The sequence below is a fragment of the Mustela lutreola genome, chromosome 5 (assembly GCF_030435805.1).
Source record: "Mustela lutreola isolate mMusLut2 chromosome 5, mMusLut2.pri, whole genome shotgun sequence".
In the NCBI taxonomy this organism is placed as follows: domain Eukaryota; kingdom Metazoa; phylum Chordata; class Mammalia; order Carnivora; family Mustelidae; genus Mustela; species Mustela lutreola.
In genome coordinates, this window is record NC_081294.1 from 137,038,849 (window position 1) to 137,110,937 (window position 72,089).

Genomic DNA, 72,089 nt, shown 5'->3' on the forward strand with positions numbered 1-72,089 from the left:
TGTGCATGTGTAAGGCAATGACTTTAATTACAATCACAGTGTTCTGCAATTATTACTACTATCTAGTTCTACGTGTTTTTATCACTCCAAATGGGAACCCCATACTCAGAGAGTCATTCCCCTGTTCCCTTCTCCCATTAAAATCACATATCTACTTTCTGTCTCTATTGATTGGCCTATTCTGGATATTTTATATAAGTAGAAACATACAAGATGAGACCTTTGTATCTAGCTTCTTTCACGTAGAATAATGTTTTCAAGAGTTACCCATATTGTGGCTTGCAGTGTTTCATTCCTTTTTATGTGTGAATAATATTCCATTGTATGGTGTTATTTAAATGAACCAAACATATCCTCTGTGTGTTAGCTACTGGATTGTTAATTTTTTTAATAGCAGGCTGAAATCTGTTAGATCAAAAGCCTGCTAGAGCCAAACTCAAATTTTTACATCTACTTATTTAAAATCATCTAAACAAGCAGATTTTTAGACACATAGAACATACCTATTTTACATACTTAACAAAAACTTCACTGAAAGCTGAACTTATTGATAAGATATGGTCTTGTCACTATAAGGCCCAAAGCTGCTGCCCATTTTATGGTTGTCTGACCCAGACACTCCTTGCTGTGCTGTTTATTGACATTATATAGATACATAGATCCCTTCCCCAATCATCCTGTCCCCTAGAAATTCCCTTTCCCTCCTTCCCTTATCAACAGCTACACTTGTGCTATAGCTTCTGGACAGATACAACCCTGAGACGCTTTTCCTCTATGAAAATCTGTTAAAGCATCACCTAATGATACTTGTGTGTGCTTCTGCCAAGTTGTAGTCATATTTTTTTTTCTAGAACAGCTTCCAAATTCCTTGAATCTCTACATATGGGTATTACCACATTTTGTTTATCAGTTCATCCATTGATGTACCTGTCTTTGGCTATTGTGAATAGTGCTACTGAACATTTGTGTAAAAGATTTTTGAACATATTCTTTCTTTCTTACTGGTTATATATCTAGGATTGGGACTGCTGGGTGATGTGCTAATTCTATGTTTAGTGTTTTGAGAACACATCAAGAGGATTTCCTTCTTGGTTGTACCATTTTACAATCTCACTAGATGTGCATGAGTGTTCTAATCTCCACATTCTTGACAACACTGGTTATTTTCTAGTTTTTGCTTTTGTTTTATTATGACCACCTTAGTGGATGTAAAGTGATACTTCATTGTGGCTTTGATTTCGATGTGCTTATTGACCATTTGTATATCTTACTGGAGTAATATATGTCCATTCAAGTCATTTGCCCATTTAAAAATTTGGTTGGTTCTGTTTTATGCTGTTGTTATTGTTGTTGAGCTGGTTGTGTAGTTTTAACTCTTCTTTTTAGGTTTGAAATTTACATTGAATTAATTTTTGTGCATTGTGTGAGATAGGAAGAGGTACTCATTGTTTTACACGTAGATATCCAGCACCATTTGTTGAGATGATTGTTCTCTTCTCTGTTGAACTGGCATGGCATTCTAGATAAAAATCAATGACCATAAATGTCAAGGTTTATTTCTGGAATTTTAATTTTGTCCCATTGATCTTTATGCTTATTCACGTGCCAGTATCACACTGTCCTGATAAATGTAACTTTGCAATAAGTTTTCAAATCAAGAATGTGATCACTCAGACTTCCCTCTCCCTTTTCAAGATTGTTCTGAATCTCTTGCAATTTCAAATGAATTTTAGGATCAGTCTGTCAATTCCTTCATTTTATTTAACCATTAATTTTTTTAGTATTTTATTTTATTATTTCTTTACTTTGTTTACTCTGTTTCTCTTTTTGGAATCCCTGTTAAGTAGCTTCTGAATTCTCAGTTCATTAGGACTAGATGGTTTTATCTTTCATGTCTACTTACATTCTTCTTTCTTTGTACTCTCTATCCCTTTGCTTTTTTGTGTGTGATAAGAGATTATCTTCTTTTAGTGTCCCAGGTTTTTCATTTACCCCTCAGTTATTTCTCTTGTGCTATTAAATGCCATACTATTAAAAAAGTAATACTGTGGGATTTTTAATTTCCACGATTTATGATGGGCTCTCTAGATTTTCACATACAGATTTCATATCCTTTATTGTCTCCTCAATGGACACAATGCTTTTCTTTCATGGTGTTTAAAAAAAGAAATTATCCAAAAGTTTGGTGACTTTTTAGGGATGGTGTGGTCAGGGAAATATGTTTTCAGAACTCCAACATTATTCTTTCTTCTAAGGATAGACTCTACCCTCTATTACTTTTGGAGGAAAAGTTTACTGGTTGCATGTGACATTGTTATCTTTTTTCATTTTGGTCTTCTGGTATGTTCTAAGAGTCAAGTAACTCCTTGGGGAAATTCTCAGAGTGTCAAGATTTTCTCTTTTCTATCTAGATTTTTGGTAATTACCATTGTGTTCATCTACACGACCAAGCAGAATAGGGAATAGGGAGAACAACCCAGTGGTTCTGACTTTGGGTTCTCTATTAATTGCTCAGTGTTTTCCTCAGTGGCCATTTCTGTTCATTTTATCCATTACTCACAATCTTGGATTGCTTCTACTGCTATTAGCAGCCTTTTGTACTCATACTTCGATTTGATTGTATTTACCTCTAGTCTTCAGGAATTTCTTTCCTTTTTTTTTTTTTTTTTTTAAAGATTTTTCTTTATTTATTGAGAGAGAGACAGAAGGAGCAGACAGAGAGGGAGGACTATGCAGGGCTTGATCCCAGGACTCTGAGATAATAACCTGAGCCAAAGGCAGATGCTTAACCCACTGAGCCACTCAGATATCCCTCTTCAGGAATTTCTTATCATTTCTGGTCCCTGTGTGACTATTTTTATTTTGTCAACTCTGTTATGTCTTACTTCTCTTAAAAGACGTTTTATTGGGGCACCTGGGTGACTCAGTGGGTTAAGCCTCTGCCTTTGGCTCAGATCATGACCTCAGGGTCCTGGGATCAAGCCCTACATCAAGCTCTCTGCTCAGCAGGGAGCCTGCTTCCCCCTCTCTCTCTGCCTGCCTCTCTGCCTACTTGTGATCTCTCTCTCTTCAGATAAATAAAATCTTAAAAAAAAAAAAAAAGACCTTTTAATATATTTCAGTTCATGCATTCTGTAAATAAGACCTTAGTCTTTTCAGTTCACCATTTGGATATAAATACGTTTTAAAAATAATTTTAAACATATAGTTTAATTATTTATTTTTTAAAAGATTTTATTTATTTATTTGACAGACGGAGATCACAAGTAGACAGAGAGAGAGAGAGGAGAAAGCAGGCTCCCTGCTGAGCAGAGAGCCCGACGCGGGGCCTGATCCCAGGACCGCCGCATCATGACCCAAGCCAAAGGCAGAGGCTTTAACTCACTGAGCCACCCAGTCACCCCTAAACATATAGTTTAAATAATAGTTTCTAATAGAAGACTATTATGCATCTATTTTAGACATACAGTTTAAATAATAATAAATAATAAATACTTTCTTCCTTTTTTTTTTAAAGATTTTATCTTATTTGATAGAGAGAGACACAGAGAGAGAGGGAATACAAGCAGGGGGAGTGGAAGAGGGAGAAGCAGGATTCCTGCCGAGTGGGGAGTCCGATGTGGGACTTGAACCCAGGACCCTGGGATCATGACCTGAGCCCAAGGCAGACACATTTATTGGCTGAGCCACCCAGGCACCCGATAATACATAGTTTCTAATAGAAAACTATTATGCATCTATCTGTGGGCTTATAAGAAGATTGTGTTTTCTGTATATATTATTCCATATATCTATCCTGCTATAGGAATGAATTTGATCTGTGTGCTTAAATTTATGTAGATGTAAATGTTTTTGTGTGTGTGTGTATGTTGGGGGGACAGAGGGAGAGAGAAGAGGAAAGGTTATATACCTCAATTGTCACAGTTAAGCTGTCATACCTGGCTGTAACTATTTAAGATATTTATTTATAAAGCTAATAAAAAATATTGAAGTACATACTCTTTGCCTTCATTGATTTCAGACACTATTCAGGTTAAATGTGGATGTCTGTTTGAATATGACAATGTTTTTATACTTTTCATGTATGTAGATGAGCCCTCACTGTATCTATGTGACTATACCTATAAGTTTATACTTTTTTTGTTTTCATTTTGAGCTGTAAATTTTAAAAACCTGTGCTCTTAGAATTGCCTTCACTTCAATTTTCTGGAGCTCTTTCCATGGAAAAATGAACCTGTCCAATGAATTGCTTAGTTCTTATATGATAAATAACATATAATTGCATTTTAAGAACCAATATTGAAGTATTTAAAATATCTTTAAAATATTGAAGCAGAAAATAATTTTTAAGATATCTTTTATAAGCCTTCGTTATAAACAAAAACTGGTGGGAGGCTCATCCCAGTGAGGTTTTTCCTATCTAAGTAATACAGTGATTGAAGAGGAAAATAAAAGGTAGAGTGAAATGATGATAAGTACAGTTGTCACAAGAATCATTTTTTTTTTATTGGATAGATATTATCATCAGACTTGATAAAAACTTCATTGATTACCCTCTGGCACTTTTTTCTCCTTTATTTCCCATGAAAGGAAGAGCTAATGAGAAAAACTAAAGAGGATTTCAGAAGTAAGTCACACATTTCTTAGAAATCCACATATCAAGAAAGCCAGTTGACTGTGGAAATAAATGATTAGAAGGTTTAGCAAAAATTGTGAGTTACATCAACCGAGTTCTCCAGAGCTAAGCCCTTGTTTTATAAATGGGAGACTGAAAATTGAGACTTTGATTCTGATCTACAGGTTCAAAGAGACCAGAACATACCACATATGTATGGCTTAAGAGAAGCAGGAACACATCCAGGACTGTGGCATTTGGACTCTAAAATTTAAAGGATAGAAATCTAAAGATGTCAGTTTACAGCAAAATATAAATCAACTAAAGTATGTAAAGTTTAATGTAAAAATCTTTATTGTAATTATATAGATCATTACGTTATTTTGCTCTTGGTCTGTATTTTATTTATTTATTTTTTAAAAAGATTTTTATTTATTTATTTGACAGAGAGAGAGAGAGAGAGAGAGAGAGAGATAGATCACAAGTAGGCAGAGAGGCCGGCAGAGAGAGAGGGGAGAGCAGGCTCCCCACTGAGCAGAAAGCCTGATGTGGGGCTCAATCCCAGGACCCTGAGATTATGACCTGAGCCAAAGGCAGAGGCTTAATCCACTGAGCCACCCAGGTGCCCCCCTCTTGCTCTGTATTTTAGAGCTGAGATTACATCTGTTGATTGAGATTGATTGAAATATAACCATTCATACTATGCAGCCATCAAAAGAAATGAAATCTTGCCATTTGCAACAACATGGATGGAACTAGAGCGTATCATGCTTAGCGAAATAAGTCAAGCAGAGAAAGACAACTATCATATGATCTCCCTGATATGAGGAAGTGGTGATGCAACATGGAGGCTTAAGTGGGTAGAAGAAGAATAAATGAAACAAGATGGGATTGGGAGGGAGACAAACCATAAGTGACTCTTAATCTCACGAAACAAACTGAGGGTTGCCGGGGGGAGGGGGTTTGGGAGAAGGGGATGGGATTATGGACATTGGGGAGGGTATGTGATTTGGTGAGTGCTGTGAAGTGTGTAAACCTGGTGATTCACAGACCTGTACCCCTGGGGATAAAAATATATGTTTATAAAAAATAAAAAATTTAAAAAAAAAAAAAAAAGAAATATAACCATTCATATTTAATAAGATCTTACTATATACCAAGTAGGTACTGTGAAAAATGTGAAGAACATACATGGTTAATTCACTGATGGAATTAGCAGTCAGTTGGGACTAAGTTATTAAACAACCAATTAAAAAAGAGACTGATAAATGCAGGGACATGTCACTGAGTCTGGGAGTGTTGGTGAGGTTTTTAAGAGGATTAGTGTATAAATGAATGAAAAAAAGCTAGATAGAAAAATTGAGAGAGGTAGAAAAAGTAGGGGCATTGTTTCAAACAGTGAGAAGAACATGTGCAAAGATTGTGAGAGAGACATTCAAGAGACACATTCAAGAAGGATGGCAGTGGTTAACTGTGGCGAGAGGAAAGGCGTGAGTTAGGGAAAAGCAGGAGTAAAACCGAAAGCTGTTCAAGGTCAGGTAATGAAAGACTTCATAGCCACCTAAATATATTTAACTTGATCCGAAGGGTAATGGAAAGCCACTGAATGGTTTCATTAGGCATTGTCTTTACTAGGTTTGTGCATTGAAAATGTGCTAGGAAGAAGAAAGGCTATAGGAAATGAGAGCATTGACCAATCTTTTGTGGTAATTCACATAAGATATGGTGGTATGATGGTGCCTTAGACTGGCATTGTAGCAATATGGATGGGATGATTTGACAAATTCAGAGACAGAAGGTAAAACTTCAGAGGATTTGGTAGTTAATTATATATGCGAGAGCTGAACAAGGGAAAACCAGTCATTCATGGCACCTAGATTCCTACCAGGGCATCTAGGAGAATGGTGGTGAAATTCACAAAGTTTGGACATGTTAATTACCATTAGATCAATTTACAACTCATTGTTACCATGGGTTGGTTTATGGGTTCCATTCCAGAAAGAAGAAAGCTGGACCTTAGTTTGGAGGACTTGCATGGCATTCCTAGTTATGAAGTAGCATATCAGAGCTCAATCTAATGTCCAGGTATTTGGTAGATTTGACATTTTCCTTTCATTATTTGAGTCAAAGAGTTATTTAAACTGTTTAATTATCCATTCAAATGTTAGTATGCATTCATTGCATTTATAATGAATAAATACTGAGCATTCAAGTCAACAAGATTTAGTCCATGTCCTAAAGGACCTTGGAGTCCTGATTTCTGATTTGCAGCAAGTAGTGACGAGGAAGAAATACACTGGTTGAGACTTGCCTTACAACTCCATACTTAATTTAGTGGCAAACATTAAGTTCTAATGCATTAACTGAGAGGCAGTGTTAAATTTCAGTCTTGACATGTTTTCCTTTTTCCATTCTATTGGGAATTTTTTTTAAAAAAAGTGTGAACAGTGTGGCAGTGTGAACTTACTGACATTCAGTGTTAATTCTCCTCCAGCAGAACCCTAAAGTTTAGCTAGGCAAATTGATACACCATTTTAAAACTGTATTTCCTAGCCCATCTTATGTCTAGAGCTATCTTGGGACTTCTAAATTGTCCTCTTAAAAAGAGGTCGTATGCATTTCCACACCTTTTCTTATATCCTGCTACCTGGAGGGCTGATGCAGCAGCTGGAGCTCAAGCAGCCATTTTGGACTATGTAAATAAGTCCAGTAGTGGCACAGCAGTGAGCTGGAGGGCCCCTCAATGCATGCCATGGAGACCCTGTGGAAGTCTGGGATCAGAAACACCAGGCTTCATTTATGGGAAAAAGAAATTCCTATTTGGTTTAAACACATAATATATTTTTAAGTAGCCAAACCCACTTCTAACTCATACTTTTACAAACAACAAACTAAAAACCTCAGCTAAGGAATTGTCCCTGCACTCATTAAAAGGACAAACCCAGGTTAAATACTCTAACAATACTTGTATTTTTGTTATGCTAGTGGAGAGTCAGGAACAGGAAATTACTTTCCAGTCAGAAAATTCACAGCTGTGAGGCAAGTTGCAGGATTCTGTCTCCCAGTATACTCTGAAAAGCAAGTTAGTTATGAGATGATATACTCATATGTTTATTCTCTGAGGAAACAGTAGCAGTGGCATTCCCCAAGGACACTAAACCCCAGTATACGTATAACAAAAGAAAACTGTAATCTTATTCACTGGTCTTTTCCCATCTGCTTTGGTTAACATCTCTATTGGTCCAAAGCTAAGGCTTGATCAGTTTGCTTTGATAACAGTTTTTGCTCTATAAACCCGTCCTTCCTGTCCTTTATCAGCTAATCTATATAGGATGAGTTGCAAATTTACCATGTACGCATTTTTGGCTTTGTTTTGTCACCTTGAGTACTGCTGTGTTCAAATGTCGTCTCTATTTCGTCATAAGAATAAAGTCCTGTATAAGGAAAATCCTTAATATATATTTCAAAAGGTTAATAATTAAGTGTTCATTTTAATCAGGGTGATTTGAACTTTCAAATAGGCTATGAATTTTTTTCAGCAATACTTTTGTCCCATATAGAATGAATGAAAAAAACAAAAACATCGTCTTTTTCCCAAATCCGGGTGTATTTTAACATATAAAGTTCAATTTAAAAAAACAGCACTATAGCTGCACTTTTGATACTGAAGAGGTGTTACAAATGTAATTTCTTTCATTATATATCTTTTGTTATATATCTTAGAAGAGTAAATACAAAAATTGATTTATGATTGCCATCATAAATCCCTTATCAATTGTGATCACATGTGTATGGCTTAAGAATTAACTTTACACCATTACTGAGGGGAAAATAAATTGTTTATAAAACAGGTAATCACTCAGTACTCAGGATATCCAACAAGTAATTGATCTGCAGCTTTATCTTCTTTATTCTTATAAGAGTAATTGTCCAGAAATGGCAAACGTTGCCAACTATTTTTTTCTGAGACAATATAATTGTGAAATATCCAATTAGACTTGGAGTTTCAGATCAATATATTGATAGTTCTTCAAGATGAAGCATTCTTTTGATAGTGGCCAAAATTAAGGGCTACATTAAGAAGACGATTTTCAGTAAGTGATTTAACGTTGTGTCTAGCACAGTGTAATTAATGATATGTCTATAACACTGCCAGAACATTAAGTGGAATTTACTAACAAATGCTGTTAGGTTTTCACTTCTGCTCTGATGATTTGCTTTACATTAATATAAATGAGGTAAAATTAACACCAGCTCATAGTATAGCAGCCCATTTAATTTGGTTGAATATTTTTCAGCTGCTTTCAAGTAATGCATTTGGTTTCAGTGATAATAAAAGGAGAAAATTTATTATGTTTAATTTTAGAACAAATAATTTTGTGTATAGTTTTTTAATTTCTTATGACTGTTTGCCAGTCTCTCAGATGCAAAACAAAACATGTACAATATTTAACAAAATTCTTAGTAAAAATTTTTGTCATATACAATAAAAGAAAAGAAAGAAGTATTGAGGAAAATTTGATTTTCTGGGGGAACTACCTGGAAAAAAAAATTTCTTTTGTAACGAAGGGTATGCCAGTACATTTATCACTGAGCATTTCTACTTGCTTTGTATCAGAAAACCATATTTTGCTCACGTATTCCTTCTTATGCTTGTGGAGAGAAGATATTTACTTTAAATGGAGCCTGTCCCTAAACATTAGGAGTCACTTGAAAGAAAACATCTTTCTAAAAATTTGTTAGACAGGAGTGGAGCAAAACGTAGTTACCAAATGAGAAACAAAACCCCAAATCTTTGAGGTAGCTATTTTAAAGCAATATGATAGAAAGAAGACATATGGTTAAATTGACGGAACAAAAAAGAACATGTGAGACTATCACTTAAAGGAGTGATAGTATGGGTCAGGATGATTAGGAGAGCTCTGAGGAAAAGGTGTGTATTGCAGTGTGAACAGGTGTTCTGATCCTGGTTATATCAGTTGACAGAGGGTCACAGTAGGACAAAAAGCTTATAGCAAATCACTCTCTGCTTAATTGTCAACATGCTTCTAAACTACAACAACAAAAAATTAAACTACAACAACAACAAAAAAATGTGTTGCATTCCTTTTGGGGAGCTAGACTCTGGGCAGCTTGATACAATGAGGCATGAAAGCATAGGGGAGCCTGTTCTTTCTTGTCTACACTTCACTATTTGCAGTCCTAGAGCACCAAATACCTAAATGTTTAGTAAAAATTGATGCACGTTAATTTTGGAAGAAAGAGTGAAGAGACAGTTGCTGGTACTGGGCTGAGTGGAAATGCATTTCCACTAGTTCCTAGCGTTTGTGTTGAAGGTATCTTTTATACAACAAAGAACTGAGAAGGTTGACATCCTTCTCAGGGAGGGAGGAGGGCATATGATATGGATAACAGGCAGATTTCAAAGGGAAGTCTTCGACGCTACTCTCTCAGGTAAGAACTTGTCCCTTGGAGGCATTTTCAGCTCATTTCTTTTGCTGTGTGGACGAGTATGTGCACTGTGCCCTGCTTTTATTTACTTCTAAGGGAGAAGCAAGGTCATTCTCAGAGGAGAGGAAAAAGAATGTGACCACAAGGGGACCTATTTGTTTTTCTTTGATTTGACTCTGGAGCCTGTAACTTTTAGGTGACAGCCCTAAGACTATGATTCTAACCCTGGCTTGACCCTGTTGGGTTGCTGGCAGTGAGAAATATTGCTTTACCTAATCCATGAAGAATATCACATATAAGTGTTGTCACTTGTATGTGACCCTGAAATTGTGTTGTGAGATCTTTAACAGTTGTGTTACCTTTATCAGTTATCTTTAACAGCTCCCTGGGGGATGTTGGGATCCATTTTTAAAATTTTGGGTTTTTTCCCTTAAATGGAAGGAAGGATTAGACCATGTTTCATACATGGAAATTTAACTTAATTTCTAGCTGTACCCTCTTCTATGTGGAAGTGATTACATACAAAGTGATCCAAAAATCCCATGCTAGGGCGCCTGGGTGGCTCAGTGGGTTAAGCCGCTGCCTTCGGCTCAGGTCATGATCTCAGAGTCCTGGGATCGAGTCCCACATCGGGCTCTCTGCTCAGCAGGGTGCCTGCTTCCTCCTCTCTCTCTGCCTGCCTCTCTGCCTACTTGTGATCTCTCTCTGTCAAATAAATAAATAAAATCTTTAAAAAAAAAAAATCCCATGCTATATTTCAAAGCCATGAAAACCCAATAATAAGAATGATAGCCATTTTTTTTGTGTGTGTAGAAGTTACCCATGGACTAAAACAAACAAACAAAAAAACCCACTCAAACATTCAACCACTGTCTCACAAAAGGTTTAAACTGCTTCTCCCTACTGCTCACCACTCCTAGCACCAGCCAGAGGATGTTATTATACACATGGAAACTGAACTCTTTTCCCGGACAGATAACTAACTCCTGGCCCCTTGAATGCTGTCTAGCCTCTGAGCCACACATTTCTTTTCTTTTCTTTTCTTTTTTTTTTTTTTTCTCCCTCCCTAACACACGGACTCCAGACTTGTTATTTCAGGGAGGGAGGTAGATGGGAGGACACTATTACAACAATGCCAGGGTTAGGATGATAAGGATGTTGACTACGGTACTGTGGGTAGGAATGAAGGATTTAAAAAGCTTTTCCATAAAAATGAATTGACAAATGTTGATAAGTTTGGATGTAGGGAGAGGTGACTCAGATCTTTCAAGTGTGGTTTCCTGATGACATTAAGGAAGTCAAAGGGGGAGCCAGTGGAAGATGGAAGTAGTGAGTTTTTTGCTTGTTTTTTTTTTTTTTTTTAAGATTTTATTTATTTATTTATTTGTCAGAGAGAGAGAGAGAGAGGAGTGAGAGTGAGCACAGGCAGACAGAGTGGCAGGTAGAGAAGCAGGCTCCCTGCCAAGCAAGGAGCCTGATGTGGGACTCGATCCCAGGACGCAGGGATCATGACCTGGGCTGAAGGCAGCTGCTTAACCAACTGAGCCACCCAGGCGTCCCTGCTTGTTTGTTTTTGAACACGGCCAAAGTCATGTTAAGCTATCAAAGTCAGGGGCACCTGGGTGGCTCAGTGGGTTAAAGCTACCAAAGTCAGTATTCCTAGGTGGTAGTTGGGATTGAACTTTATGGTCAGAGCTGTAGGAAATATATTTAAAAAGTGGTTACATGGGTACAGATGTGAATGTCATGAGAGTTAACGGAGGAGAGAAGTGGGTAGAGAAGAGGGAGGCAGGAATCTGACCTTGGGAAGTATACACATTTGCAGAACAGGGAGAGGAGTTGAAAAAGCTGGCAAAAGAGTTGTGTGAGAGACGGGAGATCAGCAAGATTTCTTCTTGTCCCTGGAAGGAGGGTGACAAAGTAGAAGTGAAAGTATAAAGACAGTTCCCCCCCCTGGTTTTTCTTATCCACAAAACATATTCTTATGGATGTTGTTTTTCTTCAGAATGTAACTCTGCCTGATAAGGGAAGAAAATTTGTTTGAGGTTTTATTTTTTTTTTTCTGAGTTTTATCATAAGTTACTATGTCCACATAATGTGGCAGCTTTGCAAATGTGCCTCTCAGATCTCTTCCAAGAGAAACTGCCTTAAGAAGCAGATTGACTGGCAGCGTCAGTGGCCACGACTGACTCCACCACTGAATTGAGACCAGTCTTTCCTGGGCTATTCCCCCTTGGTGACAGAGTACATGACAGAGTGTCACGTGACAAAATGTCACGTACTATCTACTAGGCACCTTTTGCTTGGAGACAGCTGGTTAGCCTGGAGAAGTTTTTCTCAGAACTGTACTGTTGTCTGAAGCTCCTGCACCACAGTATCTCTCCATCCTGATTCCTTTCACATGGATTGAGCCTGCTCTTGCTGATTACTCCTCTGCCCTTAATGGGTATTTTTCCTAATACATCTCTTGGTGTCTGCTTCTTGGGACCTAAACTGACATGTATCTCACCCTACGTTTAATAGATAACCAGGGCAGCTCTGATAACCTCAGCTTCTCAGATTGAAGAGCCAAATCCTCTAAACTGATTTGAAATTAACTTGTTCACCACTCAACCTAAGATTTTAGGATTTAATTATATTCCGTTTGAAGAGAGATCCTTGTCAAAGAACCTAGACTAGACTGGCTTGGGTCATACATGTTCTTGACTCGCTATATTTATTTTAATTGGGTCATTGATTTCATTTCATAAATCATGACCATTTGGAAAAAATAGCTGACTTGAATATTTTAAAATTGCTTTTGACTCTTTTAAGAATTCCTCTTTAAAAAAAATACATTTGTAGTAACAGTTCTGAAGATTTTTTTCAAAAATTTTAAAATGACCAATAAATGGAAACCTTTATATTATTTAGAGACACTTTTTAAAAAGTTAACAAGAAAGGCAAGTCTACAGAGTCTTAAAATTAGGAAAACAGGAACATTTTACAATGTAGATTTAAAAAACTTAATTACTCAAAATGAGTATGTTCTTAGGCAATAACTAGCTTCTGGGAATGAGACAGGCAATTTAAAAGTTATTTTATCAGATCCTTGAATGAGTGGATGAATGAATTGATTATGCAAAATTGAAAGAAACGTTTTATAATTAGCACATAATTTCGGCATTAAGATAAGGATTTCCAAATAAATTGCCATGCGAGAAAGTTAAATAACAACATAACTATGTAAGTGAATTAATGCAACCTCTCAATATATATCGTATGTTCTATGTGAAAGAGGTAATTAGTAGGCCCTTAGGAAATCTGGCTTTAACTTGTACCTGTTTGTATAGCATTAGACTTCCTTTAATTTCTCTCTTTCTCAGATTTCTCACCTAATATATGAGCTCCTGAAAAATTTTCAGTCTATAATTTTATTCAGTTTATTTCCAGAAGGTTATGCAGTAAAAATAACTAGTTCCATTTTTGTAAAAATTTGATGGACATATATTCGGGATCAAATAGATACAAAAGTAATATTATGATGTTGTGCAAAGTATATACATCTACTCATACATTTGCTGAAATACGTTTCTCCTCAGCTACTCATAATAAGGAATGCCTTTGAAGAGACTGGTCCTATTCTACTCATGTTTTATCTCCTATAGTATATCATATAATGGATGTTAAACACTGTGGGATTGGATTGTATATTTTGTATCACTAGAAGGGTAGGGAGGGGTTTCATGTCATGGTTGTGGGGAAATTAATAGGTGTTACACATTTGGGGAATCATATTGAATAATCTGTGTAACTAGAAAGATTATGGGAGGTTTCACACATTGGTTGCTTCAAAAATACTGAAGATGGGAGTTCTTTGGTACTGGACATATACATGGACTCAATCATAAAATAAATCACGAGCTGAATCACCTAGATGGTACAGTCAGTTAAGCCTCAGACTCTTGGTTTTGATAGGTGGTTCAGGTCGTGATCTCAAGGTCATGAGATCAGTCCCCTTATTGGGCTCTGCATTCAGTGCAGAATCTACTTAAGAGTCTGCTCCTCACTGGGTGTGGTGCATAAAAATGAATGCTGGAATACTGAAAAGAAATTAAAAAAAAAAAAAAAGATTCTGCTCCAACCCCCAAATCTGTCTGTCTCGCTCTCTTTAAAAAAATAAATAAAATCTTTAAATCACAAGCTATGTTTGTTCTCTAAAACCATTATATAACATGAAACATTCATTTGAATATTTCAATAACATATATAAGCCAATAGCATATATAATAGCTGAAAAATTATTCTTACTTTGGGAAGAAAGAAAAATGATGGTAGTATTTAGTCTTATTTATTATTTATCTGACACTATTAAGAACTTTATTAAATGATTTTATATCTACAACATAATTGTTCTATGTTTCAGCCCATCCCAATTTCAGCTGAAGGAACTCAGAGGGGTTAATAAATTGTCCACAGTCATAATGATATTAAGAGACAGAACCACGGTTCAAATTAAATGAATCTGCCTCTCAAGCTTAGAGACTTTCCACCAAAACAGAGAACCATAGCTTAGGAATCTTGGGTAATTCCCCAAATGTAGTTTCATTCATTCACCATGGCGTGAGAGCCTCTGTCCTTGGTGCTGGATTGTGAAAGTTTATAATAAAGACAAGGTCTCTCTTCTTGAGTTTATAGTTTAATGGAAAAAAGGTAAATAAATGAGATAATTTCAGCTCCTTTTAAAAGTTGGAAACAGGACCCAAAACTCAGTGATATCTTGGTTATTTCCCTGACTCCTAGTAACTAAAAGTAGAAAGAATTTCCATTAATTTAATGAAAGGGAATCCATGAAAGTCTATAGAAAACATCATACCTAATGGCAAAATATCGAAAACACTACCTTTGACTATTAGAAAAAGACAGATGTAAAGGAAGACCTGAGTATAAAAAATGCATAGTATTTTTTAATTAGGAAAAATACATTGTAAAGATGCCAGTTGGCTAAAGTTTTTTTTTCTTTTAAATATTTTATTTACTTATTTGACAGATAGAGATCACAAGTAGGCAGAGAGGCAGGCAGAGAGACAGAGAGAGGAGGAGGCAGACTTCCTGATAAGCAGAGAGCCCGATGTGGGGTTCCATCCCAGGACCCTGAGATCATGACCTGAGCTGAAGGCAGTGGCTTAACACACTGAGCCACCCAGGCACCCCTAAAGTTTAATCCATAAATTTAATAACACTTAATAAAAATCCCAGTGGGACTATATGGAATTTGGCATCTGAAAAGGAAAACATTTTTTTGAAAATAGAAAAAGGGAACAAAATATTTGACAGGCCTTGCCATGCCAGATATAAAATAAAGTACAAAACTTAGTTTAAGTTAAAAGAATATGACATTGGTGAAGAATTAGATGATTGAAATAGAAGACCCCCCAAATATACATATATATAAATTATATTTATATATGCAAATCAAATTTTAAAATGAGAAGACATTTGGGAAAAAAGCAGAAATGAAAAAAGAGGAAGACATGATTCACAAGAATAAAAATATATGAAAATACATTCAGCTTCGCTAGGTTTTTTTTTTTTCATTTTATTTTATTTTATTTCTTTCAGCATTCCAGAATTCATTGTTAAGGAAATATGCATCAAAATGAAATCTTTCCTTATGGTGACACATTAACAAAAGATTTTAAAATTTATGGTCTAAGATTTTGGCAAAGGAAAAAAAAATATGTTCTTATAAACTATTGATTAGAGTGTAATTTGATAAAGACTTTTTGTTGAGATACTTGTTAATATCTGTCAAAACTTACAGTATTCCTACTATTAGAGTTAGTGATTCCAGTTTTATGAGTTTACACTGTAAAGATTACTGCTCAGTTTTTTAAAGTGGTCTGTGCAGTCAAGTATCAGCCTTTACTTTGCTTTTAAGCTAAAAGGAGGGGGGTTTGGTACTATTTCCTACTAAGAACTTGGGAACCAGACAGCTCAGCCTGGGGCTGTATGAGAGAGTCCTCTTATCTGAGAAAAATTACCTAGTAAGTATTTACTTTAAGTTAGTCCATTTCATTTATTTTTTTTTAAAGATTTTATTTATGTATTTGACAAAGATCACAAGTAGGCGAGAGGAGAGAGCCTGATGCAGGGCTTGATTCCAGGACCTTGGGATCATGACCTGAGCCGAAGGCAGAGGCTTTAACCCACTCAGCCACCCAGGTGCCCAAGTTAATCCATTTTAAATGGGAGGACAAATTACATAGAAAATGGCAAAATATAATTTACACAGGAAGTTTTCTTGAGAAATAAAGCTAAATATTGTAAAAAGAAATATATGTAATAGAATTTAGATTATAATTACTTTTTTTTGGCCATCTTAGCACAAAATGTGGATCAAGATGACACTTTTCATGTAGCATTTTCAATAATATTTTATGATAGCATGTTACTGAGTCCCCCATTTATGATTTTTGCAATGAAAGCATTAAGAAAACCTCATTCATTCTAAAAGCCTCTCTGGTTACTTTAATAATAAAATAATTATTTTGAAACAATTACCATGCAATCATAGTTGTCACTTTCCTCTTCTGCCCATGTGAAATGATTCAACTATGCCATGTCTCCATTGTAATCACTTTTGTGACTTTAGCATTTCCCCATTCTCACAGCGTGAAACACATTTTCTTCTGTGAAATTTGTGGTATCATGTTAAAAAATCAATTTGCATTAATATTGCATACTATTCCAAAAGAACAGATTCAAATGTAGCATCCAGTAATGAACAGGAGACAGACAATAAAGATGTGGTGGGAAGGGAAAGATGACAGTACTGCATAGTGAGGAAAATCTGAGAGGGCTATCTTTAGAAGTGATGGTTTCATTAGTTTATATTTTTGTGTTTTACTTCCTGACACAATGAAATTGTGGGATTGCAGATTCAAACGTATTGATTACTGTACAGATTGTAATAGTGCAAAATGGATGTACCTCAGTGTCCCTTAATAAGAAAAGGATTAAGTGCATTATAGAAATGGTGTGGAATACTCTGCACTCTAATTTATTAACAGATTTTGAGAAATTTATAGGCTTGAGAAATATCTATCGAGTATTGTTAGATACTAGGTCTCAGAAAAGACACGGAACAAACTTAAATGCATATTTCTAAATGAAAGAAACCAGTGTGAAAAGCCTACATGGTGTATGATTCTAACTTTGTGACATTTTGGAAAGGGCAAAGTTACGGAGATAGTAAAAAAAGATCAGTAGGTGTCAGGAGTTAATGGGGAGGGAAGGAATAAATAGGTGAAAGGTAAGGAATTCTTAGGGCAGTGAAACTACTATGTATGATACTGAATGGTGAATACATGACAATAGGAATTTGCCAAAACCCATAAAATGCACAGCACAGAATGAATGCTATGTACCATATGAACTTTAGTTTAATAATAATGCATCAATTTTGGTTAATCATTCGTTATAGTGTCTCATACTAGCTTGAGGTGTTAATAGTAAAGAAACCTGGGCTGGGAGAGAGCAGATAAACGGGAGCTCTCTGTGCTGTCTGGTGAATTTTCTGTAAGCCTAAAACTCCTCTTAAAAAATGATGTCAGGGATACATGGGTGGCTCAGTCAGTTAGGCATCTAACTCTTGATTTTGGTTCAGTCATGATCTTAGGGTCCTGAGATCAAGTGAGGAATCCAGCTCCATACTCAGCAGGGAGTCTGCTGGAGATTTTCTCGCTCCTTCTTGATCTGCTCCTCCCCCTGCCTATGCACACACACACTGTCTCTGATATAAATGAATAAATCTTAAAAAAAATAACATTAGTTAAAAAAATATCAGGGGCGCCTGGGTGGCTCAGTGGGTTAAAGCCTCTGCCTTCGGCTCAGGTCACAATCCCAGGGTCCTGGGATGGAGCCCCACATTGGGCTCTCTGCTTGGCGGGGAGCCTGCTTCCTCCTCTCTCTCTGCCTGCCTCTCTGCTTACTTGTGATCTCTCTCTGTCAAATAAATACATAAAAAATACATATTTTTTAAAATGTCAGTTAATAATAAACAACTGAACACCATAACATAAAGCCCCACAAATCAAATGCATATCTTACTGAAATATGATGGAGATATCCTTGAACCCACATCAAGAAGTGAAACTTTGTCAACCACCATAGAAGCCCGCCATATATCCACCCCATTCTGCAAAAGTAACCACTTGGCTTTTATAGTAATCACCTTTTTGTGTTTTTGTGGTTTCCCATAAACACTATGGTTTAGTTTCCCATTTAAAATTTTTTGACGTATTTAAATTTTTAAAAATTTGTAGCTGGAAATATTTTTAAAACATCACTATGTCTGTATTGGGTGTGGTGCATAAATGAATGCTGTAACACTGAAAAGAAATAAAATAAGATGGAAAAAAACAAAACAACAACAACACAAAAAGCATCACTATGTCTGCTCTGTGGAAGATAGACTATTTGCAGTATAAAGACAGGAGACAGGAGGAATCACTGAGACTATTACATTGGTAGTTTAGACAAGAGGGACAACGGGGACAGGTAGAGGGAATCTCTATGCTTTTAAAGGTTGAGCCCAGATGATTTGGTTTGGATTACCTCTGGAGTATAAGAGAAAGAGAGGAACCAAGTATGGTTAGAAGAAAAAAGTTGCTATTTGCAGAAAAAGGAAAAGGCGGAAACAGCCTTCTATAAAAAAGTAATAGGCAGATCCATATTGATTTTGAGGATGTGTTATATTATTAATTTAAACAACCAACTTTAATTACTGAAGAATAATGATGTATTTGATAACACGTAATAGAATAATATATGTAAATAATAGAAATGTACAAAATAATTTTAAAAATGTACATTATTGGTTACCTAAGGAAGGGAGTTTTACAGTGAGGTATGAGAGACTACTAATGTTATTTTTAAAACTTCTGTACTCTTTGGTTAATATGATTGAATTATTTCTGTATTTCATGTAAACAAAATTATGCATATGTATGTATGAGTGGGCATACATATTTAATACCGGATTTTGCCCCCATAATTAGTGCATGGTTTATAAATTTGTAGCTATGAGATAAATTTTAACATCATCAATTTCAGTTGCAGGCAGTTGAGTGTGCAAAGTACGATTGAGTAGGGACTCAAGTACAGCCTTGCAAATTCCAAGTCAAGATGTGATTGCAGTGTGGGAGATAGCTCTGTATTCCCAAACCCTGTAGAAGGATTGTGGAAGTGCTCAGAGGAATGATTGGTAGGTTGCTTGGAGGAAGGATGGAGAAGATGGCCTGTGAGCCTAGCCCCTCCAGGACAGAGTAGGACTGTGGATGTCCAACATATTTGCCGGCTTATCCTGAGGAGGCACAGATGGCATGAAATACACCATGGAAGAGGGAAACAAGGTTAAATCAGATCTTTCCTCCCAACATAATGATAATGGCAAGCTTTCAAAATTTTCAGCCAACTTCAGGAAGAAGGGAAAAAGGGGCAGAGGAGGAGATAATTTGGAATTGACTTAGTTTAAACTCAGAAATAAACACACATAATCAGGAAGCTCTGGGGAAAAGGAGGCATAAGATGTGTGCATATGCACACCTACATGTACACATGCACACACACACACTAACTTTAGCATGACAGAGGGAACAAGAAAGAGAGCACAGAAGAGAGTGAGTCACTCTGGATGACAAAAAAATAATTTTGCATGGACATTAAGTTGTGAATGATAGTGACTTAGAATCATTTATTGCAAATACAGATTGAAGAGTCTGATATTTATGGTTTGATATTAGTTTTTTGTTTTTGTTTTTTTTTGTGGCTTCTAAATGAGTTTATTCCAAATGATTATGTCAATTTTACTTGGGCAAATAAGTAAATAAGAATTCACTGTGTTTTCATAGGAGTTAATGTTATATGAAATGTCCTGCTTAACTGAAAACTACTATTGATCTTAAGTTCATTAAATTCTGATATGTTTATATTTTAGTGTAAAGGCATTCTGTGTGTAATATACATGAAGAATATCTCACAAATCCCTCTCATTTGTATGTATCAAAATACCAGTGGTATTCTTCAGTGTTTTCTGGTTATTGGCTAGTGTGCACAAACACTCATAACAATGGGGAAAAAGCCATTTGTTATATAAATGATGGGATAAACTCAAAGGGAAATGATGAAAATGCATTGAAAAACATGCTCTAAGCAATGCTTGCTTTGCAGTCTATGCAGATTGACATTTCCAATTGTGACTGGAGAAAATAGGAAGTAATTGCATTCAGTCTTTCACAGCTATATGTGCTGATATCCATAGAATGACAGGTCGGGCAGCGCATTAGTATGGGTCCACGTAGATGGATTCTTTTTTCCCTTTTTAATAGCGTCAGTCAGCAGCAGTTACAGATATATCGTTGAGAGTCCAGGCCCAGGGCAAGATCTTACTGTGGTGCAATGACCTTTTTTCTTTCTTTCCTTACATTTCCATTAGTCTTTTTAATCTGTCCTAACGCAACAAGTTTATGTCAGCTAGCATTGTCTTAAACTAACATTACTTTGCCAGAATTTTCCAAACAGTTTAACAATTTGCCAGCTGTTGCTTTTCATAAAAAATGAAAGGTTATATGTATTATTCAGCTGACTGCGGTTCAGGGGAAAAAACGAAAAGTATGCAATGGAAATTGCAACTTTCCAGTGCCCTAGTAATATTAACCTTGCCTGCCTTTTCAGGGTTTTGGTACAGGGTGAAATCATCAAGGTGAAATTGGAGAATGACAGAGTAATACCTTGGGGGTATCTCCTGAGGTTATTTAGCCATTATTTCCCTTTTGGGATACTTTCTATTTTATTACTTGAAATGAATTTTTATGCTAGAAATGAATTCCTGTGGAGTTGTCTTTCATGAACATACATAAATACATGCACACGTGTGTGCGCATGGGTGCGCACATGCACACACACACACACACACACACACCACCCCTACCAAAGCTTTGTATCTGTTCTTGTTCTCTGCTGACCCCAAATGTTCATATTCTCCCAAGAACAGTATTAGTATTATTGATAGTTCTGCTGAACAATGAGAGGAGTAATTTCTTAACTCCGAAGACTGGCCCTATGTTCGCTCATTCTCATGGAGGTTAATTATGTTATAATAGAACAGAGAATGATAAGATGATGCCCAAATTCTACAAGTTTAAATCACGTGGAGGTACAATGTTACTGTTTACAAAACTGTTGAGATATGTGCTTTAGGATTTGGGGAGAAGGAGCAAAATACCTGTTTTGAATAGACAGATACTTTCCATCAATTTGAAGTTTTTATGGCTGACACATAAAGATTGTACTGTCATCAGTAGGCAGATGCTAAATGTTCACATAAAGAGAGGGAGTATCTGTTCTGAGAAACAATATAGCCCATCTGTATTCATATATGGAAAGCCAAGATGGAACACTCATAAAATACTAAGAATTCATGTTCAAATAGAAATCTATTAGATATAAACACAAGATCCAAAACCCCTTCAAAAGCAGAGGCATAGAGGTCGTATAGATGGGGAAAAAGGATTATACATTTTTATCAAATTATAAATAGAATCTTGTTGAGAGATCATTAAGTCAGGAAAGTAGTGCTTTGTAGAGGTCTGTAAGAACTAGAATTTCACTATCATTGAGTTGAGAAGAAAATAAATTGAGAGAATTTTCAAAAAGAAAGTTAACAAATCTTTGATATTCTAGAAGTTTATGCATGACGCAGTACAGCCCTTGTTTATTTGTTTAAAATTTCAAAGCTTGCACTTTCTATTGCAGCCATTGATCCAGTGGTTGACTTTATTGTTACTAGGATTTACATCTGTCATGAGGAGGAAAAGAATGAGAGAGGTTTGGCTGCCTGATAAAATTTCTTCATTTTCAGGGTCTTCTTGTTTCTGGCTCCTGTTGCTTGACTTTGTAACTCCTGTCCTTGCTTAAGCCTTTGGCTTTTGGCTACTTCAGAGTCCTAATTACCAATGTGGATATTACACCAGGCTATGTTTGTATACTTTCCACTTGACTTTCTGGGTTTGGTTTACATCATGATTATTTCTTCCAGCCCCAGCCTCACCTGTATTTGGCATTTTTTCTTTCTTTTTTGTCTGAGCAACCTTAAGAGAAAGATGTTTAAAAGAGACGGGGGGAGAAAACCCCCAAAGCATTAGCTTCGGTTGAAAATTATTTGGCTTCAGGGGCTGTCTTGTTCTTAGTTATTTATGAACATCTAGAATAATGCTTAATATAGTAGGCAGAGTAATGGTCCTTAAGTATATTTATGCCTTAATCATTGGAACCTGTGGAACTATGAATGTGTTAAGTTATATGGCAAAGGAACTTTATAGATGTGGTTAAATATCTTGAGATGGCAAAATGACCCTGGATTATCCCAAGTGAACCCCAAATGTAATCACAAGTATTCTCACAAGACTGATGGAAAGGAGAATTGACTACAGTACAGGAGTAGGTGATGTGACTCAGAAGCTGAGATTGGAGTGTTACAGCCAGGAGCCAAAGAATGGCATTAGGCTCTACAAATGGAGTAGGTAAAGAACAGACTCTTCCCTGAAGCCTCCAGAAGGAACCACTCCTAATGACACCTCAATTTTTGCCACATAATATTAATTTTGGGCTTCTGGCCTGCAGAACTGAAAGAAGAGAAGTTTTTGTTTTTTTAGGCTGCTGCATTTGTGTTAATTTGTTATCATTGCAGCACAATAACTAACACAGATTTTGGTACCTATAGGTAGATAGTTGCCATAACAAGTATCTAAAAATGTGTAAGTGACTTTGAAATTAAGCATTGAATAGGACCTGCAAGAATTATGGGGAACACGATAGAAAAAGCCTAAATTTTCTTGAGCAGATTGTTAAAAATATGGCATTTAAATATTAGTAGAATATGCTGGTGAGAGCTCATAAGAAATGAGGAACATCTTAACTAGAAACTGGAGGAATAAGGAACCTTGTTATATAGGGGCATAAAGCTTAGTTCAGTTGTGTCCTATACTTATGTAGGAAGCAGGACTTGGAAGTGATGAATTTGGGTATTTAAGTGAGCATAATTCCAAGAAAGCGTTGAAGGTACAACCTGCTTTCCAATTGCTGCTCGTTGTAAAATGTGAGAGAAAGAGGTAAATAGAAGGAAGAATGGTTATGCAAAAGGGAACTAAGATTTGATCGTCTAGGAAATTCTTAAACTATCTGGATTGTGAAAGGTGTTAAAATTAGAAGATTCACTATGAGGAAGTTGTGCTCTGGAGAGAAGACCAAGATTGTGTTTGGACAAAGTTTGGCTAGTGCTAAATGGATTAGGTACATGGCTCATTGATCTCCTCAGCATGTCAGCAGAAGCTGGAAGAGAGATTAGATTATATCAGAAAGATCTGTGGAGGAGCTTCTTGTCTAATAGAGTGAATCCTTGAGACATACACAGGAGACCCACAAAGTTGTTGAGATTGTTTAATCAGCAGAAATACTGCTAGCCTAGACTAAAAGGGTCACAGGCAGATAAAATGAAAAGAAGTTCTCAGACTACCAGAACTCTACAGGCATAAAACAAACTGATAAAACTACTAGCTGAAAAGATGTACTACCCTTTAAGGAGGAAAGATGACTTCAAGGGCAGAGCCTTTGGCCCAGAGGAAGCCTTGAGCCACAGATTATTTCCAGGCTTGGAAAACTATTGGAGTTTGCCCAGATGGATTTTGTTGTTGTTAACTTTTTCTTAATTTCTATCATCTATCATTTTTATTACATTTTAAATTTTAATTCTAATGTAACTGACATACAATGTTATATTAGTTTCAGGTATACAATACAGTAATTCAGCAATTCCATATATACTCAGTGCTCATCAAGGTGATTGTACTATTAATTCCCCCCTTCCCTACCCATACCCCCATTCACTTCACCTCAGTTTGTTCTCTATAGTTTAGAGTCTGTTTCTTGGTCTCTCTCTTCCTTTTTCTTTTGTTTCTTTGGTTTGTTTCTTAAATTCCACAAATCAGTGAGATAATATGGTGTTTCTCTTGCTCTGAATGACTTATTTTACTTAGCATAATACTCTTTAGCTCCACCCATGTCATTGCAAATGGCAAAATTTCATTCCTTTTCATGGCTGAGTAATATTCTGTTGTGTGTATATACCACCTCTTTATAAGAGGGAGGCAAAGGGAAATTTGATTACAGTGGAGGAGATGATGTGAAAATTGAAGCAGAGATGGGAGTGATGTGACCAGGAGCCATAGAATGGGAGCAGCTGTTAGAAGTGGAAGAGACAAGAAACATATTTTCCTCTGGATGTTCTAGAAGGAACCAACTTGCTGATCCGTTGCTTTTCATTCCTTAAGACTCATTTTATACTTCTCATATGCAGAAGTATGAGACTCAATTTCTTTTAAGCCACTAAGTTTGTTATATTATAAGTAAGTTTATATTTTTAAAATAATACTTCCTTTAATAATAACAATACTTATATAATAAGTATAATACTTTAATAATAATACTTATTTAAGTAAGTTATATTTTAAGTAAGTTTGTTATATTTTAAGTATTATAAGTTTTAAGCCACTAAGTTTGTTATATTGTTTTATAGTGAAAAGAGGAAACTAAAACATTGATGTATATAAGCGTTCAGTAAGTATATGATGAATGAATGAACAATTAAAACAATTTGTCTTTATCAACTCTATGTAATTTCTGTAGAGTATAGGATCCCATCAAAATGGGATGCCAATTTGATTAGAAAAAAACTTAAAATTATTAATAAAAATATTTTTGGTAAAGAAAATTATTTTAATTAATGTCTAAAATTAATGTAAAAATAGACCTAATTATTAATGTTAAAAACTGTAATATTGTGACTTATAAAGAAGTATATATTTGCTCTTTATCTTCATTTCTGGCACAGAGCTCCTAAAACCCTTGGCATTTCCTAAGAGAAGAGGACAATAAAAGTGTCTTTTGCTATGTTAACAAGATGACTTCTGAACTCCACCTAAGGATGGTGGCCTGTTGCCAAGAGAATAACCATGTGAAACCAACTGAAATTTCCAAACCCCTGAACTGGGGTGGCTGGTGGGATGGAGGAGAGCTGCTGGAGGATGAATCCATCACCAGTGGCCATTGATTTAATCAGCCATGTCTACGTAATGCCACCTTTATAAAAATCTGAAAGGACGGATTTTGGAGTGTTTTTGGATGATGAACATGTGAAGGTACAGGGAAAATGGTGCGCCTGGAGAGGTCATGGAAGTGCCATGCACTTTCCTCATCCTTTGATCTATATATCTCTTCCATCTGGCTGTTCTGTGTTGTATTCTTTTATAATAAACTGCTGATCTAGTAAGTAAAATGTCACTCTGAGTTCTGTGAGCCACTCTAGCAAGTTAATTGAACCCAAGAAGGGATTGTGGGAGCCTCCAGCCTATAGCTAGTTGGTCAGAAGCAGAGCTGGACCATCTGGATTGGTAGCTGGTATTTGAAGAGTGCCTGTGCGAAGCAGTCTTATATGACTGAGCCCTTAACATGTGGGATCTGATGCTCTCTCCATGTAGATAGTGTCAGAATTGAGTTGATTGTAGGACACCCAGCTGGTGTCAGAGAATTGCTTGGTGTGTGGGGGAATAAACTACCACATATTGGAATTGGAAGAACAGAATTGATTAAGTAATGGGAGTAAAATTTCTGGCATCATCAGGACTAATCTCATCCATTGATGTGGGTAATTAGTTACCCATTACCACATTTTTTTCATCAATTAATTATGATGCTTAGTTTTAACCTTATCAATCAACTTTGGCATTTTCAAATTTAATTTTGAACTACTATATGAATATAGTCTTCCACCAAATGGAAAAAATAGGTGTAACTTAACCACAGATAACAGGATAACAGAATCCTATCCTCACTGCTGAAATGGGGGTGGTGAGCAATAAAATTTAGTAGTGCTTTGATATTTGCTGATTGAGCGTTAGTAGCATGAAACTCTTATATGTCAAGTTATTATTGAAGAGACACACATCTGAATGTTGTACCAGTGGATGCTCTAGGACCGTCCATTGTGTTTTGAAAGTCAGAAATAATCATTTCTCATTGGAACTAAGTCCATCCCCACAGTTTTCCTCAAAATGTTTAATTTAATATGAACTGAATAATAAAAAAGCTGCCAGAAGGAAACAAAAAAAAAAAAAATCAAAGAACTAGAGTTTTTCTTAGCTATACCTCTAGTAGGACACCATTGTCCCCTTCCATGATGATACTGAAATAGAGTTAAACCTAGTTTCTGTAGAATGATTTGCACCTTTGTTTAAGTCTTATTTTTGTTTCTGTGCATATAAGCTCAAATCATTGATATACTGATATAAATAACCAAGCAGCTGGGAAGAAGTTTCAACCACTAAAGTGTGCTGAATCCTTCTGTAATGCCTTTTATTTTATAAACCTGTTAAAAACTTTCATTGTGTTACTTGGCTATGGTGCTTTTTTAAAATTGTTGCCATGGCTATAGTAACCTGTTGTGAATGAAGATATGAGCAATAATTAAATCTTGAAAGCCTTTTAAGAAAGTTATCTACCTTTAGACTTCTCTGCTCAAGGCAGAAATTGTGAGATCATGGTGATATTAAATCACAATTCTTTTACTAACTTAGAGAGTCCTGGGCTTTTCCAAAACATAAAAAGCGAGAGTCGTGATTTCTAAAGGAAAAGAGATTTAAAGTAAATGTTTTGCAGATGTAATACTGTCTTAACCTTTACTGAAGGAGTGCAAAATTTCTGGCACAACTTGTTTTGGAATATTGGTCCTAGCTTATTAAAAACTTCTGTTTCTGTGAGAACAATATGTTATTTTAACATGATGTCTAAATCTCTGCCTTCCCCAAAATAATTTTTGTCAAGGAGTCTCTGATAATCGACTGCAAATACTAACACACACGCATACAAACACCCTCCCCCAACGCACATAATATATTATTAAATGACTTTCAGACTTCTCCTTCATTGCCTATGAAGATAAGGCAGAGGAAATGTCAGGATACAGGAAGGATAGGAAAGTATTTTTATGGTGGTAACAGTATTGATTGGTTGATTTACTCTTTTTCCCCATATGCCTTATAGTTATTCATACTCACAATGTGATACAGCTCTCTTACTGACTTAGAGGTACAAACATAAGCTGGATATGGTAAATTGTCATTTGTAGATAATTTCAGAGTGTTTTACTGTTAATTTCAATGAGTTGAAATGTTTTAGAGGGAGAGATTGATCCCAGTGGACAAAGATGGGTACACAGCTTAAGGAGTCTGTGAATATGAACATTGTTTCTATATATTTCCCATAATTAGTAAAGATAAGGCTCTTTTGGTCCCTCAGTTTGGCTAGAAATGATTCCTTATTTTTTTGGTGCCATGAAACTCCTTATATTAATAAAGTTATGAAATACTCATTTTAAAAGGTTTGATAATAATTTTCCTTTTTTTATATGCAAACAATTCTGTGAATTCCTACCCTTCTCTAAGCTATTATTACTTACCTTTAGTCTTACCTCCAAAGATATTTTTACAATTGACTCTGCTAGCTTTTATGGAAACAAAATCTTTCTCACTTGGTTTGACCTCTGTCATTTGAGGCTGTCAGCACAAATTGTATTGGTGGAGAATTAACTTAACTGATTCTGTTTCACAGGTGCAGACCGACACTAGCTCCGGTTTGCATTATACAAATGATCAAATGGAGAATGAGCCAATATTCATAAAACTCACTGCCAGTATCAGAAATAAGGATAGTCACTATTTTTTGAGTACCTATTTTGGGCTAAGTATTGTCCTGGGCACATTACATATACCACATAATTTTTTACAGATAGGCTTTACTCATAATTTATACCTAAGACTCAGAGAGGTTAAGTTACTTTCTGAAAGGCATAGTCGGCAAGCTTCCAAATCCTATCTTTCCCCCCCCTCTTAAATCAGACTGTAAGTATCAATGTTGATAAAGCATTATTGTTGAGTCAACAGTGCGTCTTCATATATGAGATTGTACCTATTACAGGTATATGTTTAAATTAATGTTGAATAAATAAATGGCATCAATATTGAAATAATATCATTGATACTTGGTCTTTAACTCTTCAGAACCTATAATGAAATGAAAGGGGCAGATAGTAGTGAAGGATGAATTAAACAAGTGTTTTTATTGTATTTTATGTGGGCATGGTACAGAAGTTAATCAAAGAGGGTATGGTGCTTGTTCTTAACACAAGGCATAAGGACACGAAAGAAATGTATTATGATACAAGCCATAGTTTTTTTTTTTTTTTTGTCAAAATAAGTGATAAGTACACAGAAGAGTAAATGAGGTAAAAATATGGTGCACAGAAACCAATAGGAATGGACTTATGAAATCATAAGTGAGAATTGAAAGGTGGGAGAAGTTGGCAGTAAAAGGACTGGGAACATAGGAACACCGTTCCAAGCAAATAGGATCACACACACACACACACACACAATTATTGAAATAATGTTTGAATATGACTGTGTTATACTTCATGATTTTTGTGAAATATTTCTCTGTCTTCATTTTGTGGTAGGATTACATTTCTCTGCCCTGCTGATGTTAGGCTTCATTGTCTGATTTATTTTGGCTAGTGAAATATGACTTATGTAACTTGCGTTTCACCTGAGCAAAAATTTTAAATGTAACCAGTTCAGTTTGATCTCTGGCTCTTCCCTGAAATAAATAGGTAATTACCCCTGGCCCAGAGAATAGCCACAGTCAAACTGCACCTTATATGTAACAAGCAAGAAATAAACATTAGTTTTAAGCTACTAAGACTTTGAGATCATTACTTATGTGGCATAGCTTAGTGAGAGCTGACAAATGCAGTGGCATTTAAGGGTGGTCTGTGGGTAATCCTGACTACAGAATAAGGTTTATACTGGATTCTAAAGTTAAATGAAACATTGAAAACAAGTTAAAGATTTGGGCTTTATTCTGTGCTATCTAGAACTGGTTGCCAGATCATGGTTTTAGCTCTTATGATTTAAAAAAAAACAAAACAAAAAAAACAAAACAAAACAAAAAAAACAAGTGAGTTCCATCTGATAGCCTTGTCAATAAGAATCATTTTTTCTCTGGTAGTGATCAAATATGAGTGCTTTTCATATATTTTTTTGTCATGGCTAGAATTAATGGTTTAATGGATAGATTCTGATTTTACTTTTGCTTTCCTGGGTAGCATCTCCCTCATTAACCACCTCTCATCTGGGCTGTCACTGGATTACATGGAATCCAGGATTCTCCTGTTAAGGTAAGAGTGAATTGGACTGGCATGAAATTGGCCTGGAATTTTTATGACTCTTATCTGTTTCCCTATTAAATGAGTGCTAGGAGTTGTTGGACAAATTTGATCTTTAGGAATTTCTCCTTCTGATTTAGAAATTGTTTCTCCGAAAAGCTATTCAAAGTTTTTAGCACACGAATGAATGTCAAAATCTTCGTAGTCTAGATAATTAACTTAATATACCACTATATTAATGGGGTAACATTAATTGTTGGTAACAACAATTAATGGGGTAACAATGCAATTTGTTGTCCAAATAGGGACACTTTGGAAAGCAAAATGGAACAGTACTAATAATTGTGCTGCGACAACAGACATGAACTGAAACTATTTGGGCAATCCTAGATAAGTGGTCATCCATTGTGTGAATGAACTGAACTATCATGTTTTTCACTGCTCTCTACCCACTTTCTTGAAAAAAAATAAAAGGAAGGAATGACCAGTGACACTGCCCCTCTTCTGTCAGTCATCTTTTATGCCCACACATTGCCTCTCTGTCTTTCTCACTTCCAGTGGGAGAAGGGTGAGCTACTGCTGCAGTGAAAACATTAAAAATTTAGATCATCTTTGGCATGAAAAGGAGAAGAAGATGAATATTCATTGATTCAATTTTTCAAAAAAATTGGAAATTTAAGTTTTTTTTTAATTGTAAAGAATTTAAGAGTTTTTTTTTGCTGATATTTTCTTCCCACTTACTGTAATGTGAAATGTAACCAAAGCAGTGGTTTGCAGTGCCAAGAAAACTGTCATTGTAAAATGTTGTAACTGACTTCAGTTTGACATGCACTTCAAAATGGGATTTTTGCAGTGGAGTTAAATTTATTTAAGAAATTCTATTTGATATGAGCTCTTCAAGACCAGTAATTATGTTATATTTTATCTTTCTATATTCAAATCCTAGCACAGTTCTGAGCACAGAGTAAAACTTCAGAAATATTTGTTAAATCAGTGAAGAAATTAAAGAAAATATCTAATTCCATGTGAAATATGGATTAAATATAGATTAAATTTAGATTAAAATTCAAGACTATTTTGAAATCTAATTAGAGAAGTAATTGGCAACATTATGGAGATAAAGAAATATGACCTAGACTTTGAAAATGTGGAACATTGTTAGTATGCATAGAAAGTTTTAAAAGATATAGAAATAAAGTCAATAAGTACTAAGAGAGCAAAAGGAAGGCACATGTTTACTGCGCTCTGAAGAGGAAGTTATTCAGAGTGGGCAGTCCGTTTTTGGGGAATATCAATGATCCAGTGTTCCATAAATGGAGTTTGTCATAAAAAGGAAAGTAGTTATATTTATATTTATATATTCTTGAGTTTATATTGTCCTCCTTAATTTCTAATTTTAAAAATGCTGTGGAATCTGCTTGAATTTTATAATCCTCTTCTCCTTCAGAGGAAAAGAAGAATTACATCTGATTTGTTTCGGAATGGATGTCAGAATGATGAAAAAATACTGATTCTAAGTTTATCCTTTACGGAACAAACATATATAAAGAATCCATAGGAAATTAATGTAATTTAGCAATAGACTGTTTCTGAATACAATAAAAAGAAGAGTATATAAGAAAATAAGTTGATAGTTGTAAGATCAAACCCATTTTCTATATCCAGTAAATGTAAATGAGCTAAATTCTTCTGTTAAAATAAAAATTAATTGAAAAGATATACACACACATACATGTATACAACACATACATGTGCTCAGAAACATACACACATGTAAGTGACTGATCTCAAAGTAACTCTGAAATATATGCAAAAATAGGAATGAAAATATGCAAGGGCATTCTAGGAATACTTAAAAAGACAAGTATCATTTAAATAGATAACAAATTTGGAAAGTTGAAACAAAAATATTGAAATAGAAAAAACGGACACCTGGGTTGCTCAGTTGGTTAAGCAACTGCCTCGGGTTCAGGTCATGATTCTGGGTCCTTCGATCAAGTCCTGCATGAGGCTCCTTGCTCAGTGGGACCCTGCATCTCCCTCTGCCTGTTCTCCCTGCTCTGCCTGCTGCTCCCCCTGCTTGGGCTCTCTCTCTCTCTCTCTCTCTGACAAATAAATAAATGAATAAATAAATATTTTTCAAAAAATAGAGAAAGGAAACTTTGTAATGATAAAAGGAAAGAATATTAAGGTTTTCTGTTCTAAATATATTTGCACAAAATAACACTTCTTGAAAATTCATAAATCAAATGCAACAAAATGTAGAAACCATATTGAATAATAGATTTTAACTTACTCCCTTCAGTCCAATAGACTAACTGGCTAAAAAAATACATAAACATGGAGGAAACCTTAATAATATAATAAGCATCCTACATCTAATTGGCATACAATGACATCTCTATCTTAAAAATATTTTTTCAAATGTTCATAGAATACTAAAAAAGTGACTTTTGTGGTGTGCTTATCAAGACGCAAAGGAAACACCAGGAAGTTTCCATAAGTAGACAATGTGGGTAGTATCTGTTAGTTATAATTATTAACACTATAAATTGATCCTTATGTTAGTTATATATTACTGCATAAAAATATTCTTAGAAATTGGCTTGCTTGGAGCACACACAATTATTATCCCACAGTTTTATCTAGGTATTCTAAAATGCTGCAGTGGCTTAGCCAGAGAAGAGACTTCTTAGCTCATATGTTTGTGGGCAAATTCAGTTCCTTATAACGTGTGGCTACACATCAAAATTGATGCATATCTGTGGAGATTGTTTTTGTTTTTGTTTCAGTTTAGAGTTAATAAGCAAATAGTAAAGTGACTGGTTACAAGATGAATATACAAAACTCAGTATTTACTTTTATTGCAATTAGCACATAGAAAATATAAATTAAAGTAGTTTATCTATAATAATACCATGATATAAAATAGATGGTGACAAATTTGGTTAGAAGATCATGGGGTTTTAATAATTAATATTGTGATGTGTGTTAAAGTACATAAAACAAGATCTGAACAAATGGAAATTCATTAGCCAGTTTTTGATGAAAAGATACAGTGTGAGATTTAACCTTCCCCAAATTACCACATAAATTTAAAGTAGTTTGTAGTAGAATTTTAATAGGATTTTTTGTAACTAGAGAAAATTATAGAATATATATGAAATAATACATACCCCCAAAGAACCAAGTAATATAGGTAAAAGAACAGGAGGAAGGACTTAGCTTACTAAAAAATTACAATATATTCTAAGGTCCCTGATGCTAACATAAATGTAGTATAGAAAAATGATTAGATAATTCAGCTATACAAAATAGAGAGTTAAGGAATAGATTCCAGTATAAGTCAATTTATATATTGCAAAGTTGTAATAAATAAAATTGTTTTAGTATGTAAATATATGAACTAATATGTTTATCATTATCAATGTAAAAATGTAGAAACAAAGTAAATATTCAACAATAGAAGAATAATAGAATAATTTATATCTATATTTTATGTAGCAAGTAAAAAATATAAATTAATGCGAAGTTAATTTTCTTGAGGTTTATAATTGGATAAGAAAACAAGACATAGAAATAAATAGTATGATCATAATTTTATAAAACAAAAGTGAGAAAAACATATATTTATATATACTGATGTATATTTAGGTATATACACATTTCTATATAAGATTATATGAGGCTGATGAAAAATAAGACGAAACATAGGAATTGGTGGTAGGGTGCCTTTGAGGTTGAAGTGGGATGGCTCATGTAAGTGAACAATAAAGGGAGCAGTCACTGGAAACTATATTTACTTATATTTAAAGGAAAAGTAACATTCAAATTAAAACTAAAAACCTGTATTTTCTCACCTTTTAGATCAACAGAATTCAAGATATTTGAAAATAAATGGTGAGTGTTTGGAGGGGAAATAAGGACTCTCTTGCCCTGATCTCAAGTCAAATTTTACACATCCTCTATATTTCTAAGAAGGGCATTTCCTAATATCCATCAAAATTTGTAACAAACTCTTATCCAGTTTTACTTGTAGTTTATCCTACAAATATACATGTGTGAAGTGTAAAAGGATATTAATATCAGTAATGCTAGAACTAGTGAATGATTAGAAACCTAAATGAACAACAATCTAAATGTACTAATATTTGAGTCATGACATACTCATAAAATACTCTGCATCTATTCAGCAGGATAAGGCATTTCCATTCATTCAGGAGTGGGCACTGGGTGTTATATGTAACTGATGAATTACTGAACTACATCTGAAATAAAGATGTACAAAGATGTTGGCTAATTGAATTTAAATTAAAAAAAGAAAATGTACAGAAAAATGTATACAGCTTTCTACCATTTGTATTTAAAAGGAGTGTGTGTGTGTGTGTGTGTGTGTGTGTGTAGGTAGTTTATATACATAGATCACCTCTGGACCTTTTATGAGACATTGGAGATAGAGAGTTGTCTCTAGGAAGGTAGATAAGATGACTGAGCGGTTGAGTTGAACTGATTATCTTTCTTTTCTTTTGAATTTTGTATCTTGTGCCTGAATTATTTACCAAAAACCAAAATACTTCTAAAATTTATTCATAGTGAATTATACGGAAAAAACAAAGATAATGTAATCAGACACACTAGCTAAATACCAGAGAGGCTCTATTATAATAGTAAATTAACATGACTTTTTTAAAAAATATATTTTTATTTATTCATTTGACAAAGAGAAAGAGGCAGATGCAGAGAGAGTACAAATGGATAGAAGGGCTAAGGGAGAGGGAGAAACAGACTGGGGTTGATCCCAGCACCCTAGGATCATGACCTGAGCCGAAGGCAGATGCTTAACTGACTGACGACCCAGGTGTCACCACTTGGCTTTCTAATATTCTCAAGTAATTTATGTTTATAAAACTTAGTATTCAGTATAAAAATTTCAAAATTTTATTAAAAAATGTGACTTTATTTAAAAAAACTCTTGGAAACCATTTAAAATTTGAAGTATGCTTTTTTATTGGAGTGCAAATGATATATTAGTTTTAGGTATGCAACATAATGACTTGATATTTGCATATATATTGATATAATGATCACCACAATAAGTCTACTTAACATATGCCACCATGCATAGTGACAATATTTTTCTTCCTGTCATGAGGTTTTTAACATTTATTCTCTTAGTGACTTTTAATTATGTAATACATTATTAGCCACTGTAGTTACTGTGGTGTACATTACATCCCTATGACTTACTCATTTCCTAACTATAAGTTTGTGCCTTTTGACCTTCTTTACTCATTCACTCACCTTACTGCCTGCCCGCCCCCACCTCTGGCAATCACTGTCTTTTCTATTTTTTTTTAAATTTTTTATTTTTTATAAACATATATTTTTATCGCCAGGGGTACAGGTCTGTGAATCACCAGGTTTACACACTTCACAGCACTCACCAAAGCACATACCCTCCCATTATCCATAACCCCACCCCCCTTCTCCCAACCCCCCACCCCCCAGCAACCCTCAGTTTGTTTTGTGAGATTAAGAGTCACTTATGGTTTGTCTCCCTCCCAATCCCATCTTGTTTAATTGATTCTTCTCCTACCCCCTTAAGCCCCCATGTTGCATCACCACTTCCTCATATCAGGGAGATCATATGATAGTTGTCTTTCTCTGCTTGACTTATTTCGCAAAGCATGATACGCTCTAGTTCCATTCATGTTGTCGCAAATGGCAAGATTTCATTTCTTTTGATGGCTGCATAGTATTCCATTGTGTATCTATACCACCTCTTCTTGATCCATTCATCTGTTGATGGACATCTAGGTTCTTTCCATAGTTTGGCTATTGTGGACATTGCTGCTATAAACATTCGGGTGTACATGCCCCTTTGGATCACTACGTTTGTATCTTTAGGGTAAATACCCAGTAGTGCAATTGCTGGGTCATAGGGCAGTTCTATTTTCAACATTTTGAGGAACCTCCATGCTGTTTTCCAGAGTGGCTGCACCAGCTTGCATTCCAACCAACAGTGTAGGAGTGTTCCCCTTTCTCCACATCCTCGCTAGCATCTGTCATTTCCTGACTTGTTGATTTTAGCCATTCTGACTGGTGTGAGGTGATATCTCATTGTGGTTTTGATTTGTATTTCCCTGATGCCGAGTGATATGGAGCACTTTTTCATGTGTCCGTTGGCCATCTGGATGTCTTCTTTACAGAAATGTCTGTTCATGTCCTCTGCCCATTTCTTGATTGGATTATTTGTTCTTTGGGTGTTGAGTTTGCTAAGTTCTTTATAGATTCTGGACACTAGTCCTTTATCTGATATGTCATTTGCAAATATCTTCTCCCATTCTGTCAGTTGTCTTTTGATTTTGTTAACTGTTTCCTTTGCTGTGCAGAAGCTTTTGATCTTGATGAAATCCCAATAGTTCATTTTTGCCCTTGCTTCCCTTGCCTTTGGCGTTGTTCCTAGGAAGATGTTGCTGCGGCTGAGGTCGAAGAGGTTGCTGCCTGTGTTCTCCTCAAGGATTTTGATGGATTCCTTTCTCACATTGAGGTCCTTCATCCATTTTGAGTCTATTTTCGTGTGTGGTGTAAGGAAATGGTCCAATTTCATTTTTCTGCATGTGGCTGTCCAATTTTCCCAACACCATTTATTGAAGAGGCTGTCTTTTTTCCATTGGACATTCTTTCCTGCTTTGTCGAAGATTAGTTGACCATAGAGTTGAGGGTCTAATTCTGGGCTCTCTATTCTGTTCCATTGATCTATGTGTCTGTTTTTGTGCCAGTACCATGCTGTCTTGATGATGACAGCTTTGTAATAGGGCTTGAAGTCCGGAATTGTAATGCCACCAACTTTGGCTTTCTTTTTCAATATCCCTTTGGCTATTCAAGGTCTTTTCTGGTTCCATATAAATTTTAGAATTATTTGTTCCATTTATTTGAAAAAGATGAATGGTACTTCGATAGGAATTGCATTAAATGTGTAGATTGCTTTAGGTAGCATAGACATTTTCACAATATTTATTCTTCCAATCCAGGAGCATGGAACATTTTTCCATTTCTTTGTGTCTTTCTCAATTTCTTTCATGAGTACTTTATAGTTTTCTGAGTATAGAACCTGTGCCTCTTTGGTTAGGTTTATTCCTAGGTATCTTATGGTTTTGGGTGCAATTGTAAATGTGATTGACTCCTTCATTTCTCTTTCTTCTGTCTTGTTGTTGGTGTAGAGAAATGCAACTGATTTCTGTGCATTGATTTTATATCCTGACACTTTACTGAATTCTTGTACAAGTTCTAGCAGTTTTGGAGTGGAGTCTTTTGGGTTTTCCACATATAGTATCATATCATCTGCGAAGAGTGATAATTTGACTTCTTCTTTGCCGATTTGGATGCCTTTAATTTCCTTTTGTTGTCTGATTGCTGAGGCTAGGACCTCTAGTACTATGTTGAATAGCAGTGGTGATAATGGACATCCCTGCCGTGTTCCTGACCTTAGCAGAAAAACTTTCAGTTTTTCTCCATTGAGAATGATATTTGCAGTGGGTTTTTCATAGATGGCTTTGATGATATTGAGGCATGTGCCCTCTATCCCTACACTTTGAAGAGTTTTGATCAGGAAGGGATGCTGTACTTTGTCAAATGCTTTTTCAGCATCTATTGAGAGTATCATATGGTTCTTGTTCTTTCTTTTATTGATGTGTTGTATCACATTGACTGATTTGCGGATGTTGAACCAACCTTGCAGCTCTGGAATAAATCCCACTTGGTCATGGTGAATGATCCTTTTAATGTACTGTTGAATCCTATTGGCTAGTATTTTGGTGAGAATTTTCGCATCTGTGTTCATCAAGGATATTGGTCTATAGCTCTCTTTTTTGATGGGATCCTTGTCTGGTTTTGGGATCAAGGTGATGCTGGCCTCATAAAATGAGTTTGGAAGTTTTCCTTCCATTTCTATTTTTTGGAACAGTTTCAGGAGAATAGGAATTAGATCTTCTTTAAATGTTTGGTAGAATTCCCCTGGGAAGCCGTCTGGCCCTGGGCTTTTGTTTGTTTGGAGATTTTTAATGACTGTTTCAGTCTCATTACTGGGTCTGTTCAGGCTTTCTATTTCTTCCTGGTTCAGTTGTGGTAGTTTATATGTTTCTAGGAATGCATCCATTTCTTCCAGATTGTCAAATTTGTTGGCTTGGAGTTGTTCATAGTATGTTCTTATAATAGTTTGTATTTCGTTCGTGTTAGTTGTGATCTCTCCTCTTTCATTCATGATTTTATTTATTTGGGTCCTTTCACTTTTCTTTTTGATAAGTCTTTCAAAGAACCAGCTCCTAGTTTCGTTGATTTGCTCTATTGTTTTTTGGTTTCTATTTCATTGATTTCTGCTCTGATCTTTATGATTTCTCTTCTCCTGCTTGGCTTAGGGTTTCTTTCTTGTTCTTTCTCCAGCTCCTTTAGGTGTAGGGTTAGGTTATGTACCTGAGACCTTTCTTGTTTCTTGAGAAAGGCTTGTACCGCTATATATTTTCCTCTCAGGACTGCCTTTTTTGTGTCCCACAGATTTTGTACTGTTGTATTTTCATTATCATTTGTCCAGATAAGAGTATATGAAGGAGCAAGTAAAATACTAAAAGGGTGGCAACAACCCCTCGAAAATATGCTTTAACCTAATCAGAAGAGATCCCTAATCGTGAGGGGGGAGAAAGGGGATAAAAAGAGGTTCAAAAATAAAGAAAGAAAAAAAAGAAAAGCAAAGAAAAGAATTAAAAAAAAGAAAACGAATAAAGAAAATATAAAAAAGGAAAAAAATATATATTAGATAAACTAGTTAAAAAAACGTTAAAAAAGAAAAGGGCAAAGTTAAAAGAAAATTTTAGCAGAAGAAGAGAAAAAAACATGAAAAAAAAATTAAATTAACTGCAAGACTAAAAAAAATCACAGGGAGAAAGCCATGAGTTCCGTGCTTTGCTTTCTCCTCCTCTGGAATTCTGCTGCTCTCCTTGGTATTGAAACTGCACTTCTTGGTAGGTGAACTGGGTCTTGGCTAGATTTCTTATTGATCTTCTGGAGGAGGGGCCTGGTGTAGTGATTCTCAAGTGTCTTTACCCCAGACGGAATTGCACCGCCCTTACCCGGGGCCAGGCTGAGTAATCCGCTCGGGTTTGTTTTCAGGAGCTTTTGCTCCCTGAGCGCTTTCTGTAGAGTTCAGGAGAACGGGAATACAAATGACGGCCTCCTGGTCTCTGGCCTGGAGGAATCGAGAGCCCGGGGCCCCACTCCTCAGTGTGTCCTCAGAGAACAGCGCCCAGTTACTCCCGTCTGCCTGACCTCTGGCTGTGCTCCGAGCTCACCGAGCCTGCCACCGGTTCAAGGTAACACCAAGCTATGAGCTTACTGTCGGCTCTGTCTCTGTAGCTGGTTTTCCCATTCCAATACCCGTGAGCTCTGCGACACTCAGACACCCCCGATCCTTCTGTGACCCTGCGGGACCTGAGGCCACGCTGACCTGGCGTGGGCTTCGCCCTGGTTTAGCCTCTGGAGCTATGTCCCTCAGCGGAACAGACTTTTAAAAGTCCTGATTTTGTGCTCTGTTGCCTATGTTGCTCCGCCCCTTGCCGGGAGCTGGCCCCTCCCCCCGGGGTCTATCTTACTGTCGCTTTGGATTCACTTCTCCACCAGTCCTACCTTTCAGAAAGTGGTTGTTTTTCTGTTTCCAGAATTGCTGTTCTTCTTCTCTTCTATCTGCTAATGGATTTGCAGGTGTTTGCAGTCTTTAGATAAGCTATCTAGCTCGTCTCCTGCTAGCTGAAGTAGTCTCAGCCTGCTACTTCTCCGCTAACTTGATTCCTCCTCTCTCTTTTCTCTGTATTTTTAAGTTTGTTTTTTGCTTGTTATATTTTTGTTTGTTTGTTTGTTATATAGTTTGTTATATTTGTTTGTTTGTTTTTCCTGTGATATTCTACATGTAAGTAAGATCACATGGTCTTTGTTTTTCTCTGACTTATTTCATCTAGCATAATTCCTTCAAAGTCCGTCCATGTTGGATCTTGCAGATGGCATTTTTTTTATGGTTGAATAATATCCCATTGTATGTATGTACCACACTTTCTTTATCCATTCGTCTGTTGGTGGACATTTATGTTGTTCCAGTTTCATGGCTATTATAAATAATGCTGCAATAGCAGAATGGGGGTAGATCTCTCTTTTCAAGTTAGGTATATTTTATTTTCTTTGGATAAATATTCAGAAGTGGAATTGCTAGACTGTAAGGTTCTATTTTTACCTTTTATAAAAATTTTATTTATTTTTTATTTTTTATGAACATATATTTTTAACCCCAGGGGTACAGGTCTGTGAATCGCCAGGCTTACACACTTCACAGCACTCACCATAGCACATACTCTATTTTTACCTTTTTGAGGAACCTCCCTACTGTTTTCCATAGTGGCTGCTCTCGTTGGCATTCCCACCAACAGTGCATGAGGATTTTTTTTTACATCTTCACCAATATGTTATTTCTTGTCTTTGTGATGGTAGTCATTTTAACATTTATTAGAATGTGGTTTTAATTTATATTTCTATGACAATTAGTGATGTTAATAATCTTTTCATGTATCTGTTGGCCATCTGTATTATTCTTTGGAAAAATATCTATTAAGGTCATCTGCTCATTTTTAAATCAGATTATTTGTGTGCTATTGAATTGCATGCATTTTTTTACATATTTTGGAAGTTAATTCCTAATTAGGTCTTTGTTTTGCAAATATTTTATCCCATTCAGTAGGTCACATTTTCATTTTTTTGATGATTCTCTTTTTGGAGCAGGTTTCCATTTTGATGGAGTCCTACTTGTTTATTTTTGCTTTTCTTGTCTTTGGAGTCAGTTCCAAAAAATGATTGCCAAGATCCATGTCAAGGAGCTTATATTCAAGTCTTGAATGCTTTTTGAGTTAATTTTTTTGTATTCTGTAAGATAGTGGTCCAGTGTCGGGTTTTTTTTTTTTTTTTGATTGTTTGTTTTGTTTGTTTTTTTGCATGTGGTCCTCTAGTTTCCCCAACATCGTTTATTGAACAGACTGTTCTTTTCCATTACATATTCTTGGTGCCTTTGTCAAAAAGTAATTGACCGTGTGTGTGTGTGTGTGTGTGTGTATGTGTGTGTGTGTGTGTGTGTGTGTGTGTGTGTTGGGGGGATATTTCTCTGATCCATTGATCTGTGTGTCTGTTTTCATGCCAATACTATACTGTTTTGATTACTATACCTTTCTAACGCAGTTTGAAATGAGGGAGCTTGTTGCCTCCAGCACTGTCCTTCTTTCTCAAGATCCCTTTGGTTATTCAGGGTCTTTTGTGCTTTCATGCAAATTTTAAAAGCATTCTTTGAATTACAACTGAAACAGAAAATAGGACCAGTATACTGAAATGATTAAAGTAAGTGTGAAAATGAATTTCCTGAAACTCACCGAAGTATGTGTTTGATTTGGTGATTTTATCGGAGGCTCACTTTGGAAAAGATAAAATTCTAAAAGCTGATGTCCGTTTGCTGTATTCCTTCACCAAATCAGAGGACCCATGAGTTCAACCCCGATTACCCTGAATAGGGAAAGGCAAAATAAACTTATATTTGATAAAGATTGTGCTTAAATTTTCAGCTGATTTCTAGAATGAAAATTTCATTTCTGGAATGAAGATATTTTTGGTTTATAACTCTTCATTGCTTTCTAGAGTGAAGGTTTATGTCTAAAATTTTATACATTCTCTAAATAGTACTATATTACTTTTATTTTCTTCTGTTTAGGTTGTGTTTAGAGTCCAGACAGCCATACCTTTTCCTAAGTTCATTTTCTGATAAGATGATAAAATGTCTATTTAATACTACATATTGGAATAAATGATAGGACAATAAAATTAACTCTCAGGACTATTTATATTAATTATATTTACTAGTGTGGTAGTGTATTAGCGTGCCACCAAAAGTTTTTTGAAATGCCAGTTAACTTGTGAGCCCTTTTTTTTCCTTTTCTTTAATCTCTAAATTCTTTGTGATTAAAACTACAAGGTGCCTGGGTGGCTCAGTCAGTTAAGCTTCGCTTTTGGCTCAGCTCATGATCCCAGGGTCCTGTGGTGGAGCCTGTATCAGACTCCCTGCTCCATCAGGAAGCCTGCTTCTCCTTCTTCCTCTGCCCGGCTTGTGGTCTCTCTCAAATAGATAAATAAAATCTTTTTGCAAGAAAGTACATTAATATTTCTAAAGTAAACAGACTGTGTTATTCTTATAACACTAATATTCTTTATATATTTCTTACTAATAAGATAGTTTAAAATAAATGAAATACCAGATTTTAAAATGATTTCTTCTCTTGAACATTATCCAAAAGCAGCAGGGTAAGCATAAACCAGTGAAGTTAGGAGATACAAGTAGCCCCAGACCAGGAGATATGAAGAGGAGTTACCAAAGAGAGTGAAGATCATATACAGGTTAGTAAGTCGACGAAGCAGGATCCTCCTGGAAATAGAATTTAGACAGAGCCTGCATAATAAGTGGCACTTTGGTGCAAAATTAACCTTCAGTTATTTAAATCAATAAGAATGTTTTCATGGGCTGCTGGTGAATGCTTTTTTCAACCAGGGTTACAAAATCTTAAGGAGCAGGGAGGCAAGTAGTGAAGGAAAAAACACACCCGCAGCCATATTTGCAGGGAGTAAACCATCAGTGAAGGGGTGCAGAGACAGAAGAGGCCATTTTCTATACAAAATAAGAGATCAAAGCCCCAAAACAACACTCAAGAAGGAAAATGAAATGAAGTCTTTATAGAAACCAGATTATTTAAACAGAAACAAAATTGGAGGAATGAAGGCTAATTGGAAAGCAGCTAAAAGGCGGTAGGCTCTGAGAAATGTCATAGAGACTTGGGAGCAGGATACAAAAATGTAAGGAAAATTAAGTGATCAGGTAGTTTTTAAATAGCTGCAGTTCATATCCCACTATCTCATTCTTTATGTTTCAAGTTTCAAATTCTAGTTAGTTAACATAAGAGTGTAATATTAGTTTCATGAGTATCATCTATCTCGTTTTTGATGCTGATAACTAATGTCTTGTGCTCTCTCTCTTTGTCTTCCCAGGCCAGTCTGGCAAGAGGTTTATCAGTTGTGTTTTCTTAATGAACCAACTTTTGGTTTCATTGATTTTTCTCTATTGTCTTATGTTTTCTAGTTCATTGATCTGATCTTTATTATTTGCTTCCTTCTGCTTATTTTGAGATTCATTTTGAAACTGAGGTCATTGATACAAAACTTTCTTTTTCTTCTCCTGTAGGTAGTTAGGACTGTGCTTTTATCTCTAAGTGCTGGTGTATCACCTTCCCACCCATTTTGATATTTTGTGTTTTTACATTTATTGAATTAAGAATGTTTTCTATTTCCCTTTTGATTTCTTATTTGACCCATGGGTTATTTATTTTCTTATTTTCAAATATTTGGGAATTATCCAGAAATATATATGTTACTGACTTAATTTAATTCCATTTTAGTCCGTGAACATAAACTATATGACCTGAGTCCATTGTAGTTTATTGAGACTTGCTTTCTGGTCCTGAATATGGTCTATGTTGTCAAATGGTATGATGCATTCGAGTAAAATATTTATTTGGCTGTTGTTGGATGGAATATTCTGTAAATATTAGTTAGGTCAAGTTAGTTGATTGTGTATCTTCTCGTATTTACTGATTTTCTATCTGCTTGTTCATCAGTTATTGAAAGATGAGTACTAAAATCTCTGAGTATAATCATGGATTTGTCTATTACAAAATTCACTCTTAGGAGAGGGAAAAAAAAGGCTTTGATGTCTGTCTGTCTCTCTCCCTCTCTCTCTCAGTCTCTCTCTCTCGCCCCTCCCTTCCTTCTTCTCTCTTTCTCTGTCTCTCTTTCACTATAGCTATCTATGTATCTGTCTTTCTGTCTTTAATCTTTATAGTTTTCCTGATGACATTTCAAAGGAATATGTCAGAATATGTTGTATCTTCATATTAAGATAAAAATACATTTAATTTAAATTGGCTAGAAAATGTCCAACAGTCTATGAATCCATATCAATTATGCCTAGCAACCTGGTTGCCATGCAAACCATTTATTTTAGCTGGTCAAGGGGCAATTTGAAAGCCGGTTGACATGGTGATAATATTTCTGTTATGCAATTGACATGTTGTCTAAAAATAGACTTGCAATGAATAAAGCTCTTTTACTCATCTTTCTAATGCTCTTTTCCCTGAAAATCACTAGTGCATTTGTGTCTGCCTGTTTCACATTTTACTTTGTAATAATCATATAGAAGAAATCTACAGGGCTTTTTGTCTCTTTCAGATAAAGATATACGGTTAATACTATCACTTTTCTAACTATTGAGATGAACTGTGATACAAAAATAAGACTCCCTTTCTTCATTAAAGGAATGTGGTTTTATTTGTTAAGTAAAATAGTTATACTTACGTACAGAGGAGTAGATCTATAAATGAAGATGAGATATTAGGCTTTTAACCTATGATGCTGCTAAAGACTTCTAAGGATTAACTATAGTTACTCAGGTCAAAGAGCAAAGATTTACCAAAGCATTTTTGGCAGAAGTAATGATATACAGAGTTAGATCTGAACTTTCTAAATTATAATTACCAGCAAGGGGATTACATTGCAACTATGAAACATAGATTTTCAATAAATGTAGTTAAAAGTAAAATAATTTCTTCTTGCCTATAAATTTATGAGTGATGATATTCATCACAGTTATATATGATGATAAGTAATAAAATGATAGATTACATGATGGTCTTTAGTTAAAAGATATTTTGTTTTTTTATTCTCATAAATAAGTCACTATTCATGGGACTAAAACTCTAAATATCTAAAAACTCTAAAAGAAAAGGGTGGGAAATAATAGCACTTTTATGAAGATAAATTTATTTTATGGGAGACTTCTCTGGCTAAACTTTAGCACATTTTAGTACACCTGAAAATTTTTTGATAAAGCTTCATATTATGACCCTACCATGGTAAGACAGTAAAAAAGACAGTTTCTGTTTGCTGGACATTAATATTGGACTGGATATCTCACAGTGGAGTTCTTCATTCATGTAGAAATGTAGGGTGCTGGAGATAACATACCTTAATGGCATATCTTACCCATACAGTATTCCTACATTTCAAGTTTCCAACATTCTGTGGAATTCCTGCCAAAACCCCATATGCAGTGCTGGTTTCCTGAACTCAGTGTTGTCATTTAAGTGTTACTCAACCTTAATACCTTTTAAATTTTAAATGACTCAAATTACAAAGTCTATATTTCAACTCAATTTTTTAGAAATATGCTTGTTATTCAAATTATATACAATTCATAATGATTTCCATGTGGTTACACAGTGAATCTTGAGATAAAGTGAGCACTGTTATCTTCTGCAGAGCTTTGAACAAGTTGAAAAATGAAGTAAAGGAGTACAGTGGGGACAAAATACCACTATTATTAGGGGACGCTCAGTGGAGGACAGGGCTTGAAGTCAACTACATGGGCTTATTAGAATTACTCATCAGAGTTAAGCTGAACTGGGGCACACATCTCCACCAATCCCACAGCCCAGCCCCTGCTTATTGGCAAATGCCCAGAAGTAGAAACTGACTTTCTCCAACTAGTTAACTCTCAAGAGGAAGGAAGTTGAGCCCACTCTCACAAATTTTTCTTACCTAGTCCATAAATCAAATAAGGCATTCGACCCTGAAAGGGGGAATGTATTGTGAGAAAATCTTTCCTTGTGGAAAGTATAAGTGGCCCTCTAAGAATATTATTTTTAAACTTTCTCAAAGGGCGGAAGAAGAGATAAATAATAAGCACAAAAGAGCTGTTCAAAAGAAGACTGATGAAAGTTACTTCCTTGGGATGCCTGGGTGGCTCAGTTAGTTAAAAATCTGCCTTTGGTTCAGGTCATGATCCCAGGGACCTGGGATCAAGTCTTGCTTTGGGCTCCTTGCTCAGCAGGGAGCCTGCTTCTCCCTCTGCTTACCACTCCTCTTGCTTATGCTCACTCTCTCTCTGACAAATAAGTAAAATCTTTAAAAAAAAAAAAAAGTTATTTCCCTTTCTCTCCTGATGGGTCACTTTATAGATTAAATGACCAAGATTCTTCGATGGCTAAATGCAAGAAAAATAGTATTGGATTGAGGGTTAACCTATAAATTAAAAGAAACTTGAGTAGTATAAGCTAGAAAGAAGAAATGGGCACAATTTAACTACAGTATTTGGGGTACGCATTTGGGTGATACAGTTATAAAGAAAAGCAAGGAAATGATTCCTCTTCTCTTTGGAACGTAGTTTTCCTTTGGTGGAGAGAGGGGTTTGTGACTGGATGGTATATGTGCATGGTCTTCTGAGATGCATGGAAAAGGCTTCTTCTTACTTCTTACAAACCTGTATGTCCTTGTGAGTTGTTTTTTTTTTTTTTTAAAGACATTTATTTTAGAGAGAGAAAATGAGTGGGAGGAGCAAAAGCAGAAGGAGAGAATCTCATGATTATACTCTGCAGATCAGGAAGCCTGACATAGGGCTCAATCCCACAACTCTGAGATTACAACCTGAACCGAAAGCAGGCATCTGATGTTTAACCAACTGAACAACCCAGGCACCCCCCAACCCCATGAGTTTTTGAGACTCAAGATGAACGCTGACCGTCCTATTTAAAATAGATATTTGTCTCTGTCTGGTTTTGTCATTGGTGTTCTCTAGAGCTAGATAGATCCTCTGAACTTGGTAATTAATAATTGAATGAGTGATCAACATTCAGAACCCTGTGATTCCAAAATCCTTGCTTTTAACTGCTGGTATTATGTTGCTTTCTTTAGCTTCATCTTTTGTCAATGCTTGCATCAGTCCTTATACTCAAAATTCCAACACACATGCCTTGCCGCATTTATTGGTCTGTTTACTTTTCTATTCTTTATATCCTCACATTAAATCTTTTTTTCATCTGGCAAGCCCTTGATCATTGTTCAAGATTCAGCTCTGGTGTATTGTTTTCCAGAAAACCTTTCCTGATACTACACCTGTCTTCAGACTAGATTAGGTAGTACTTGTCTTTCATGTTCCCAGAATATCATGGGGATAATGTCTGTCATTGTGTTTGTCAGACTGTATGTGTCTGTATTTCTTACTATGCAGTGAGTAAATGTTTGTTAAAGGACATAAGGAGAACCATTGCTTAAGACCAACCAATTAATAGAATGATTTGAAATTATCCCAACACTTGAAAACCTTTCAGAGATAAAAACAGACTTTTTAGAAATATTTAACTTAAATTGAAACAAAAAATCAGGACTGCTATAATTTCTTTGAGTAAAACTGGATTCAGTTATTTGTGATCAGGTTTATTAGCCATTTTAATTCCATTAATGAGACAGTTACAGGTGATAGTCTCTTCACATCAAAGAAGAATAAGAAAATATGAAAAATAATCTTTAATTTCTGATGCTGACTGGTAGCATCAGTTAGGGTAGTTTTGATTGCAGCAAAGAACTGTGCCTCAAAATGACTTAAAATAGGACATTTACTTTAAATAAAAATAACTTAAAGGTAAGGTGATCTCCAGACTTACCTGAAGACATCTCATGAAGCAGTCAGGTTCATTTCATCTCTTTGCTCTGCATCCTTTGCAGATCAGCTAGTCTGACTTCCCTCTAAGTTTTAAGATGGTTGGAACAGTTCCCTGAATCACAAGATAAAATTCAGAGGAGAAAGAATGGCATTCTTAAACATACCTGCAGATAAAAGTAAGGATTGAGATGGAGAAAACACATTGGCTATATGTCCAGCTCCCTGGTCCTATACTTTTGAAAAATGTGATTGACTTACTTTTCTGACAATTAGTTTTCATTCATTTTCTCTTTTAATCCCATTTCTGGAATATTTCTCCTGCTAAGATGAAGGATAAATAAAAAAGAAAAAGTCTCTCTATGCTCAGAAGGTTTTTCATTTAACTGTGGGTGAAAGATACATTATGAATAGTATTGATTTTTTTGACCTCAGTCAAGCGACATGAAAGCTTAACCTAGATTCATCTTCCCCTCACATTTGTCATAAATCTCTGACATGTCGATATTCTATATTTGAATGCTTTGTGCACATTAGCAATATTGTAAAATCATATTGTATTGTGACAAGGCACTAAATTTATTTCAGAGAGGGTCCATTTTAGCACTATATGCACTATGAATAATAAAGCAGTTATTGATCCTAATGACAGATTATTACAACATTAATAATTTAGTTGAAGCAAGACCTTTTTTCATTTGAAATTGGAGAGAGAGTTGCTAAGGAATAAAAGAGGCAGCTCCCCAGTTAGCCTTCCCTGTATTATAATAATGTTGTTCCTCATAATTATGTGGTGTCAGTACACACACACATATAGGTCATATTGAGTTCAGAAACATAGGAGTACAGTCTGTACTTCAGTTATGGCTATTTAAATCTTTAATTCTCATTGAAAATAATAGGATAAAAGCTTATAAATGATATCTGTATGCTCAGATAAAAATGATTGTGTATTCCTTTTCACCCCTGGTAAGATCTACTATCCCTGAGAACAGTGGTATCACAGTAAAAAAATCAGATGACTTGTCTAACGTATTAGATTTATTTAAATGAAATGGAAATATAGTTTAAGGCAGCAGCTTATTCTTAATTGAATTTATTTGAAGCCCTAAGTACTTGTGAAATTTTGGCCACAGGACTGTATGTTTGAATAGCTAAGTCACTAAATGGTTTTTGGGGAATTAGAGTATAATACATGATAAATTTCCTGTAGGAATGCTGTAGAATTTTCTCAAATGAAAAAAATCACCGTTTCCATGTTGAACTGTTTGTCAATTTGTTTTGTCAAATTAGATAAAGATTTGCCTTCATACTTAAGCACATAATGACCCTCCTTTTTTTCCCCTGATCATGTGATATACCTAAGACATCTTAATGAATATGGCAACAGCCAGACAGAACCATGACTCCTCTATTTTTATACTCAGTGTGGCAGGTCCCCATTGAGGAAAAAATATTTAGGACTTCAGTCTAGGATAGCAAGGTACAATTATCTTTGATCCAATCACCCTTTTTTTCTGAAGCCAAACCCAATGAAAAGAGATTGAGAAACAAAAAGGTACATCAATCTCCCAGGAAAATAGGAACTGCCTATAACCCCAAGCAACAATATATTAAGAAAATGCTTTAGTAATTGGGCCAGGATGATAGAGAGCATGGAGTGGATAGATGTCTGTATAGATTTTCTGCAAAATAAAGTGTTCTTCAAATTGGGGGGCATATCCTGCAAGGATAAACCTGTAAGCCTTGTGCTTGGAAACAATGTTTAGGTTGGAGGAAAAGAAGTGGGAGGCTCCCTGAAATCTGGGGAACCAGATGGAATGTTAAGGACACTGGGGCTGAGTGAGAGCCATTCATCCTACAGGTGTTAGAAGGAGGAAAGAGTAGTGACAAGCAGCCCTGAGGCTACTGATATTGGTCAGCCTTAAGGATGAGTAATGGCTAAATCAAGATACACACATACACATAACCCAGCACATCTTGCTAAAGATGTCTCTGAGGCTAAAGAAATTTGTACCTATAGACAAAATGTTGATGAGAAAATTGCTGAAGGCAAGAAACTTGCTACTCAAAGTGCCTTCTTGCTCAGCTGAAAAATTAATTGGCCATCCGCAAAGATGCTGTAAGAGAAAGAGAGGAAGAAAATATGGCATTCAAAAGACAGAGTATGAACGCAATTCTGCCATTATGCAGGTAAATAGGAACAAAGAATTCTCCAAGAAATAAAATAAATTGAAGAAAGTATGAACTCTGGAACCAAAAATTGGAAATTAAATGGTACCCAGATTCAGAGAAGATATAACAAAACAATATGGAGAGGAAAACTGAACTGGTTGTATTTCAGGAGGGAAGAAAAAAAGTAGTAAAAATTCAAATAACTGAAAGTAACTGATCAGATCAAATAAGTAGAGCTATATAGGACAGTATAACATAATTAAGAAGTTGGTTCCAATTGATATACTCATAATATCACCCTCAAAGGAAAAATAGGAAGTTATTCAAGTGTCTGTGTAACATATTAAAAAATGACAAGGTATGAGGTTATAAGTAAACCCATAAGCAAGGGACACTTACAAGTGGAAAGTAATATTAATAATATCAGAAATGAATAGGTTAAGAAACATAATTAATGAATATTCTGAAGTTCTTTGCAAAAATTAATAATGAGAAGAGAGAAGAAAATGAGAATAGAAAATAACCTCTATACTGAGAAAATCAGAAATATATAAGAGATACCAATATTTCCTATGCCCACTATCAGAATTTCTGCTTTTTTGATAATACAGTTCCATATTTTTAGCTAGATGCATGACCATCCACAAAGCTTTGTTGTTCATACTTTTTTATAGCTGGTTTTGGCTGTATGACTAAGTTCTGGCTGATAAGATGTGAAACAGAAGTGTCATGTTGCAGCTATTAGGTTATGTTCTTAAAAGCACCTGCCCTCCCCTTTGCTCTTGCCTGCTGGGTCTTCTTGCTCTGCCTTGGACACATCCAGCAAGGAAGTTTTAGATTTTCTATGTGTTTTCCCTCCATCTAGATGACCATTTCTAAACCTTTTTGTTTCCTTATCTCATTCAGCATCAGCTCCAGGATCACCTTCTCAGACCTCCCTTGACTATTCTAGTAGGAAGCCCAACCCCATCTCTCCAGCCTCTTTTTCTGCTTTGTATTTATTGCCCTTTGTAGTACCTGCAGATATTTTATCAAAGTAATTCTTGAGTTGTTTTTTTCATATAACATGAAGAATGTTTAAACTCCACAGAGTGTCAGGAATGTTGTCTCTGTCATTCCCATCAGTAGCTCCACCATCTACCAGGGACCTTGAATGAGGCAGGCACTCTCTGTCCTTGAGTAAATGCATAGTAGCTTTTTAGCGTTGGAGAAGATAGGGCAAGAAGCAAAAAAGAATAATTATGGAACATGAGAATAGACTTAGGGAACTCATTGACTCCATCAAATGCAATAACATTTGTATATAGGAGTTCTAGAGAGGAAAAGAGAGCAAAGGTGGCAGAAAATTCATTTTGAGAAATAATGGCAGAAAATATCCCTGATTTGGGGAAGGAAGCAGACATCCAGATCCAGGAGGCACAGAGAACTCCCATCAAAAATCAACAAAAGCAGACCAATGCCAGGATGTATTGTAGTTAAATTTGGAAAATATAGTGATAAAGAAAAAAAATTCCTTTTTTTTTTTTTTTTTAAGATTTTATTTATTTGTCTGTTAGAGAGTACAAGCAGGGGAGTGGCATGGAGACCAAGAAGCAGGTTCCTATTGAGCAGAGAGCCTGATATGGGGCTCTATCCCAGGATCCTTGGATCATGTCCTGAGCTGAAGGCAGATGCCTAACAAACCGAGCCACCCAGGTGCCTCATAAAGAAAAAAGTCTTAAAGGCAGAAAGAAAAAAGAAGTCCTTAACTTACAAAGGAAAACCCATAAAGTTAGCTGGAGATTTCTCAACAGAAATTTGGCAAGCCAGGAGGCAGTAGCATAATATATTCAAAATGCTGAATGTGAAATATCTGCAGCCAAGAATACTCTATCTAGCAAGGCTATCATTCAGAATAGAAGGAGAGATAAAGAGTATCCCAGACATACAAACATTAAAGGAGTTTGTGATCAATAAATCAGTTTTGCAAGAAATATTAAAGGGGACTCTTTAAGTGCAAAGGAGAGATCAAAAGTGTCAAAGCCAATAAAGAATCAGAGAAAATCTCCAGAAACAGTGACAAAACAAATAATAGAATGGCAATAAATACAGATCTGTCAATAATTACTTTGAGTAAATGGACTAAATGCTCCATTCAAGGTGTCAGAAGGTGTCAGAATGGAAAAAGACAAGACCCGCCATCATGTGCTGTCCACAGGAGACTCATTTTAGATCTGAAGCCTCCTGTAAGATTGAACATGAGGAGATGGAGAAACGTTTATCATGCAAATGGATGTCAGAAAAAAGCCAGAGTAACAATGCATATATGGGACAAACTAGACTTTAAAATAAAGACTGTAAAAAGAGACAAACGAGGGCATTATATAACCATAAAGGGGCTGTCCAACAGGAAGATCTAGCAGTATTTATGCACCCAACAGAGGAGCACCCAAATACGTAAAACAATAACAAATAGAAAGAAAGTAATTGTTAATAATACATTAATAGTAGGATACTTTAACACTATACTTACATCATTGGACACATCATCTAAACAGAAAATAAACAAGGAAACTTTGTGGCTTTGAATGACCCACTGGACCAGACGGATTTAACAAATATATTTAGAACATTCCCTCCTAAAACAGCAGAATACAGTCTTTTCAAGTGTCCATGGAATATACTGCAAAACAAATCATAGTGGGTTGCAAATCAGACCTCGAGAAATATAAAAAGATTGAAATCTTACCATGCATCTTTTCTGATCAGCCAAACTGGCCATCTCATACATTGTTGGAAAGACTACAAATTGATAAAACTTAATTAGATAGAAAATTGCTAGTATCTTTCCCAAACCCCCTCATCAGTGGAGAGCTTTTCAATTTTTGTATAAGTAGATAATGTTCATGAACTTGATTCTTAATTCCACATCTAGGATTGAATTTATTTCTACGTGTAGATTTGGTGTATTTACAAGAGTTGTTGCAGTAATTGTAAGAGCAATGCATTGGAAACAATTTAAATGCCTTTCAGCAGAAGACTGCCTAAAAAGTGGTCCACTCCCAGAGGGGATATTATGTAGCTATTAAAAAATGATATGTATGTGTGGTTGTGTCTATATGTGTGTTCATGCATGTATGTTATGTTCTACTCTAGAATTATTTCTTAGATATATTATTCAATAAAAAAAAATAGTATAAACAGCTATGTATCATTCTTTAACTTGGGAAAAATATATATCTTTATATACATATTATATATTTATATATAAACATAAAGAGAACTACAGCTAGTTTATTATAGTAAGAGGGGCAGAGTACCTGGGGGACACATGTGAGAAAGAGAATTACTTCTCTTTGTGATTGTAAGCCCTTTCATATTATACTTTTAAAAATTACTATATTGATATCATTTATTTAGTAAATTTTTAAAAAATTACTTTAACAAAAGAAATTAGTTTGCCTTATTACTTACATATGCTTACACATTATTTTTTTCTTTATGTTGTTCTTGTTTTCACTGTATGCACAAATGGAATTTTGGCTTATTTGGTTGTATTTTTTTCTACAATGAAAGTAGAGCAGCATCATTTCATCTGTATGATTCATCAGAGCTAATTTTTTTTTCTTTTTTGGACTATTTACCTTAAGTTGTAAATTTTCACTAAGAAGCAATGCTGAGAAAAAAAATCCATCTACCTGACATAATATAATGCATTTCCCTTTCTATACAATAAAAGCATGTAGAAACAATGTAAAATGGCTTACATTTATCGCATTGATGATAATGGAAACGGATGCTTTTTAAACCATGAAACTGTCTTTACACTGGCTTTGAAATAGCCAATTAACTTACACTCCATTTTGGCTTAAGTGATTTGATAAAACACAGAATCATTCCATCAATCCTTAGTCATGAACCCTTGTTCCCCTAAGGTTAATGCTCCATCCTACTTCATTGAATTGAATGGTTTCATCTGTTTTGTATATTAAAGCAAAATATATATTTTAACTAGCATTTTATTTAGTTCTCATTTATATAAAATGCAGTGAGAACAGGGATGTTATGAAAATAGAATGGTGTAATAAATAGTTTCATTATAGGATTATTCTGCCCTTTCTTCCTAAATCAGTAAGACAGTATTCTATTGAAGGAAATCATAGATATAAAATACAGCATTCTCTTTCCATTACTTTATTCCTAATGTTCAGTGAGATTTAATATGCAATATTTTAAAACTCTCAGCCCAAGCTTTATAAGTCACAGAACACCACAGGGAAGAGATGGCATGAGCATTAATTTCTTTTTCTCTCGGCTATTGTAATGGAGCCTTTCTATGGCTACAGAAGCTCGTCCTCATTTTTTAATGTTATTTCAGTATGAACTGGAATTTTCTCCATTAGTATGTTTAGCAGAATTAGTGTGTCAGCGAGTGGAAGTAATGATCTTAGAGAGAGATTTTTGCACATGAATTCTGTCTGTACAGCCTGTCCCGCTCAGTGGCTGCTGTTCACATGGTGATTGGACAAGTGCCCAAGGGCATAGGTGCCAGGCACGGATGCCTTCACCCTGACAGTTTGCACAACACAGCACTGTCATCTCATTAGCAGGCATAAGCATCTTTGCCACATGCTGATTAATACAGTTGCACCTGCTCTCACTGTGTCATCCTAAGGACTGGAGTTGGACTTATTTTGTATTCCTCCAGGCTGCTGGCCATTTAATTTCATGACATCATTGGACAACAGAGTCATCTCAAGAGGTCACCTGGTTCAGGCTTCTGCTCTCAGGCATACCAATAGTTAACTGTTGAAGATGAATGGGTTTCTGTTACATTTAAAAATAGCTAGTTGGGATAGTAATCCCACAATTTGGAGCCAGCGTCAGTGTTAAGTCTTGTAATTGTAGTGGCCTAGGATGACTGATAAAGGAAATTACATCTTTTTTTGGTTTGTTTTGTTTCTTAGGTTTTCAGGGTTTTTTGTTTTGTTTTGTTTTGTTCTTTCTTTCTTTCTTTTTGGTGTCGGTGTTATCACTGTTTTAGTTACAAGATAGAAAATTTGCCCTTCTGGAGTTGCTAGTCATGTCTGACACTACTCTCTTCCTGTCCTCTGCAGTCCTGGAGCCCTTACATATGGCCCACGTTGCTCGGTGGCAGTGAGAAACTATGCGTGGGGAACAGAGAATCCACCTGCTGAAAAGGGAACCACATTGTACCTTCCTTCACTTCTATTTTTTGTAGGAGTAGTAGCAGTAATTAGAATATTTCTGGTGGATTCAGATCTTCCCCAGTGAGATCAGGTGGCAGAGATAAATAGTCCCTCCACACCACACAAAAATTGCGATGGGCAGAGGGGGAGAGCCTATTATGGGCTGAGTTGTGTCTGCCCACTTCAAATTCATATGCAGAAGCCCTAATCAGTACATCATTTTATGGCCATATTTGGAGATAGAGTCTTCAAAGAGGTAATTAAGTCAGAATGGGGGTCCATTAGGTTAGGTCCTAATCCAATACAACTGTTATACTTTCAAGAAGAGGAAATTTGTATCCAGACAAATACAGAGAGAAGACCATAGTGAAGGCACGAGGAGAAGGAAGCAATGTGCAAGCCAAGGGGACAGGCCCCAGGGGAACCAAACCTGCCAACTCCTTGATCTTGGATGTGAGAGAACCTATTTGTGCTGTTTAAGCCATCCAGTCTGGCAGCCTTAGTAAACTAATACAGAGCTTAAATAATGGTCTGAAGTCAGTGCAACTAGCCACACTTGATGTTGCACTGTTGAAGACAAGTCATACAGCCAGTGCTGGCAAGGTCTGCGGACTCAGTCATGCTAGGCACAATGAGTATCTTTGGAGGGCATCACTGTGCTTGAGAGTGAGAGTAAGGGTCTAACATTGGCCTTAGGTAGCTATAACTTAGCATAATATTGGAGAGAGGAGTCCTTTCTCGTTCCTACTTTATCAAGAGAAACTCTTACCAGACCAGCAGTGAGGTGTGGCTCTGCTTCTGAGGGATGACAGTGCTTGGACAGGGCTGCTGACCTTAACAGAGGCAGGAAGATGGAGGCAGCAGGACATTCCCCAGCTTTCCTCTGCCTGAACTACCAGCACTCACTGAGAATTACTTCCCACCGAATGCCATTCTAAGCAATGTTCATAAGTAAAATAGGAATTCAAAACTGTTTCAGATGAAATTAGAAACAGAGAGCACAGTCAGATTGGGATAATATGAGTTTATTGTTGTTACTGTCTTTTTCCCTCTTTTTCGGTTTCCTTCTAGTCGAGTTGAGTTTGTTTTTTAACACAGAATTATTTACAGACGTGTGAAAGGAGACTAGGGGAATCACAAAGGATAGTGCAGTACCTGGGCCTAAAATCACTGAGGAGGAGCTAATAGCAGGGAGAAGCTCAGGTAGAATGATTTCAGCAGAGACAGCCAGCTAAGGCAGAGCCTACTGTCGTGAGCTAGAAGAAGAACGAATATCTGAACGCTGCTCTCTTCCTGGCCTCGGCAGTCCTACATTCTTCACTGGTTGAACCCGGTGTCAAACCTGAGCACACACCTCGCATAAACGTCAGTTTTGTCGGGAAAAAAAAAAGTGGGTCATGGACATTGGGGAGGGTATGTGCTATGGTGAGTGCTGTGAATTGTGTAAGACTGATGATTCACAGACCTGTACCCCTGAAGCAGATAATACATTATATGTTAAAAACAAACAAACAAAAAGTATGGGGAGAAGGGTAGAGCATAGAACTGGAAGAGCAAACAGAAAAGTTAGGACAGTTGCCCGGGGTCACACAACTAATAAGAGAAAGAGATGGGATTTGAGCCCAGCAGTTAGGAGGCAAAGAGCCCCTTCTGATTTTGTAACCAATTGCTTAGATCCAAGAGCAGCTATCCCCAGCAGACAGCATGATGTTCTGGCTCCAACATGTAAGCTCCGGGTATCTGTGTAGGACCTCGACTTTCATGCTGTTGGCTAGAAGTCCAGCTGTAATCAGGTCTTTGAAGCTCCATAAAAGTTCTGAGGATTCTGAATTGTAGAATGGAAGATCTATTCCATGATAGGCCTGATGAATACTCTCTGCTTTATATCTGAATATAAAAATGGCACATTATGTATTACATAATGTGTAATTCTATTTACATGAAGTTTAAGAAAAGACCAATCTGTGGCATTGAAAATTATTACCTGTGGGGGGTGCTGGATAGTAAACGGCATGAAGGAAACTTCTTGGAAGAGGGTTACTTTTGTCATCAACCAGGCCCCCATTTCCTATCTTTCAAGGTGTTTTTGCTCTGATGGGTGCTCTGAATTGACCAACACCAGCCACCTAGGTTTCTATATCTGAAGTCCCTTTTATAGCTTACTTTCTCTCTGGGTATCCAACTTCACCTCTTCTGAATATTTTTAATTCTTTTTTTTTTTGGTCCTCTTTTTAATGTGGTGCTTAAACTCAACAACCATGAGATCGAGACCAGAGCTGAGATCAAGAGTCAGATGCTTAACTGACTGAACCACCCAGGTGCCCCTGGATATTTTTTATTTTTAATCATTCTGGTTTCCTTCTCTGGACTGTCTAGCTCTTCCAAATCCTCTCAGACTTAGATAAATTAAATCCTGATATAATAAATTACTCTTAAGTCATGATCTGTAAATAAGTGCAAGTTGTTACTTTCCAGTCCTTACATTTTCATTCCTATTAACATCTCCCTAAATCATTAGATAAAATATGTAACTTGCTTTCGTTTATTTTTAACTTTCACTTGGCTTTGAGTTCCGCAGCCTCTTCTGCCACATTTGCCCAATAATTAATTTTGTGTATCACTCTGATATTTATTACCTTACAATTTGTGTAGGCTAATGGCTGTGAAATGGTAGTATTTGCACTATGGTATGTTATAGTACTGAATTATTTTCTTATCAGGTACTTATGATGGAGGACTGTGCTTGGAGCTTGAGGAACAACTGAATAGGAATAGCAGCTGTAAACATATATAATTAATTTGAACACTAAAATGATAAAAACAGTAATCATCTTCCAGCAAGCCATTCATTATTTTCTCTTCCATGGACATGGCATTGTTCTAAGAGAGGGATAGGACACTGGCCCTCTCAGCTTTATTTCCCTGTCTCTGAAAGGGAGGGCTTTTGTGAAAGGAATGCCCGTTTTACCTGCCCCTTCTCTAAAGAGGCAGTGTGGTAGTGGAGAATGGATTAAGATAAACCCATTTTTCAAATCCTTGCTCAGTAACCTTCTGACAGTATAACCTTGGGCAAGATCCTTAGCTTCTCTGGAACTCTGTTCAGTAGTAAAATGTCCATACAAATTCCTATTTGCACGACTGTTGTGAGAATTGAGACAATATATGTCAAGTGCCTACATGTAGTGTATATCCCCAATGTGACAGTTATTACCTGAAGATTCTATTGCTGGACGAAAGTTAATGTTATGCATTTTATATCATTAATGATTCGAAATTGAAAGTCAGCTTCTGAACGAACTCTCAAATCAAGAATGCCATTTTATTATTATTATTATTATTATTATTTTTATATCATAGGTTACTGTTCTCTTAGTACAATTTGCAGGTCTTCTCCACCTAAGCTAAAGAAAAAAGGAATGATTATCTGATGATAGGCTATAGTGGCTCAAAGTTTTTTATACTGGGAACCAAAGAGTGCAAGAGAGATTTATTTTTTAGACACACACACACACGTATCAATAGTGTTCTCCAAGGAGACCAAGATACTTTACCAAATATGATTTTGAGGCACACAAAAAAAGAAGGAGAGGAAGCAGGAAGCTGTTGCACTAGTTCTGATAAATCATAGTAAGTTCTGGTTGAAGATCAACCACATATAGAAAGACAAGGATCAGTGAAGAGAGTCTCTGCTGTAGAGTTGCACAAGGCCTGGACACGTACAGGGAGGGAGAGAAAAGGGGGATATAGTGAAGCTTTTGGGAAGAGGTGCCTTCTTGTCAGTTCCCCTTCATTTCCTACCCTCAAATATGTATGATATTATGAACTCCTCCATCAATCTTTTAGAGGCCCTGTGCCAGTATTCATTAAAAGTATGGATAGTGGTGGGGCGCCTGGGTGGCTCAGTGGGTTAGAGCCTCTTGCCTTCGGCCCAGGTCATAGTCCCAGGGTCCTGGGATCGAGCCCCACATTGGGCTCTCTGCTCAGCAGGGAACCTGCTTCCTCCTCTCTCTCTCTATCTCTCTCTCTCTGCCTGCCTGTGATCTCTATCTGTCCAAAAAAAAAAAAAAATCTTAAGAAGTATGGATAGTGGTAAGGGCAAAGGGGATAAAGCAGGAAGCTTTCTCTAGTGATCAGAACATGCATTCATAAGAAAGAAAAATATGTTTTTGTTTGAAAATTTTAAGCCATACAGCTAGATCTTTAAATGTGTTATGAGTTTGAGACATAAGTTGAATGCTGAGATAGCACCCAGAGAAAATCCAGAGTGTACATAAGAACTACCTATTAAGGCAAAGAAATCAAAGAAAAGAGATAATAGGTAGGAAGGGCGCAGTAGACACATAGTGAATAAGACCTCTAGCTTGGGTGCAGGCTCTGCTATCTGGGACCAGTAGAAAGAACTTCTGGCTGTCTTACCACTTCTATGAACCGCCTACATAATGAATACATTTCTTGTTTGAAGTCTTCTTTGAATTGTGAACCCGGACTTTCTTGGACATACCCCTCTTCTAAGAGGGACTTTTTCCTTGACTAGCATCAAGTAAACCAGCAGAGAACCAACAAATACAATTTTTCTTCTTGAATACCCCTACATTTTCCTATCTTCGAGTCTGAGGGATGGAAAAAGGAGATAGAAAGAGGGAGAAAGCAATAACACCGCTAAGCCACCACCATACTTGGTCTTTATTTATTTTTGTGTGTAATTCACATCTGACATTTGGGGTGAAAATAAACTACTAAGAAATGTTAGAAAACTTTGGTGAATTGAAGTTCAGACTTTAAGCTTGGGTGCCTGGCAGGGTAATTTCAATGCTATTAAAAGAAATGTAGGTCCATACATCTGTTGATGGACATCTAGGTTCTTTCCATAGTTTGGCTATTGTGGACATTGCTGCTATAAACATTTGGGTGCACGTGCCCCTTTGGATCACCACGTTTGTATCTTTAGGGTAAATACCCAATAGTGCAATTGCTGGGTCATAGGGCAGTTCTATTTTCAACATTTTGAGGAACCTCCATGCTGTTTTCCAGAGTGGCTGCACCAGCTTGCATTCCAACCAACAGTGTAGGAGGGTTCCCCTTTCTCCGCATCCTCGCCAGCATCTGTCATTTCCTGACTTGTTGATTTTAGCCATTCTGACTGGTGTGAGGTGATATCTCATTGTGGTTTTGATTTGTATTTCCCTGATGCCGAGTGATATGGAGCACTTTTTCATGTGTCTGTTGGCCATCTGGATGTCTTCTTTGCAGAAATGTCTGTTCATGTCCTCTGCCCATTTCTTGATTGGATTATTTGTTCTTTGGGTGTTGAGTTTGCTAAGTTCTTTATAGATTCTGGACACTAGTCCTTTATCTGATATGTCGTTTGCAAATATCTTCTCCCATTCTGTCAGTTGTCTTTTGATTTTGTTAACTGTTTCCTTTGCTGTGCAAAAGCTTTTGATCTTGATGAAATCCCAATAGTTCATTTTTTCCCTTGCTTCCCTTGCCTTTTGCGTTGTTCCTAGGAAGATGTTGCTGCGGCAGAGGTCGAAGAGGTTGCTGCCCGTGTTCTCCTCAAGGATTTTGATGGATTCCTTTCGCACATTGAGGTCCTTCATCCATTTTGAGTCTATTTTTGTGTGTGGTGTAAGGAAATGGTCCAATTTCATTTTTCTGCATGTGGCTGTCCAATTTTCCCAGCACCATTTATTGAAGAGGCTGTCTTTTTTCCATTGGACATTCTTTCCTGCTTTGTCGAAGATTAGTTGACCATAGATTTGAGGGTCTATTTCTGGGCTCTCTATTCTGTTCCATTGATCAAGAAGATGTGGTATATATACACAATGGAATACGGAATACTATGCAGCCATCAAAAGAAATGAAATCTTGCCATTTGCGACAACATGGATGGAACTAGAGCGTATCATGCTTAGCGAAATAAGTCAAGCAGAGAAAGACAACTATCATATGATCTCCCTGATATGAGGAAGTGGTGATGCAACATGGGGGCTTAAGTGGGTAGGAGAAGAATCAATGAAACAAGATGGGATTGGGAGGGAGACAAACCATAAGTGACTCTTAATCTCACAAAACAAACTGAGGGTTGCTGGGGGGAGGGGGTTTGGGAGAAGGGGGTGGGATTATGGACATTGGGGAGGGTATGTGCTTTGGTGAGTGCTGTGAAGTGTGTAAACCTGGTGATTCACAGACCTGTACCCCTGGGGATAAAAATATATGTTTATAAAAAATAAAAAATTAAAAAAAAAAAAAAAACACCAACCACAAAAAAAAAAAAAAAAAAGAAAAAAGAAATGTAGGTACTTGCTCTTATATGGAAGGAAGAGGTAGAGATAGTATGGATTAAATCAAGGATGATTGAATCCAGTGCACGAGACCAGGATTGGATCCTGTGTGCCACTCACTGTTCCTAGGAGTTTGGGAGTACCACTTAACCTCCAAGGTGAGTTTAGCCTTCTATAACCTGAAATGGAGGATTAGGTGGATTTTTTTTTTTTTTAATTTTTAATTTTTTATAAACATATATTTTTATCGCCAGGGGTACAGGTCTGTGAATTGCCAGGTTTACACACTTCACAGCACTCACCAAAGCACATACCCTCCCCAATGTCCATAACCCCACCCCCCTTCTACCAACCCCCCTCCCCCCAGCAACCCTCAGTTTGTTTTGTGAGATTAAGAGTCACTTATGGTTTGTCTCCCTCCCAATCCCATCTTGTTTCATTGATTCTTCTCCTACCCACATAAGCCCCCATGTTGCATCACCACTTCCTCATATCAGGGAGATCATATGATAGTTGTCTTTCTCTGCTTGACTTATTTCGCTAAGCATGATACGCTCTAGTTCCATCCACGTTGTCGCAAATGGCAAGATTTCATTTCTTTTGATGGCTGCATAGTATTCCATTGTGTATATATATACCACATCTTCTTGATCCATTCATCTGTTGATGGACATCTAGGTTCTTTCCATAGTTTGGCTACTGTGGACATTGCTGCTATAAACATTCGGGTGCACGTGCCCCTTTGGATCACTACGTTTGTATCTTTAGGGTAAATACCCAGTAGTGCAATTGCTGGGTCATAGGGCAGTTCTATTTTCAACATTTTGGCTTGCTGTTTTCCAGAGTGGCTGCACCAGCTTGCATTCCAACCAACAGTGTAGGAGGGTTCCTCTTTCTCCACATCCTCGCCAGCATCTGTCATTTCCTGACTTGTTTATTTTAGCCATTCTCACTGGTGTGAGGTGATATCTCATTGTGGTTTTGATTTGTATTTCCCTGATGCCGAGTGATATGGAGCACTTTTTCATGTGTCTGTTGGCCATCTGGATGTCTTCTTTACAGAAATGTCTGTTCATGTCCTCTGCCCATTTCTTGATTGGATTATTTGTTCTTTGGGTGTTGAGTTTGCTAAGTTCTTTATAGATTCTGGACACTAGTCCTTTATCTGATATGTCGTTTGCAAATATCTTCTCCCATTCTGTCAGTTGTCTTTTGATTTTGTTAACTGTTTCCTTTGCTGTGCAAAAGCTTTTGATCTTGATGAAATCCCAATAGTTCATTTTTGCCCTTGCTTCCCTTGCCTTTGGCGTTGTTCCTAGGAAGATGTTGCTGCGGCTGAGGTCGAAGAGGTTGCTGCCCGTGTTCTCCTCAAGGATTTTGATGGATTCCTTTCACACATTGAGGTCCTTCATCCATTTTGAGTATATTTTCATGTGTGGTGTAAGAAAATGGTCCAATTTCATTTTTCTGCATGTGGCTGTCCAATTTTCCCAGCACCATTTATTGAAGAAGCTGTCTTTTTTCCATTGGACATTCTTTCCTGCTTTGTCGAAGATTAGTTGACCATAGAGTTGAGGGTCTAATTCTGGGCTCTCTATTCTGTTCCATTGATCTATGTGTCTGTTTTTGTGCCAGTACCATGCTGTCTTGATGATGACAGCTTTGTAATAGAGCTTGAACTCCGGAATTGTGATACCACCAACTTTGGCTTTCTTTTTCAATATTCCTTTGGCTATTCGAGGTCTTTTCTGGTTCCATATAAATTTTAGAATTATTTGTTCCATTTCTTTGAAAAAGATGAATGGTACTTTGATAGGAATTGCATTAAATGTGTAGATTGCTTTAGGTAGCATAGACATTTTCACAATATTTATTCTTCCAATCCAGGAGCATGGAACATTTTTCCATTTCTTTGTGTCTTCCTCAATTTCTTTCATGAGTACTTTATAGTTTTCTGAGTATAGATTCTGTGCCTCTTTGGTTAGGTTTATTCCTAGGTGTCTTATGGTTTTGAGTGCTATTGTAAATGGGATTGACTCCTTAATTTCTCTTTCTTCTGTCTTGTTGTTGATGTAGAGAAATGCAACTGATTTCTGTGCATTGATTTTATATCCTGATACTTTACTGAATTCTTGTACAAATTCTAGCAGTTTTAGAGTGGAGTCTTTTGGGTTTTCCACATAGAGTATCATATCATCTGTGAAGAGTGATAGTTTGACTTCTTCTTTGCCGATTTGGATGCCTTTAATTTCCTTTTGTTGTCTGATTGCTGAAGCTAGGACCTCTAGTACTATGTTGAATAGCAGTGGTGATAATGGACATCCCTGCCGTGTTCCTGACCTTAGCGGAAAAGCTTTCAGTTTTTCTCCATTGAGAATGATATTTGCAGTGGGTTTTTCATAGATGGCTTTGATGATATTGAGGTATGTGCCCTCTATCCCTATACTTTGAAGAGTTTTGATCAGGAAGGGATGCTGTACTTTGTCAAATGCTTTTTCAGCATCTAAGGTGGATGGTTTTTAAACTCTTTTTGTAGACGAAAACCAACTTATCAAATACTCTCCTACTACACAAATTACAATATATGTTCCAGTTGGGTGGGTTAGGGAAATTCAGAACTTTCAGCTCCATTGATTTTGACCTCTTGATCCCAAAGCAGTCCCTCATATATTTCCTTGGAACCCAGTTAGATTATCCCTAATACGTTAACTAGCTCTGTATTTATATTAGTCCTAGTAAGCCTTGTTGATTCAGCAGTTCTTTCTGGAAGGCACTTTGAGAGTTTTGGTGTGATGATGGTAGTTGGAAATTATTCACAGTACTGATGGAAACGATTGCACATTGTTTTAGAATGTAATTCATGGCTATATGGCAGTGTGCATATTAGTGTACCTAATGCGGTCAGATCTTGACTGGAATCCTGTGATTTTCTGTGAAGTCCTAAGAGCTCTGCTAAATCATGCTTGTCTGTCCATCTTAGCTCTCAGAGAAGAAATTGTGTGGTGCTCTTCCTGCTTTCAAAGCCAGGTTTCCATATGGGGAGTTTCTGCTGAATAAAATTCATCCCCTTTGAACATGTTCACTTCTGACCAATTTCCCTAATGTTAACATGTTATTTTATTAAGTAAGTTACTGTTTTTAATAAAGTTACACTCAAGTATGTCTTTACTGTGACTCTCTGATTACCTCCTTTCTGATATATTCTGTGATAATGTATAAAGTAACTGCCAGGAGGCAGACTTACTAAATTCATAATAATAATATCCATGTATTTTTTTTTCAATTCTTTCATGATGGGCACATTGCATACACCATATCAGTCTTTACAATCAAGTGCCAAATGTAAGTATGTACCTTATTATCCTGAAGTGGGAACAAACAGTTTAAGAAATTAGTTAAGCTGCTTGAGATTTCAAAGCTAGGAAAGAGTGGGGGTTGGAGATTCCATGATATCCTATATCCTCTTCATTCTTGAGGGCCAGGAGTGAGTGGGCCTGGGATGGGGACACAGCAGTCAAGACACCTTTGCAGGTGTCCTGGATGAGTCAGATGCTTAAGAGTCTGACTCTTGATTTTGGCTTAGGTCATGAGATTGTCTGTGTTGGGCTCCGTGCTCAGCAGGAAATCTGAGATTCTTTTTCCCACTCTATCTGCCCCTCCCTGCTGCACTCACGCTCTGTCTCATTCTTTCAAATCAGTAAGTAAATTAAAAAAAAAAAAAAAAAAAAAAAAGGGCCCCTTGCTCCTTATACTGGCATCTATGTCCTTATTTAAATGTCAGGCATATTCTATGCCAGTCCTCCCAAAATTTACTGTCTCTTCTCACAGAATATAGATTCTAATTACATGAAGATACCTAAAGACACTTAAATATTATTTTTCCCTCTCATTTAGATTTTTACTACCTCTTTGACTAAAGCTGTTTATAAGATCCAGATAATTATTTATGTAGATATCATTTGCAGAGCTGCTGATTATTTAGTACAGGTATTTCTAGGCTATTCCTCAGGGATCCAACTTCCTTAGGTCTAGAGAACATGACTACAGGACAGTGACATTCATTACAGAGAAAAAATATCACCAGCTAAGTTTTTACCCTGGAAAGTAGGTTCTTTTGCCATCTGAATAAGTAATTTTTAACTGAAATTGTGGACACAGCATCTTTCTATAGCTACTTTTCACATGCGTGCCTCGGTAATTTTCCAAAGTCCTGTTAAATGTTTTCTTTCATATATGTTTAATTGAATTTCACATATTCAGATGTTCTCTGTAGTACATATATACCCATATGTTATAGTTGGACTACAAAGGATTTTTTTTTCCCTTTCCTCTTAAAGGAAATGTTTAAAATTCAGCATGGAAGAGAACTCTATTTTAACCTAAAGTGCCACTTACAGAAGTTTAGATAAGTGGTTTTAGAGAGACCCTAAGTCTTCTTACACATTAAGACTTTGTTTACAAAACATTGTCCTAATGAAGTTAATATAAATGAATTGGCAACAAATGGAGAGAACAAGTTTGAAATACATAGCTTCAAATGTAATAGAAAAATTGTTTTGTAAAATATGTTTTAGATTTCATTGAATTTCACATATTAGGTAATATTTTAATGGCGAATGCTCAACTCCAGTTTTTCATACATTCTTATCTAAGTTGAAATTATTGATGCAACAGATACAATAAATGTGCTTTTTCATGTTCTTAAAATGTGTTATTCTTTGTTATGTTCTATGACCAAGTCACATTTAAAGTAAAGGAAATAAAAAGATTTAAATAAATAAAATGTATCTTAATTCCCCCAGCATGTATAATGTGAACTTCATTGTTGCAGTGAGAACCCACACTATTTATAGTGAGCTTGATGCTTGGGTTTGACAGGCAGCCATCTGGGGCACTGCAAGAGGCCATTTTGAAAATGCAAACCTTCAATAAGATCAAAGTGTATACAGAAGTATTAAATTATACCCAGATAGAAAAATATGTGTCCTCATTCTTTTATGTGAAATTTAACATTGATACATGCTCTGTAAGTTTTCTTCCACGCATACACACGAAATCCATGCCACTGAAATGCTGAGCGATGGCTGGGGGAAAAAAAAAAGAATCTAAACTGGGATCACATGTCCTTTCCGGACTCTAACTGTGGCATTCATCTGACATAATAGAGACTCAGAAACACAGTGCGCCTTCACTCTGCGGGGGGTTACAAAGCTGTTCAGTGTAGGAAATCAGCACGTGAATATCTCTTCCCCTTGCTAGAAAATGAAAAACACCTGACACTTGAGAACTGTTAGTACATGATTTGAATGCCATTAGGGGCTGCTCCTACACATTTCATATTACAGCTGTGGAGTGTGTAACCCATGAATAGCACTTGTGTTATGTTTGCTTTAGAAAACTGTGTTGATCCCTCCAGGCGCTCTATTTGCAAGTACTCCCACGTGAGGCATAGAGCAGGGGGGGACTGCAGCAAACTGATCTGTCTTACAGAGAGACTGTTCTGTAAGGAAATATTTTTAGAGGCTGGAGACATGGATAGCATGCCTCCCACTCTGGCTGTAACTTTTGAAGGATGATGGCCAAGGAGATCTTTTATTGACATAACAAAAACTATTCGTTTGATATGCAGGGCTCAAGTTCTATGCAAGCATCTCCATGAAGTGCAGAGTTTTAATGAGTTTTAATAAGGTTTGACATTGCCTCTTTGGATTTAGTTTGTGGAAGGAAGGTTATAAAATGAATGTTTTCCTTTGGAAGAAGTTGCTCTTGAGAGTTTTTTGGACTACTCAAATTGTGAAAATCACATCAGGGATAATCTTTCAATACATTAAATGAGGTGTGTATTTCTCTTGCATTTCTTTCAAGGTGGACTTATTTTAACACTTCCAGATTGCAGTAAATTCTCTTAATGTTTTTTTCTTTACATGCCGTTCAGTCTCAACCAAAGTGCTATATTTTAGGAATATATAAGTTGGTGACTAAACTTGCTTTTGAATTAATGAGTGCATCTTGAAAATGATAGTATAATTTCAGTTGGAATTTTCTGTTTAGATCACATTTTTTTTTCTTAGTTCTAGATAAGCCCCTTGGGTTATTTTAGGACTTTTTTGTTTTCGTTTTTAGGTAATTGTCAGGATTATGTAGGTATCTCTGTAAAGGAACTGGCCTTGGAGTATGGTTAGAAATGAAAAGGAAATGTCATTTTCCTTTTCATAGGCTACCTGATGTTGATTTACGTACCTGATTCCATTTAATGCTTATACACAACCTCACAGACACTCCAAAGTTGGGTAGTATTATATCCATTCTCACAGATGTGGATGGTTTCTCAAATTACCAAGCTAGTAAATAACAAAGATGAAAGTCACAATCAAATTGTTGTAATTCCAAAGTACATGCTCTTAAACATTATCCTTTATTGCCTTCCACAAATCATTGTGAAACTTTCTCAGAATTCACCACTTTAAAAGATCTTTTCAAGTCTTGACATGGCTCTTGCTTACTGAATAGCTTTGCCTTCCTTTTTGCCTTCTCAATAAACACCTAAAGAATAGTCCAATGAACTTGACAGAATCCCATTCCTCCAAGTAGTGATTTGAATGCTTGAATGTCTTTAGCATCATCTGGAAAGCTTTTAAAAAATACCAGTGACTGATCATACATTACACCATTTTCATCAGAATCTCTGGAAGTTGAGACAGGACATGGGCGTTTTTAAAGGTTTTCATGGTGATTCTAAAATACGACCAGGGTGCTATATGTTGACATAAAGTGCATGAGTTCCATTTTTTTTTCCACATTTTTTTCTCACCTATAATAAAATGCAAAAAGATTTTTCTGTCTTCTTGGAAAAGCAAACTGATTGTGTCTTTATGTATTTGCACAGGGGCTTATCAGCACACTGTTCTTCCTAATTGGTATGCTCAAAAGATGTGTGTTAGATCTGTCTGCATCTTTTTCCCCAGTAAATAAATGTGGGTTAGGACTAGCAACATGGAAGGCATTGCAGATTTTAGAAAATCAAAGTTGATACCACTTGGTCTTAAAATGTTTGGTCTTTTCTTCCCAACAATATAAAGGACTTGTTTTGTCATTTAGAGGACTACCTGACTGTCCCTAGCATCTGTAACCAATTTTTATTAGAGGTAGGACTGGGGTTTAAATCTACGCAAGGATTATTTATTTGCTACTTATCCATTTCTCTTGAAATGTCCTGGCACTGAGTTCCTTCCAAGCTTTGTTATTTTTATTTGCTCTTGAGTGAGTTTGTGACTAAGTAGGCTCCCTAGGTTGGCTTATGCCTTTAAGCCCACCAGACCAATTCATTGAGCCAAGTTATTATAGATCCAGATTTTTTGCTGGAGCTGGAAAACTTCTTTTTCTCTGTTATTGGCAAAGATGAGGAATAATAGCACGTTTGACTTTTTTAGTAACAGTATTTATTGACAGAACATCACCCCTTATCCCTGAAAATGATAACATCAATGTCACACGTATCTAGAAAACAGAGGTCTATCTCAAGAAGCAATGCTATGAAATTGAGTAGATGTCACCTGAAAGGAACCCTCTTGTTCTCAAGAAAAATATTTTTGAGACCCATGTGACATTAAATTTTCATGAGAAATGAATAATCTGACATGAATTGATTCCCTTTCTATTGTTCTCTCTGAAATAAAGATGATGATCACGATGATAAACATGCTAATGTTTTTTGAGAGCTGAGTTTGTATCAGGTACCATTCTGAGCGTTTAAACTTATTACCATATTTAATCCTCAGAACACCTCAAAAATCCTAATGTACACATAGAATTTGAGTTGTTTGCCCAGTGTGGCATTTTTGTTATGTAATACAGCTAGGCTTTGAACAAAATTCTGCTGAAAGTAGAGGTAGCACTATTCAGTCAGGGGGAGACTGGGCTTACTGCTAGAAAGGGACAGTCAAAATGGGTTGGTGACTACCTGTTAAAAATTGCACTTAAGAAAACCAGATTGCCAAGCACTATTACAATTTCTAACTAGATGATAGATTTGGTCTTGTGATTTCCCCTCTCCCCTCCCCACTCCCATGTTCTTGAGTATAGGGTTGCAGTTTCAGTGGTGCCTTAAAGTGTATGCAGTAAAACACAGCTGGTAACTGACTTTAACTATAATTATTGGCCTCTTACCAGTATTTAAAGATGCAATGCATGGATCAGTGCTTTGAACTTTGCTTTTTAGTTTTTATTAACAGTGTACCATTACTTTCCTAAGGACCTTTTCTTCACCTTTATTTAGATCCTGCACTGGTCTATAATTACATGAAACTAAAAATTCTCTATGGATTGATTTCCATAAATTACAAATATGTCATGCGTTATGTTACTAGACAAAAGGTCAGCAAACCAATTTGTTACACCAATAGCACATTTACTAGAGCTTGGACAATGATCTGTTTGTTGAAAACCTTCTTCTTTCACTAGGATTTCAGCTGAAACACAAATTGTATGTAGAATGGAATTTAAATCACCGTTACCCCTAATAGTTAGAAAATTTCATAATTTTGAATAGGCAGTAGTGAACTGTATTTTGAGTCCAACACATTTATTTTATTTATTTTTTAAAAAGATTTTTATTTATTTATTTGACACAGAGAGATCACAAGTAGGTAGAGAGTCAGGTGGGGTGGGGGGGCAAGCAGGCTCCCCGCTGAGCAGAGAGCCCAATGTGGGGCTCGATCCCAGGACCCTGAGATCATGACCTGAGCTGAAGGCAGAGGTTTAACCCACTGAGCCATCCAGGCACCCCTAACACGTTTATTTTTAATTCAGTTTTCTGTGATGGGAGAGTAAATATATGGTATTTTGCAACATCCCAAATACATCAATTTTAAATTAATCCTGTCAATGTAAAAACTAATTTTATCATATTAAATTATAAGTTTAGTAAAAGAAATCCTAATAGCTTATTATTATCTTAAAAATAATAAAATATTACACATTATGCAACTTGAAAATTAAGCTGAATTCTTTCAGTGCCTTGAGTGGTCCTTATAATCAATTAAAAATGAATCTAATAAGATGGGATTTAAGTGGCACAAATGAACTAATTAAGTTTCAATGGGGGAACCTATATCCTGTCAGGCAGCAGCTTGTTTAGAACAATATTCATCAAATGATTTTGATATCGCTCCATTCTGCAAATGTGAACTCAAAGATTTTTGGTCCTTTCCTTAAATTTTTCTTGTTCTCTTCTGAAAACCACAATAACTCCTTTGTCTAAAAATAATGTCACATTTTTCAGTTCTCCTGGAGTCAAAGTGTTACAATTATTGACTTTCCTCTTCTCCTTGTCCATTATGCAATGTGATGTCAAGTCCTAGTTCTCTGGTGGTGGCTCTGCCATTGTTGTCATCTGTTTTGTGCCACTCACCAACAACAGTGTTCTGTTTTCTCTAACTTCAACTATTAACTGGTTTTTCATGCCTTCAGTGCATAATATGCATTGGTATCAGATATGATTACTGGGACGTTCCTCAACACATTTCTTTTGTGTAGAGCCTGGAATCCCAAGTGCCCTGGCATATATTCAGGGTGTACTGCATTCTCATTCCAGCCTGCTGTACCACATTTCTCATCCAGTCATTGAGTCTCATGATTCTTGCATTGCTTAGACTACTCATCACCCTCAAGGAAGGCACTGCTCTTTTATGGTTTTGCTGGTTTCTGAAATTACCAGCTCCCACTTTTGCCCATCAAAAGCTTTCCTTTATTTCATAGCTCATTTTAAGTGTTTAGCCCTGTTTTCCTGCATAGCAGTTAAATCATATTACTTATAATCTACTACCAGTTATTTGTATACATTTATTGTTATAATATATTATCATATTTACATTATAATTATTATATCTTATATTATAATTATATTATATTATAATTATGTACAAATATAATTATAATTACACATATTATATATAATATATAATAAAATATACATAATGAAATATATAATCACATAAAATATGTAATTATATAATGATTATATTATACTTACATCATAATTATAAATATAATCATATTATAATTATATATTATAATATATGATTATATTTATAATTATATTTATTATTATAATGTATAGATTTGTATACATTTATTGTTATATATTATTTATATTATTATTATGTGTCCCTTGTTTCATACGTTCTCCACAGTTTCTCCATGGCATATATTTTATGTTCCCACGTTAAATAGATAATAAATTGAGATTGAGAATTTAAATAGCTTCCCAGGGTCACACAACCAGCACTGACAGAGCCAGAATGAAAGCTAAAGTTACACTGGGTGCCTTCAAAGCCACAGGACCCTGATACTGTGTGGCTTTCCATAGCTACTTCCATAACAGAATTCATACACATGCATACATCCTGTACTACTGTAGTAAATAATAGATATATGATACATAGAACTATTATAATGTAAGTTTCGATTACTTTGGCTTATTGTAGACTTTTCAGAGATATTCTCACTCTTAGCCAATTAATGGCCTCTTTAACAATTAATATATTTTCTATATTTCCTGAGTGCCTTCTTGATGAAAGGTGCCTGCTGCGCCTCACATTACACATGAAGGAATGAATTCCTGTGAAACTCTAGAGTGTTCTCACCAACGTAAGAGTGTTTATTCCCTGAATTCTTAGTGGATTCCGTCTTTTGTGGGTAGACTTATGATCCTCAGTAGGTTTCCAAGAGTAAATTAAAAGGCAGACATTGGCATTGAAGTAGAGCTGCTCCTGTGCCTTAAGAGACTTGCATTAAAAATAATGACAACTAGGGCTAATGGTTAGTAGTACACGGGCCATTCTGTGCTGGTGTGGGGCTACAGGGCAGCACTGTGCTAAGTCATAGGTAATCCAGAAAGAGGGAAATCATGGATGTAACAATCAAGCTGTGAGGCAGCTTTGGTTGCCCTTTTGTTTCTCCTCCAATTTGGGTTCTTTTGTGTGCTTTTTTTCATTCATTTTCCATTCTGCACTCTACTTGGCTAATTAAAATTCTAATCACCTTGACAGCTAGAAATAGAAAAAAAAATTCTATGCTGGAGAAGGTAATTTCAAGGTGTTTTAGCTGCCAAAGAAACAAATGGAAATGAGACAAAGAAGCTAGTTGTCATAGAAGGAGAAATGAATTTTGTTTTCCCATTCTACCTAAAAATATGAAACTTTAGCCAAGATAACACATCACTGTTTGGCATCATAATAATTCTAAACATCTAAAGGTTAAACAATATGTTTTATTTTCCTATAGGTAAAGGTTTTTTGATAAAAATAGTCTTTCATAACATTTGTTCATGTCAAATGTAATTTACTGTTCTTGGGTGACATGAGGTATAACATCAAAGGTTTGACTTGGTCTCTGTGATATGTTGTTTCCGAAAGTGTTTCCTTTTAATCTTTGATTTTCAGAT